The sequence below is a fragment of the Rhipicephalus microplus genome, unplaced genomic scaffold, assembly GCF_043290135.1.
Source record: "Rhipicephalus microplus isolate Deutch F79 unplaced genomic scaffold, USDA_Rmic scaffold_13, whole genome shotgun sequence".
In the NCBI taxonomy this organism is placed as follows: domain Eukaryota; kingdom Metazoa; phylum Arthropoda; class Arachnida; order Ixodida; family Ixodidae; genus Rhipicephalus; species Rhipicephalus microplus.
In genome coordinates this window covers 35,220,590-35,292,678 of record NW_027464586.1, presented here as the reverse complement: position 1 = coordinate 35,292,678, position 72,089 = coordinate 35,220,590, and the positions used below count along the sequence as shown (strand labels likewise).

At 45.6% G+C, this 72,089-nt stretch overlaps 1 protein-coding gene across 2 annotated transcripts; it reads left to right on the top strand.

The window, feature by feature from the left end:
- The first annotated feature begins 13,372 nt into the window (after nt 1–13,372).
- Nucleotides 13,373–65,522, top strand: LOC119164614 (putative transcription factor Ken). 2 transcript variants are annotated; one of them, XR_012888591.1, is made up of 2 exons: nt 13,373–15,476; nt 63,848–65,522. XR_012888591.1 is itself a non-coding variant. In XM_075882741.1 (2 exons), the coding sequence occupies exon 2, from the start codon at nt 63,817–63,819 to the stop codon at nt 64,159–64,161; it is 345 nt and encodes a 114-aa protein (XP_075738856.1). In that variant the 5' UTR covers nt 13,394–15,476; nt 56,000–63,816; the 3' UTR covers nt 64,162–65,522. The 2 variants fall into 2 exon arrangements, 1 of the variants encoding a protein (XP_075738856.1); XM_075882741.1 differs by having other exon boundaries at nt 13,394–15,476; nt 56,000–65,522.
- Nucleotides 65,523–72,089: the final 6,567 nt, after the last annotated feature.

Below are 72,089 nucleotides of genomic sequence, written 5' to 3'. Positions count from 1 at the left end.
GTAGTGGACCTGGGAGTCGTCCAGTTTGTTGACACCGTGGAAGATGCGGAAGCTCCGAATAGGCCCCCAACATCAGACAAGGCCGCAGCTTCGCTGTTCTCAGACCTTTGCGAGATGCCTGAAAGATACCACATTCGTATCAAGCCGGGAGCGATTCCATTTTCTCTCAGCGTTCCTAGGCGCATCCCTATTCCCCTCGAAGGCGTAGTCAAGAAGGACTTAGATGCCATGGAATGGGACGGGGTCATCCGACGAGTCACAGTGCCAACCCCGTGGTTTGCTGGTATTGTGCTGGTACCCAAAGCCGATGGCGAATACAGAATTTGTGTTGACCTCACGAAGTTGAACCAAGTAGTTCTTCGGGAGAGACACCTTATGCCCACAGTGGACCAGGTACTTGGCCGTCTTGGCAATGCCGCGGTCTTCTCGAAACTTGATGCGAAATCAGGGTTTCATCAAGTAAGGCTATCGGAAAGCTGTCAGGAGCTGACTACCTTCATAACACCGTTTGGACGCTACTGCTACCACCGCCTGCCCTTCGGCATCACGTCCGCTTCCGAAGTATTTCAGCGCCAAATGTCTCGGATTCTAGAGGGCCTGGAAGGGTGCGTGAACATGGTAGATGACATTCTAGTATTCGGCAGGAGTCGTTCCGAGCACAACAGCAGACTCCAATCAGTCCTTCGCAAGTTAGAACAAGCGGGCATTACGTTGAATGCCTCGAAATGCTCCTTCGGGGTATCTTCCGTCAAGTTCCTTGGTGTAGTGGTGAGCGCCAGTGGCATCTCGGCTGACCCTGACAAGGTATCTGCTATTGTGAACATGAAGCCGCCGACAGATACGCATGGCGTGCGTTGTTTCTTGGGCATGCTGAACCACATTGCAAGATTTTTACCGAACCTGCCTGCCGTCACTGCACCGATACGGCTCCTGTTGAACAAGAACGCGGTCTGGACCTGGGACCATGCGCAAGCAACCTCTTTCGAGACATTGAAGGGAATGGTGGCATCTAATGCTTGTATGGCCAGCTACAATCGAGAGCTACCCACCCTTGTGTCGGCAGATGCCAGTTCGTTCGGGCTAGGCGCGGTTCTCTTGCAAGAGCAACAGACGGGAGAGCGACGGGCTGTCGCGTTCGCGTCAAGAGCACTGCCTACCGCTGAGCAGCGGTACAGTCAAATTGAGAAAGAAGCGCTTGGTGTCTCTTGGGCTATTGAGAGGTTTGAGGAATTCCTGCGTGGACTCAGCTTTGTCGTTGAAACCGACCATCAGCCACTCGTCCGGTTGCTTGGTTCCGTCGATCTGGACCTCATGCCCCCTCGCATCCAAAGATTTCGCATAAGGCTCATGCAATATCAGTTCACAGTCAAGTATGTTCCATGAAAGTAGCTGGCCACGGCAGACACCCTCTCTTGGGATCCCGAAGGCTCTTCCACGTCCGAAGAGGACAGCACAGAAATTTTTGTGTCTCTGGTCGTGGCAGCTCTTCCTTCAACCCTGGCCGTACGTCTTGAAGACTTCAGGTCTCACCAAACTTCAGACGGCGAGTGCTCAGTGCTGAAAGCATACTGCATGAAAGGGTGGCCTCGACGAGACCGTCTGCCGCTCAACATGACGCGTTACTGGGACCACCGGGGAGACTTCACTGTATGCGAGAACATGCTGTTCATGGACGGACGCCTAGTTGTGCCCGCAGCACTACGCAGAGACATCGTGAACCTGCTGCACGATGGTCACCAAGGCGTCAATCGGTGCTTGGCGGTGGCCCGAGGCTCTGTGGGGTGGCCCGGTCTCAACAGCCAGGTTAAATCAGCCGTAGAGAACTGCCCAGCGTGTCCTTCCATACGCATTCAACGCTGTGAGCCCATGATTGCGACCGAGACACCATCAGCTTCGTGGGAAAGGGTGGCCGTTGACTTGTTTCATTTTGCTAATCAAGAGTTCCTGGTGGTTGTCGATTACCGTTCTCGGTACCCTGAGGTCCTCACACTCCGGTCCACTTCTGCGGGAGCCATTATTTCTGCGATCAAGAGCACATTTGTCCGACACGGCATCCCGGTGACTGTTGTCAGCGACAATGGGCCACAGTTTTCCTGCAAAGCTTTTGAGGACTTTGGGAAGACATACGGTTTCACGCATGTCACGAGCAGTCCACGCTACCCGCAGTCGAACGGCGAAGCAGAGCGCATGGTTCGCACGATCAAGGAGTTGCTTCTGAAGGCTACAGACCCGTTTCTGGCTCTGCTAGCATACCGTAACACTCCCGGTGTGTCTGGCTACAGCCCGGCCCAACTGCTCATGGGACGCTCTCTGCGAAATCGTGTGCCAGCCACGACTCAAAGCCTTGTTCCAGATTGGCCCCAGGTGAAAGAATTCAATGACAGAGATGCCGCCCAGAGACGAAGACAACAGAGAGACTACAATAACCGACACGCAGCGCATGACCTTCGTGCTCTCGACGATGGGGAGGATGTCTGGGTGCGTGACACGCGGGCAAGGGCGATGGTCCTAAGCCCGGCTCAGAGACCCCGCTCCTACATCGTCCAGACGCCCAGTGGCATACTAGCGAGAAACTGCAGACACCTTGTCCCCTGCAGCAATCCTCAGTCGGCCCCCTCAGATGAGACGGGAATCCCCAACCCTGCGGCCCCGACAACGGCGCCGTCTCCCGGACCACAGGGGGCAGCAACCGGTAACGCATCGAACACTCCAGCTCCTGCACCTGCTGCAGGATCGCCAGGTTACCGTTACACACGATACGACCGGCGCGTGGTGCCACCTCTGAGACTGAATTTGTGAGACTGCTGCAAGGACTGTTTCTTGGTGGTGCTCTTTTGGAACACTTGTGTTTGAGAGCTCCGGAAGGAGGGATGTAGAGGACGCCACCTGTCGCTTCTAGTAACTGGGAGGTGGCGCCCCCACTCTTTATAAAAGGCATCGGTGGGCATTAAACGGGGCTTTTTGCTGTTTGTGAACTACGCGTTCTCGGGTCATTCTTCGCGGGCTTCACGCCCACTTTTGGCTCGGCTAGCGGCGTCCGCGCTACCCGGGCACGCCACTACAAAAGTATTCAGATACGTAGATGATTTCTTGGTTCTTTTAAATTGTAATTCTTCTATGTTCCACTCGATTGCGACTCAAACGATAGGTGTGTTCGAAGATTGTTTGAGGCCTCTTGTGTGTACGCATGAAATGCCCGAGAATGACAAATTACGATTTTGGGATTTTATACTGTCTTTTAGCTGCACAGCACATCTGTTGGTGTTATGAACCACGTGCGCAGAAACCTCTACTTCCTTTTTTTCCGCTCACAGCAAGTTGGTTGGGCGAGGCATAGTACGAACCTGTCTTGATAATGCCCTAAGTAGGTCGTGCGCCCACAATATCTCTGTGAGCTTCAAAGCTCAAGTTTCCCGGCTTAAGGCTTCGGGTTTCCCCGAGGCGTTTATCGCTTCCGTTGCTGAGACTATCCTGTGGACTAATAAGACAAAGCAGAGGCAGCGACAGAATCCGAGCAACACAGATACAGAGCGTTAAAGGATAGCTGTGATTCCATACAAACAGGCTAAAAAAAAATCGGAAAACTAGTTGGAGTTCGTGTTCTGTTCTCGGCACATTTCAAATTACTCAGCCTCACCAAATCTACAAACCCCCTGAAAACGCAGTCATCAACGGAATGCAGAGTTCAACATATAAACAGGTATGCGGCATGCTCCCGGGAAGTTGTCTATAGGATTCCCCTTTCATGCGGTGCTTGTTATGTCCGAACGACCGGAAGGTGTCTGAACGATCGGCTGAGAGAACACGCTAACAATGCTAGAAACGGGAATGAGGGTTTTCTTGCTCAGCACGGCACTGAGTGCAATTGTGTGCCCATTTTCAAGGACACAGCGACGCTGTACAAGCACAAAGATGAGGGCACCCGAGTCATTGTCGAGGCCGCGCAGATATACGCCCAGATTTGATGGAGCAATGACAGCGCCACGCTGTTGTCGTTTTGGCCACGAGCGCGTTGGAGAGAGTGACATCATAGAAGCCGGCTGATACGACGGGACGTGCTTGCGCACCGTAGCAGGTGTCTCGTCGCTAGGTGGCGCGTATATGCCGTTGGACTTGTGGCTGGCAGAAGTACATAAAAAAGATAGAAAGGCAGCTGTGAAATTTTGGAACCATCTAAACTCCATAAGAAATGAGACGAGCCTAGAGCAGAGGTTTATAACTACTGCTCAAGGTGCTAGGCAAGAAGGGGACGAATTCGGTAGTGAATATATAAGAACAAGGGTGACAGAAAAATTTTAACAAAGAAGTGCTTTATGCACCACAATAGACAATGATGAATCAAGTGGCGCAATGGCTCCATTTTAACGAGAGTGGGAAAAGGCTGAGAAAAGGGTTCATAGTAGTACATCAACAGGCCCCGATGGCATCCCAATTATGCTGATAAAGGAATTGGGTCTCAAGTTTAAGCAAACTTTGAGAGAGGCAGTGAGCAAAACAATTATCTATGGTGAAGTCCTTGATGGATGGAAACTTAGCAGGATGAGCATGATCTATAAAGGAAGGGGCACAAAGCTGCGTAAACAACTACAGTCCTGTAACAGTGACATCAATGGTCTACAGGCTGGCGATGCAGATTATAAAGGAAAGACTGCAGGAATCGATAGAGCATGAGGGGGTGCTGGGGGAACTGTAGAATGGGTTTCGGAAACACAGGAGGTTGGAAGACAATCTGTTCTCACTGACGCCTTGCATCGAAATAGCAGAAAAGGAACACAGGCCCCTGTGTCTAGCATTTTTGGATATCAAGGGAACGTACGATAGCGTTGTTCAAGAGAAATCATTGGGAATTATGGACACACTAGGTGTGCAAGATGTAGTCACTAATCTTTTGAAGGATATCTATAAAGGTAACAATTAAGGTGGTTATAAAGTGGGAAAAGCAGGTATCCAAGGCTCCAGAGGTAAAACGTGGGCTTAGGCAGAGGTGTCCCCTGTCACCCTTATTATTCATGATGTATCTACAAGAATTAGAGGCCAAATTAGAGCGAAGTAGACCAGGCTTTAACCTCTCTTTCGTCAAACAAGGAAAACTCATTAAACCGGCGCTACCAGCATTGATGTACGCAGATGATATAGTGCTAATGGCCGACAACAAGGAAGATTTGCATAAATTGGTGGACATCTGCGGTAATGAGGGAGATAAGTAAGATTTCAGATTCAGTAAGCAAAAATCAGCAGTCATGATTTTCAATGACAATGAAGATAGTTAGCTTAGAATACAGGAGGTCACGCTAGAGATAACAGATAAATTAAAATATCTGGGCGTATGGATAAGAATTGGGACCGGGTATCTAAAGGAACACGAAATATATGAAACGACTAAAGGTAAAAGGAATGCAGCAGTGATTAAAAATAGGGCACTCTGGAAGTACAATAGGTATGATGTGAGAGGAATATGGAAAAGCGTCATGTTTCCTGGTCTGACGTTCGGCAATGTGGTCTTGTGCCCGAGATCAGAAGTGCAAGCAAGATTAGTACTTAAGCAACATGGAATAGGTAGGCTTGCTTTAGGAGCACACCGGAATACACCGAATCAGGGAGTACAAGGTGATATGGGATGGACATCATTTGAGGGCAGGGAAGCTAGCAGCAAGATAAAATTTGAGAAGCGATTGAGAGAAATGGGGGAGGTGCATTGGGCTAGGAAGGTATTCAGCTACTTGAACATGAAGAATGCCGATACAAGATGGAGGAAGCGAACCAGAAAATTGACTGGTAAATACTTAGAAAACAGCCGGGGGCCGAACCAAAAAGACTTATAGGTTAAGAAAAAGGTGAAGGAAGCTGAAACCGATATGTGGAGAATTGGCATAATTAAGAAGTCCGCACTAGAGATCTATTGAACTTTTAAGCAGGAAATTGCCAAGGAAAGGCTCTAGATAATACTCGGGGTAGTTCTCTACTGTTTGAGGCCAAGACGGGAGTATTGCGAACCAAGACATATCGGGCCAAATGCGATGGGGTAGACACGGTATGCAGTGCGTGTGGAGAGGACGAAAAAACTGCCGAACACTTGATAATGTTCTGTAAAGGAATTCACCCTATAGTTCAGGATGATGGCGCAGAGTTTCTGAAAGCACTGGGGTTTAGGGACAGGGAGGGCAAAATAGACTTTAAGCGGGTAGAAATAACTTGAAGGAGGTTATCTCATTGGTGGCTTAACTGAAGGCACGAGTGAAAAATAAACGCTTCACTGAAAAGTACGAATGCTCCACCTCACTAATTAAAGAAAAAAAACTAAATCTAGTTTTTTGGTTCAGTGGGTATTATGGCTTAGCGGCGCTAGCCACTGCGCGATCTAAAGGGTACTTCATATCCTTCCATCCATCCATTAATCCATGCAGCGGCTTCATGTTAATGAGGTCATGGCCAGTCATGGCCTCTCCTTAGTTTTTTCCACGGTGTAATTTTTCCTTCCTCCACCATGAAGGAAGGAAAAAAAGCATGTTCTTAACCTTCTTTTTAACCAAACTGGATGAATTGAAAAAGGGTTTATTGGCGACTGTGGCGACGGTGGTCCTACGATGAAACATGATCGGGCAAGAGCAACGGTCAAGCAGATGCCGGCGAAGATCAGCACGAGCCGAACGAGAGAAGCCTAGCACCCAGTACAAGCGGTGGCGATGTTGCTTGACAACGATGCGTTTTCTTCTTCACAATTTGCCCTCGCCGAAAAAGGCGCATCCTGGCGACCTAAGAGTATGGAGGCAGAGGGCTATGATATGGCTTAAGGCGGGCGACGTGGACGATGTCACGTCCACGCCGGTGCATGTCGTCAGATGGGGAAAGTGGCTCATTGAGAAAATTCACCGGCGAGGTTCGCTCCGAAACGCGGTATGGGCCCTCGTACTTTGGAACGAGTTTTGAGGAAATGCCGGGGGTTTGGTAAGGAACAGCCAGCCATACAAGTGATCCCGGGGAATAGCTGGGGCTTTGTGAAGAGTCGGCGTTGTTTTCTTTCTGACGCTGTTGTTCTTGTGACGTAAAGGTGCGTGCGAGTTCACGGCACTCTTCCGCATTTCGGGCAGCTTCGGACACAGCTAGATGGGCATTCGGATGCGTCAGGACGGTATGGAAAAAGAGTGTCGATGGTGTGGGATGGTTCGCGTCCATAAAGAAGAAACAAAGGTGAAAATCCAGTGGTAGACTGTGCCGCGGTGTTATATGCGAACGTGATGAATGGAAGAATGCGATCCCAGTTAGTATGATCGGATGTCACATACATGACGAGCATATCGCCAAGGGTGCGGTTAAATCTTTCCGTGAGCCCGTTAGTCTGCGGATGGTATGCCGTGGTCTTGCGATGAACAACATGGCATTCAGAAAGCAGAGACGTGACGACTTTTGATAAGAAGGCTCGACCTCGGTCGCTTAGTAGTTCTCGAGGTGCACCATGTCGTAGTATGAAGCGATGAAGGATGAAGGATGCTACGTCCCGCGCAGTGGCACTTGGAAGGGCGGTGATCTCAGCGTAGCGTGTTAAATGGTCCACAGCGACTATGATCCACCGATTTTCATCTGATGTTGTCGGTAGAGGGCCATAGAGATCAATTCCGATCCGATCGAAAGGTTTGGCAGGGCACGGAAGCGGTTGAAGCACACCGGACGAGTGGAAAAGCGGTGATTTGCGGCGTTGACAGTCAGGGCAGCCCACAACGAATTTTCGAACGAAATTATACATTCCGTGCCAGTAGAAGCGATGGCGAATGCGTTCGTAAGTTTCGAAAACTCCTACATGACCACATTGGGGATCGTCGTGAAAGGAGGCGCAGATTTGTGATCGCAAGCTGCGTGGGACAACCAAGAGCCATTTACGACCTTCGGGGGCGTAGTTGCGTCGGTGTAGCAGCCGATCCCGAATGGCGAAATGAGCAGCTTGACGTCGGAGAGATCGTGGTACCGCAGTGGTTGTGATCCAGAGAGACAGTGAAAAAGGGAAGCGACCCACGGGTCCTTGTGTTGTTCACTGGTAAAGGAGTCGAGGTCGAGAGATGCGACGGTGTCGGTACCAGTGGTTCTGCAGGCCGAGTCGGGAGGTAAAGGCGAACGCGACAGGGCGTCGGCGTCAGAATGCTTGCGTCCGCTGCGATAGATGACACGAATGTCGTACTCCTCGATTTGCAGTGCCCACCGAGCTAGGCGGCCAGAAGGATCTTTCAATGTGGCGAGCCAACAAAGTGCATGGTGGTCCGTTACCAGGTCGAATGGGCGACCGTACAAATAAGGGCGGAACCTGCGAAGCGCCCACACTAGCGCCAAGCACTCTTTTTCAGTGACGCTGTAATTGGCCTCAGCTTTAGTAAGTGTGCGACTCGCATAAGCGACGACGTATTCGGAGTAGCCCGGCTTGCGTTGGGCGAGGACGGCGCCTAGACCAACCTCATTAGCGTCTGTGTGAACTTCCGTTGCAGCTGTTGGGTCGAAATGCCGAATAATTGGAGGAGATGTTAGCAGACTACAAAGCGTGGCAAACGCGACGTCGCAGTCAGAAGACCAGGATGAAAGGTCTGCATCACCGCGTAGAAGGTTGGTCAGTGGTGACATGATCGATGCAAAATTTCGCACGAAGCGCCGAAAGTACGAGCATAGTCCGACAAAACTGCGTAATTCTTTCAGTGTAGTAGGTTTCAGGAACTCAGTGACTGCTCGCAGTTTTGCAGGGCCGGGTCGAACACCATGCTTGGACACGATGTGCCCTAAGATGGCCAGCTCTCGCACGGCGAAGCGTCACTTTTTAAGGTTCAATTGGAGCCTAGCGTTGGTTAAACACGTAAGAACCAGTTGGAGCCAAAGCAGATGTGTAGGAAAATCGGGAGAAAAAAACGACAATGTCGTCGAGGTATCATAGACACACAGACCACTTCAGTCCACGCAGTGTGTTGTCCATGAGTCATTCAAACGTGGCAGGAGCATTACAAAGCCCAAATGGCATTACGTTAAATTCGTACAGGCCATCTGGTGTAATGAACGCAGTTTTCTGGCGATCAGCTTCTGCCATAGGAACCTGCCAGTATCCAGATCGTAAGTCTAAGGAGGAGAAGAATTCGACTCCTTGGAGGCTGTCAAGGGCGTCGTCGATGCGCGGTAATGGATAGACGTCTTTCCGCGTCACCTTGTTTATTCGCTGGTAGTCGATGCAAAATCAAATTGATCCATCCTTCTTTCGAACTAGAACGACAGGAGATGCCCAAGGACTGTGCGATGGTTGAATAACGCGACGGCGTAGCATCTCTTCGACCTGGTCGTTGATGACGTGACGTTCTGCAGCAGAGACACAGTACGGTCTTTGACGCAATGGCTGGTGTGAACCGGTGTCAATGTAGTGGTGCACTGCAGAAGTCCGACCCAATTGCGGCTGAGAAACGTCGAATGAATTCGCGAAGTGCTGGAGGAGATTAAGAAGCTCGGCGCGTTCATGGGCACTTAAGGTGTCGGCGATGAAACTCGGAAAGGTGTCACTCGATGAGCATTCCAGTGGGGAAAGGGCATGAAGTTCGGTCGAGGCGCTAGTGCACGATTCGTCTGGCATGTTAAGAAATAAAGAGAAATCGAGGTGCTCCACTCGAACGAGACATTCGCTGGCAAGTAGCGTAAGCGGTGCAGAAAGGCGGTTGTGGACGAAAATATTGCTTCGGCCCGCAGTGACGTCGAGTGTAGCGAAAGGCAAGGAAACGGCTCTGCGGCTCATGAAAATGTCGGAAGGTGTAAACATTACTGTGGCGTCGTTATGGTCATTGCAGCAAACAGGGACAACGGCAAGAAAGGCTGGTGGAATTTCAGTGTCTTCACGTACGACGACTTTTGGGGACCGCTCAAGAGTTTCGGGCAAAGGTTCGTCAGACAGGTGCGAAAATTGAACTTCAGCGCGTGCGCAGTCGATGACGGCATGATGATGTGACAGGAAGTCCCACCCGAGGATAACGTCATGCGCGCACACCGAAAGGGTGATGAACTCGACAACGTACATAGAGCCTTGGATGAAAATGCGGGCTGTACAGGTGCCGAGAGGTCGAACTGGTTGTGCGCTAGCCGTACGAAGCGATAGTCCAGAGAACGGCGTGGTCACTTTGCGTAGGGAGCGGCAGAGCTGGGCGGCTATAACAGAAACGGCAGCACCTGTGTCGATGAGGGCAAAGGTAGAAACACCATCGACAGATATGGCGACGACGTTAGCAGGTGAAGTGCGAGGACTTGGGCATTTCGATGACTGCGCAGTTCTTGCCTCTGGAACTGCGGCGTTCAGTTTTCCCGGTTGGAGGAAGCGGGTCGGGGACGCAATGGGGACAGAGATCGCCTGCGAGGAGACGGCGAGCGGGGAGAGTGAGTCGGAGCTGGGGGCTCGGGTGACTTAGACTCGGGAAGATTAGTGTAGCCATACTGCGGTGAAAAACTAGCCACCCTGTTTACGAGGTGTCTCCTGACGGGAAGGGTACCAGAGTCTTGGAAGAACGCTAACATCACCTTAATAAATAAGAAAGGAGATGACAAGGACTTGAAGAATTACAGGCCGATCAGCTTGCTCTCTGTAGTATAGAAGTTATTTACAAAGGTAATTGCTAACAGAGTAAAGAAAACATTAGAATTCAATCAACCAAAGGAACAAGCAGGATTTCGAACAGGCTACTCAACAATTGACCACATTCATACTATCCATCAGGTAATAGAGAAATGCTCAGAGTATAACCAATCACTATACATAGTCTTCATAGATTACGAGAAGGCGTTTGATTCAGTAGAAATATCAGCCGTCATGCAGACACTGCGGAATCAGGGCGTAGATGAAGTATATATAAACATTCTGGAAGAAATCTACAGGGGATCAACTGCTACCACAGTGCTTCATAAAGAAAGCAACAGAATACCAATCAAGAAGGGTGTAAGGCAGGGGGACACAATCTCCCCAATGCTATTTACCGCGTGCTTACAGGAAGTTTTCAGAAGCCTAGAATGGGAACAGTTAGGGATAAGAGTTAATGGAGAATACCTTAGTAACTTGCGCTTCGCCGATGACATTGCATTGCTGAGTAACTCAGGGGACGAATTGCAACTCATGATTACGGAGTTAGACAAGGAGAGCAGAAAGGTGGGCCCTAAAATTAATCTGCAGAAAACGAAAGTAATGTACAACAACCTCGGAAAGGAGCAGCGCTTCGAGATAGGTAATAGTGCACTTGAAGTTGTAAAAGACTATGTCTACTTAGGGCAGGTAATAACCGCAGAGCCTAACCACGAGATTGAAGTAACTAGAAGAATAAGAATGGGGTGGAGCACATTCGGCAAGCACTCTCAAATTATGACAGGTAGATTGCCACTATCCCTCAAGAGGAAGGTATATAACAGCTGTATCGTGCCGGTACTTAGCTACGAAGCAGAAACCTGGAGACTTACAAAGAGGGTTCAGCTTAAATTGAGGACGACGCAGCGAGCAACGGATAGAAAAATGGTAGGTGTAACCTTAAGAGACAAGAAGAGAGCAGAGTGGATTAGGGGACAAACGGTGGTTAAGAATATCATAGTTGAAATAAAGAAGAGGAAATGGACATGGGCCGGGCATGTAGCGCATAGATAGCTGGATAACCGCTGGTCATTAAGGGTAACTAACTGCATTCCCAGAGAAGGGCAGCGGGTTAGGGGGAGACAGAAGGTTAGGTGGGCAGATGAGATTAAGAAGTTTGTGGGTATAAATTGGCAGCAGCAAGCACAGGACCGGGTTAACTGGCGGAACATGGGAGAGGCCTTTGTCCTGCAGTGGACGTAGTCAGGCTGATGATGATGATGATGATGATGACTGCGGTGAAGGATAGGGAGCAGGTAGGTGCGTGGGCTGCGGGTCATACGGTAACGGCCAAGTAGCGTTGTGTTGCGATTGGAAGCGACGACGACAATATCGTGCGACGTGTCCTGGAGTACCACAGGCGTAGCAGATCGGTCGATTGTCAGCAGTGCGCCAGGAATTGCTGACTCGCGGTGCGGCCCAAGGTGTCGAAAGAGGGGTAGAGTGGGGAGCAACTGCAGGCATGAGTGGCAAAAGCTGCTGGCGGGGTCTGCTGCGTACCACCTGGGCATGTGCGTATTAAAACACCTTTTCTGTTCCACTTGGTACACTCTCCACCAGCATTGCATGTAATCTCAACGTAACAGCAACCGCGTTCAACTGTCACTAGCACCGTGCTGAAAGTCGCCACGATCGCAGAATGCTGACGCCGGTGAGTTTCACGCGGAACACGGACACAGTGGCAGGACGCTGCGTCGGCCGCGTGGCGGAATGCAACCGTAGAAGGCGCACGACCGATCGTTTTGTCTGTACAGTTGCTGAATTAATGACGTGACAGCACTCGCCGTTGTCAGTGCATCTAGCGCGCGTTCTCTCGTAGTTGCTTCGTTGTCGGCGACCTGTTACTCCCTGTTATTACTCGGACGAAGCGATTTCGCTGAAGGTGTCCCGCAGGCTCCGAGTGATGAGCCCCATTCAATTAGTTTCGGATCGTCACGACACACGCGCTGCGCAGCCCACGTGCTTTCCGAGCCGGAGAGAGAGTCGTGCCTTCTGCTCCGCATTCATATGTAAACAAGAAAGGAGAATTAGCCTAGTCAATAGGGCCGACTTCCGGCTTCATCGCGGCTTCTCAACGAGTGACGTCAGGGCCTCTCCTCACCTTTCCTTCCTCCGTGATTCTACCCACCTAAAGTGAACTGGATGGATGGACTATTATGGCTTTACACTTTATATCGGGCGGTGGCCATCGCCATCTAGCCGCCATAGTCAGTCAACTAACAACGTGATTTATCTCCTTTTTTTCTTTATATTGTGAAGTTGAGGACTGGTACTTTGCACTGAATTATTTAATTTTCACTTGTGCCTTGATTTTAGCCACCAATCAGATAACTTCCTTCTAGTTAATTCTACCCGCTTAAAGTCTATTTTGACCTCCCTGTCCCTCAACCCCAGTGCTTTGAAAAGGTCTGCGCCATCATCCTGAACTATAGGGGGAAGCCCTTTACAGAACATTATCAAGTTTTGCGCAGTTTCCTCCTCCTCTCCCCACGCACTGCATACCGTGTCTACCCCTTCGTATTTGGCCCAATGAGTCTTGGTTCGCAACACTTTCGTCCTGGCCTCAAACAGTAGAGAACTACCCCGAGTATATTATCATAGATCCTTTCCTTGGCGATTTCCTGCTTAAAAGTTCGATAGATCTCTAGATCGAACTTCTCAATCATGCCAATTCTCCACATATCGGTCTCCGTTTCCTTCACCTTCTTTTTAACTGATAGTTTCTTTTTTTGGTTTGGCTTCCTGCTGTTTTCTAAGTATTTACCCGTCAAATTTCTGGTTCGCTTCCGTCATTTCGTATCGACATTCTTCATGTACAAGCGGCTGAAAACCTTCCCAGCCCAACACTCCTCCCCCATTTCTTTCAATCGCTTGTCAAATTTTGTCTTGCTGCTAGCTTCCCCGCCTTCAAATGATGTCCATTCCATATCACTTTGTAATCCTTGATTTGGTGTATTCCCGTGAGCTCCTAAGGCAAGCCTACCTATTCCATGTTGCTTAAGTACTAATCTTGCTTGCACTTATGATCTCGGGGACAAGACCGCATTGCCGAACGTCAGACCAGGAAACATGACGCCCTTCCATATTCCTCTCACAACATCATACCTATTGTACTTCCAGAGTGCCCTATTTTTAATCACTGCTGCATTCCTTTTACCTTTAGTCGTTGCATATATTTCGTGTTCATTTAGATACTCGGTCCCAATTGCTTATCCATACGCCCAGATATTTGTATTTATCTGTTATCTCTAGCGTGACCTCCTGTATACTAAGCTCACTATCTTTAGTATCTTTAAAAATCATGACTGCCGATTTTTTCTTATTGAATCTAACCTATCTCCCTCATTACCGCAGATCGATGTCCATCAATCTCTGCAAATCTTCCTTGTTGTCAGCCATTAGCACTATATCATCCGCGTACATCAATGCTGGTAGTGCCTGTTCAATGAGTTTTCCTTGTTTGACGAAAGAGAGGTTGAAGCCAAGTCCACTTCCCTCTAATTTAGCCTCTAATCCTTCTAGGTACATCATGAATAACAAGGGTGACAGAGGACAACCCCGCCTAAGCCCGCGTTTTGCCTCTGTAGGCTTAGATACCGGTTTTTCCCTCTTTATATCTTCCTTGTTACTTTTATGGATATCCTTTAAAAGATTAGTGACCCCATCGCCCACACCTATGTGTCCAGTATTCCCCACAAATCCTCTTGAACTACGCTATTGTATGCTCCCTTGATATCCAAAAATGCAAGCCACAGGGGCATGTGTTCTTTTTCTGCTATTTCGATGCACTGCGTCAGTGAGAACAGATTGTCTTTCAACCTCGAGTGCGTTTCCGAAATTCATTCTGCAGTTCACCCAGCACCCCCTCGTCCTCTATCCATGCATGCAGTCTTTCCTTTGTAATCTGCATCGTCAGCCAATAGACCAATGATTTCACTGTTATAGGACAGCAGTTGTTTATGTCAGCGTTCTCCCCCTTTTCTTTATAAATCATGCTCATCCTGCTAAGTTTTCATCCATTGGGGACTTCACCATCGATTATTGTTTTGCTCACTGCCTCTCTCAAAGTCTGCTTAGACTTCGGACCCAATGTCTTTATCAGCATATTTGGAATGCCATCTGACCCTTTTGATGTACTACTAGGAACCCTCTTGTCAGCACTTTCCCACTCTCGTTGCGAAAATGGAGCCATTGCGCCACTTGATCCATCCTTGTCTATTGCGGTGCATGTCGGTCTCCGTACATGTCGGTCTCCATTTCCTTCACCTTCTCCTTAACCAATAGTTCTTTTTAGTTTGGCCCTCTGCTCATTTCTAAGTATTTAGCTGTGAATTTTCTGTTCGCTTCCTCCATTTTGCCCTCACTGTCCCTAAACCCCATTGCTTTGAAACTCCCGCGCCATGGCAGCGCCGCGGCGCGAGAGTTCACTTCGAAAGGCCCTCACTTCTTTCATGTATTCGCGTGACGTTATAGTTAATATACGTTAGAGTTAATATACTGACGTTAGAGTGCGTTAGAGTTAATAGGGGTAATATACTGACACCCCCCTCCTATTCTAGGTCACTCTAATCGCAATCGCCGTGCAGTGGTTGTTTTCATAGTTTTTGTTTGTGCTTTTCTAGGTGCGATGACTGTTCAAGGACCGACGTTTTGTCCGAAGAGTTGCCGCTGTTTGAGATTATTAAAGGCTGTGGGAACACCCTCCTCTGTGCTCGAGGTGATCAAGTTCATCCTTGTGCCTTTTCTAGGGTGCGCTCCGCTACCAGAACGCCTTCGGACAGTGCCTCCGCTTCACCGGAATGACATCTGACAGTTCAACGTCAACGGAAAGGTAAACGCACTCCAGCAAGGCCGTTCCGAGGTAAGTGGCAGCGACGGTGTCGTCTCTTGATCGGCGAGTTCCTCCTCGCGTCGATTCCCAGCGATCTCCGCAAGATGGGGGAAATGTGCAATCCGTCGAGTTCATTCGGCGTTGTTGGCTTCTTGACGCAGCAGTCCAATGGCAACTTTCTTAGTCTCAGTGTGTGCGGTGCTCGATGTTTCGGAAATTGCCGTAATAAAGAAGAGAACAGTAACGAAGTTGGCGAATCTCGGAGTGCGAACCAATGCGCCCCCCCCCCCCCCCCCTGTTTTTGTGCGCTAAAGACACCTGAAAACCTACACCTTTAAAACTTCCCGTTTGAGGCTCAATACAGTTTGGTGGGTGCGTAGGACGCAAAAGAAAAAAAAAAGATTGTACAGCGGCCTTGCTTCATTTATACGTTGCTGGTGTTCATTCTATACTCTGTCGACAAGTTCCGTAATGGTTGTAATCAGTAAAATAGAAAACGATTGTTTTAAATGGTTAATCGCTGCCACGTGCGATTACCCAGCCTCGTTCTGAAAGAAGTTTGCCAACATGTGAGTCACGGCCGGCCGCGATCATCAGTTGGCTCCAAGAATGTTACCGGGGTGTTGATAGCGTGGGTTGTGCGGAGGAAAGCGACTCAAATCGTGGGACATGCTATCGAATTGGGATGAAAACCATGTTTTCCGGGCGTGGTAGGCAACGGGCGTACGTTTCCAGAACGCATCCGAGCCCCGAAGGAAACAAAAAAAAAACCATTGAAACGTGCCTGTTTACACTTTGCGTGATTCAGCATATATCAAAAATTGTTTTCTGCTGGCGATCACTACAATGGTAAAATGTGCTTTTCATGTAGCAACGTGGCTGTAGCATCGCTGTAGCTGCATACCTATCTATTTAATATATTTTTTTCTTTCTCACAGTAGCAGCAATAATGTTGGAACACTAATTAAAATAAACCTGAACTGTGTAATACCGGACAACCCGTTTTCCAAAAAAAAAAAAAAAATCTGCCTATTATTGTCAGAGCTGCCAGTTTTCGAAAGTAGAATTAATACATGCTTTTTTTTAATTCCTCTAACTCAGTAATTTCTGCTGAATTGTGATGTCAAGTGTACTATTTGTTCAGCGAAATGGGATCGTGTGAACACACACAAGAAAAGAGAAGGGCCTCACTTTTGTGTTCTCCCAGTTTGCTAAACGAATATAAACTAGCCTACCTTTCTATCCTGTCAAGTATACAATTTACGTTACCTGCTTTTTATTGTTACTGTTATTGTTTTAAAAAATGTCCATTGAGGAATAGTTGTGTGTTTTTTTATAGTTGCTTAGAATATACATGCTGTTGTTCACACTTTGATACATGAATAGTTATTAGTAGAGGCTGGATTTATAGCACTCTTAAAAAATTGAGTATTTAGGAAGTTTTTCTGCCTCACAACGATAATCGCCATCTACTTCGAGTACTTTCCTCCTGTTATCACCACGGTTCAGGTAGTTTGCAGTCACGGATGGCGCATGTTATCAGTGTGACATAGCATTCTTGACAAGAAATTGGCCAGCGCCGGTTTTTCAAGACAGGAAACTCTAGCAAGTCAGATGATGATTATTTATGTATAGTTGAAACACTCCCCAAATAGTCAATTTTTTGTAGAGTGAGGCATTAGAAAAGTGTGTTTAGGTACAAAAAATAGGCAAGTAAAACAAATAGTAGGCTTCTAACGTGGTAAATGTAGGCACAATAAATTTTTATATAATACAAGAAATTTAAAAACAAAGATGTGCACGATCTATATCTTCAACAGCAAAGCTAAAAATATTTATGGTGGCACAAAGGCACCAGCGGCTGAACATAGCCATGATATTACCCTCACAGAAAATGGTCTCTCCTCTAGCACAGTGGGTCAGGTGTCCATTGTTGAATCAGAACACTCGTAGGTTGGAATGGCTAAGAAGGCGTAGATAGCCAGAGTACTAAAGGCTCGTGTTGGCTGGGATCTTATCACGAAGGGTCAATTTCTCCCCTATTTGTGAACACCATAAGTTACGAAGAAAACAAAAGCTGTGTGCTCATCAACAGCGTGCCCTGTGTCGTAGATAGAAACTTATCATCATCATGAGCAAGCATGCACTCTCTTCATCTCCTTCTTCGTCCTCATCTTCTGTTTTGCTCCCAGAAGATGTGTCCAATTTGTTCGGATGCCATGACAAGAGATAAGAGGATGAAAGAATAGGTGACAAACAAATTTTCTTGTGGAGTGATGTTCGACTTGGATCCAAAGGTGAGCGTCCTGACCACTCCAGGCACGCTGACCAAGCTTAGCATAGCCTTGTAGCCAGGTGCAGTATGGTTCAGCTAGGGGATGGGAAAGAGGAGTTGGGAAGACGTGAGATTTCAGAGAAATAAAGGAAGGAACAGAAACTGAAGGACTTCAGGCGTTTCTCCTTTTCCGTGGCTTCGTCTTCTAGCTGCAGCAAAAGCCGTTGCCAACTGCAAGCGCTGCAGACACGTGTGGATATGTTGTCTTGCCAGCCCTCGTGTAGTGCTTCCATGCGCAAGTTCCCTAATGTCCAGTCGCTAATTAAGGCTGTTTATTCAAGTGCTATGCCCTTGCCTTTGTCCCAGCCTAGCCCTCACATTTGACGCAGTGGATTTTGAATGTCGCCTCACCGTTTGACCACGCTACGCTCCTGCCATGCCAGCCTAACACTAACTGCCTTTGTGTATCTTCCTGCCATCGCCAAGTCAGCAGGCATTGAATTGGCATATGGCCGGTGCTGCTACCATCGCCTGCCTCAGTAGTACCGAGTTTATCCAGGCTGAGCTCGGTCACTGGGGGAATGTGTTCAACTGGGTCTCGAGATTCCCTCACTCAATACTAAGCAGAGTTGCTTGAAGGAGCCTGTGCAGCCAGGTTCAGCGAAGCCACCAGACCTGCTTTGGCGTCTGTATCCTTTGGCAGGCGTACAGTTTCATGTTGTGCCAGCTACAACTCCAATCCAGCAAGCAGCTGTTCACGCCTGCCTCGCCCGCCTCACAGCCGCTGTTCACGTACACCTCGCAGCCACCTGTCTGTATTGCCGCACCTCAAGGATCTTTCTCTCCGCCAAGGATAACCCTGCCGTTCGTGACAACCCCTGGTTTTCCAAAGGACCCCTTAGTACACTCGGCCCCAACATGGGGTGTCTTTTTCTCCATCGTCGCCCCCACCTTATCCACTCACTGGCACTCCTCAGATACATCTGACAACCATGCCTGACATGTCGGGTAGCCTGTCATTGTTCGAAAATAGTCATAGACAGAGTGTCCTCTTGTGGATTAAGGAGATGAAGCGCACACAACAGTTTGCTTCATGGTCGCCAAACACGACTTGTCTCATCGCCGCAAGTAAATTTAGAGGAACTGTGAAAAACTGGCCCCTCACTTTCGGCACGGAGTTCCCTACATGAGATATGTGGCTCAAAGCTTTTCTCAATGCATTCACAGGTGAACTGACATTGTTTCAATGGCAGCAACAAGTCACCTCCAAAGTACAGTCGAGCTGCTAGTCACTGTGTCACCTTTATGCAAAGCTTCATATCATTGGCAAATGTCCAGCGCCACTGACGTAACTCCAAAAAGTGGAATACCTCTTGTACGGAATTTCGTGCACGAGCACCGCGACAAGCACAGCGGCGCAACGTCCATCGTCACTGTCCAGCTTCATCAAAATTTGTACTCAGCTTGACGGGGCGATGCAGCACGGATAAGCGGCAAATAAGCTGCACTATTGTCTCGAGCACACTCTTCGTAGTCAGAGTAACGAAAGCACATATGCCATATGCCAGGCTAGTCCCTCCAGCACTATATAGTTCGAGACCCAGCCATGAGCCTCAGCCTCAACACGCAAGTCCTCCACATAGCCATCGCATAGCGAATCTACCGCCTGCAAAATGGAAGCTCTGTGTTTAGCTTTGCCCGAGTGTTATGGTGTCCCTGCCTTCCGTCCTGGACAGTCGTTGAGTGAATCTGCTTGCTTCAACTTCCGTGAAAAGGGTCATCTATCATCGAAGTGCCCAGTAAACCGAAAGGTTGTTATACAGCAGCCAGTCACGGCTTTTACATCACACCGTGTAGTAACCCCTGCATTGCATGTCAGCTCCTCAGAAGCCATCCAAGACTCCCAGCTTGATTGTTCATTCTTCACAGCTAACATTTCACCCTTAGGCTCCTGTGACGCATTCCCAAACACAGAATCCAAGATGACCTTAGTGTCCAAGTCTACAATCAAGAATCTTCCACTCATGTTCTAGACACAGGAGCCCTTAACAGTTGTTGGTCTCTAAATTGGTCTCTAAATGACCTTTAGGACTTGGTCCACCACCCTAATGTACTTGTACAAAATCAGCAAAACCTTTTCAGGATTCTTTTAATGTCTCATACTCGTGATGGCCGGTCGCCTGGCACGGTGCCGGCTGTGCCTCTTCACGCGGGAGGATCAGTGAGCCTTGTAAGTTCTCGGAGAGGTCTGCACGATGTGCAAAGTGCGAAAATGCTATGATACGAAGGCAGATTGGTCTCACTACAATTACGTAAAGGAAAGTATGCGCATGGCGCAGCGCAGCCCTTTCGGTGTGTTTGCGTTACAAAATAAACTGTGGCAAAACTAAGGTCAGAAAGTTGGGCTGCTAATTCATGTCCCGTTTTAATATATAGGAGGAAAGATTTAGTTTAGGTAGACAAGACATTGCGCCAATTTCAAAAATACTACAGTACTCTCCTTTTAAGACGATTTCGAAGGGACTGCGGTCATTTGTTCTTCTTATCTGAAGTGCCCCCTGAAAAAACAAGTTAACAAACCAAGATGCAGTCATTTGTCTTACTCTAAAATACTGAATGGAGCAGACTTAAAGTAGAGTGAAAATGGCAAGAAAGAGCATTTCCATAAATCTGATGAGCACATAGTTTTGTGGGTTTCTAACAATAAAAATGAAGCCTGCCTCTATGTTGATAATTAGAAAAAAATGGCACAGACAAGCACATCATTCCTTGAAAAAGTTGAAAATTTCTTCACTTGGCAGTTCAATTCCTTTGTTTTGCTGGATCTAATATCTCTGCTAGATATGCCTCGATTGAATCCTATTAAATGAAAAGCCATTATAACCTGAGTTGCTTGCTGTTTTTCTCTTCGTGGTGCGGATATTTTGCCATGTTCGGCTTGTAATAACATTTCCTGATCAACACGCAGCTGGAGATTTCCCTTTGTCACAAGCCTGAGACACATGAAAAAAAGAGCGCAGCTTCACCTTAGTAGTACGAAACCTGAAGGAAGTGTGGCAGCTTTCGTTTCTCTCTCCTTCTTTCTTGTTCTTTTCCAGTTGTTAGGGCACTAAGCTCCTCAAAGTAGAGGCTTGTTTATTGGCGCCGTAGCCGCCGCTAGTGACAATGAAAAGTGTGTTCCAAACCACACATTCGTTTTCTGGCACAGAACATACAAGTACCCACTATACGTCTTGATGACGACGATGATGATCACGGACAGTGACTGTCTTGTGCTGTTTATGACATCGAGGCAAGCAGATAGGCGGGAGGTGTACCAAATAAAGAAAAAAGGAACCAACTGTTTTAGTGGGATGTCTATCTGCTTATTTAAAAATTAAATTAGGTTTTTTGATATCACACGCCCGTGGACTGTAAGTAATGTAGCCTTGATATGTGCTCACTGGCTCTGCGTGCCATCGTGCCTATATTTTTTTTACTGCCATTGCAATAAATCAGTTGTTACTAGCACATGTCTGTCTTTTGTCTCTCACTCGTGTCCGTCTTTAACAACACTAAATTCACCATGTTACACATTAGCAATGTGCATGATATTTTGTGTGTATGGTCGCCTCCAATACGTGGTAGAATGAAATCCGGGCCCTACCACTGAGGCATTGCTAAAAAAAAAACTGTTGTCTTGGTAAAAGTTAGCCTATGACAATGCGGTTCAATTACAGCGAAACGATAGGTAAAAGCTGATGGCCAATTGGGTTGGTCGATTTTCTAAATTTGAAAAACAAATTGCTCATAGTATTTACATTCTGGAATGTACAGCTAAACTCTTGGAAAGAAAGTGGACGGATTTGGCAGACAAAAGCAAGTGTTGAAACCTGATTGTTTCAGGTATTCCGGAGGAAACAAATGAATCAAACTCTGAGCTAAGATGTAAAGTTAAACGTGATGTGTTCTTGAGGAAGCTCTATGTTGCATGCAAATCAATAGACAGCATTCACCGTCTTTGTAGACGAGATAAAAATGGCTAGAAATTCTTTTCAGGACTTCAATAAAAAACAGCAAGTCTGAACAATGCTTATATATTTGAGGGTATGGGGAATATCTTCAGAAAACAGATACTGTAGCACCACTTTAGGAAAGCGCAAGCTTCTATGGGACAATGTGAAATCATAAAAATGGCCAGGAAGGAAAGTCACTGTGAAAGATAAACTTTGTGTAGATGATAGACTTTTTCTGGGATGACATCCAGGGCAGGCGTAAGAATAAACATTCGGAACTGCCAAGGTGCTTCTAAAAGCATCTGACTTAGCCCAGGAAGTTGTATAAAACTAGTGCTGGGCCGTATTAAAGACACATGTATCTTAGATACTATCTCAGATACTGTTTAGGCATGTATATGTATCACGATATGTCTTACAAGACTTGTATAACTGATACATTGAAGAATTTTCGATACACTGAAGTACCTAGATACACCATCGTGTATCTTGATGAAAGATACTGTGATCACAATGTTACTGTGCAAAACAATAAAAGTTGGTGCAACTGCACTTCCCAAGGTGCTACTGCTGCCATTGAGCCTCTAGAATAAAACTAAAGACATTGGCATTAAAATCCGTCAGAGTTTTGCACCTATGGCTGGTGATGAGCTCTTAGCATTGATTGAACAGTCACTTGGTAGAACTCGTGTTGTCTCTACAGACAAGCAGGTGAATATTATGCCCAGCCGAGCCTTTATATTCTCTGTTTTTTTTCTTCTTCTTTTGAGTTATGTCAATGCTATAACACTTCGCTATTAGGTACCGTCCCATGCGACATACTCGAGTGCATGCAGATATCGCACAGATTCTAATACTGCTGTAGTATCATTACCAAATTGCCCTTGCATTGTGCTTCGTTATGAGGTCTAGAGAATGCAATAAAAGATGCTGCATTTCTTCTCATGCCTTTTACATATTAGCAGTCTGAAGAGCTTCTTTGATGCCTGTTATGCCCCTGACACACGGGTACCCAGAAGTCCTTTAGACAAGGGGACATCTTTCAGAAAGGCGTTCGGGCGCAGTGACACACGACAAAGGAGTAACTCCTTTCCGGCAAAGATCCTTTTCACAAAAGCAGATCCCGCATCTACTTTTCTGGCAGGAAGGGAGTACTCTCGCATACAGTGTGCATAATTTATCAATAGAAGAAAACGCGTCACAACACTGCAGTGCCCTGCCAGTATTTTTTTTTTTTTTTTGCGCTGAGAAAATGTTTTCATTTTTAGCAGCAGTGCGATTTGTTGAAAAGTGAAGGCCTATAGTCTGTCCATACTCTCAAACGCCTGCATTACGTCACTAGCGCGATCATGTTAGGGTTGGCAGCGGCAGTTGCTGTGTCGGGCTCACTCGAAAACACTGCTTAAAGTGGCCGTCGCCTAATAACGGCAATGTGTCTTCGAACCAGCATTCGTTGCGCACATAGGTCCATCTTTCGCGGTTGATGGCTCGGGGGGACAGTGCGGAAGCAGTCAAAATGAAGCTGTTCTTGACGAGTCTTTGTTTGAGGCTCATCACTCTTGCCTTCGCAGTGTTTAGCTCATCTTCGATGGAGCCGAGGGCGACAAGAGTCAGGCCCACCTCAACTGTTGCTTTATCTCTGTCTCTGCGCTGAGCCATCGCAGGACCACGATGAAACGCGGCACGCCGTCACTGACCCAGCTGGATGGAGCCATGTAAAAAGCACGATGAAAAACAAAAACAGCAAAACACCGACTGTTCATAGTTGCCAGACGAACTTAAGTTGCTGCTAAAAACGCAAAAAAGCGAAAGAAAATCACAGGTATGCGCATTACAAGCCACCAGACAATAAAAAAAAAACGGTTTTATGCTCCGGCGTCGCTGAATGTGATGTTCATGTGCAGATTCTTTTTAATATTTCCGATCTTGCTGCTTCCACAAACTGCGCCATTTTTTCTGTAGCGTTCTTCTGAGGCACCGCCTAAAGCAGTAGTGCGGTGCCGTGTGTCATCAGCGCCACTCCTTTCTGCAAATGGTCCCCTTAGGCGACAAAAGGGGTTTACTTCAAAGTACTTTACTTTTGCCCGTGTGTCACGGGTATTACACTGACATGCAATGAGGTTGACTTATCTTCAAATTAGATTAGAACAGCAACAGCACCATAGGTACCGAGCAATCAGCTAAGAGATGCTAGGTTAGTGTATGCATCGTTTTCTCTCATTAAATATATATATTTATTTTTTTGAAATCACAACTGTTCTGCTACCGCAACTTCTGTATTAGCTGTCCTTCTCTTCCATCCCATATGTTATCTTTGTGTGGGTCTTGTTTTTTTTTTTTTTTGTCTGCTTACTTCATTATGTTGTTGACATGCTGCCTAAATAAGCTCTCTGTTTTATTCTTAGGCTTATCTCTCTGCATTATTTCTGCTAGTGGTTGTCCGCCCCGGCAGAACGCCATCGTTAGGGTTGCTCGGCCGTGGATTTGATCACAATCACAGCAGTCGCACTTTGATAGAGATTAAATGGTACAGGCCTATATACTTCACAGTGTAAGTGTACATTAAAGAACACCACGTGGTCAAAATATTCGGAGCGCCCCCCCCCCCCCCTCCTGCTGTCTGTCATAATCATATGACTGGCTTTGTGGCATAAAACCCCAGACATTATTAGCTGCTGCTGTTTATAGACATATATTCTACTTATGTTATATTTTATAGGTGGGTACATTGTGCACAAATGTATAATATACATGTGCCTGGAGTATACAGTAACAAAACAGTGCTTACGGTTTATCAAAATAGGGAAATGGAGTTTCCATTATAATGTAAATCTTTATGACCTATCCTTATGCAAAGGCACTGTATAAGCATGGTCTACAAAGTGGTCTGTTTTTCTGATGAGCAAGCCATTTTAGTCTATTTTGTATTGACACTGAACTGCGGTGGTTGAGTAGTTATAGTAGCTGATTCGTAGATTGAGGCGGCCATATTTCGAGCGAGGCCAAACGCTAAAGGCCTGTGTTTTTATGTTTGAGGGGCACTCCATTGTGCTAAGGCTGTGTGCTAAGGCTAAAATGATGACAGCATATATTTACGCTGACAAAAGTAACGTTCAAGAACACTAAGCTGTTTTGTAACGCGTATGGAGTGGTCGTGAATATGAAGAAAATTATTATTTATTGAAATTGCGTTAGTGGGGCACGACACCCTCTAGATCTGCTGGTATTAGTACTAACAGTGCACCACCGTTCAAGCACCTTCTGCCTTTGCATCGAATACAAAACAATGAACCGCTCTGCTCGTCAGCAGTCGCACTTGTCAAGAGGGCGCCTCGCAACCATGGGTGGGGGGAGGAGAACTTTTTGTGTTTATCTGTGCACAGCTATGCAGTCTTATTTGTCCTATACAAAATTTGCGTGTTCCAGATACTAAACTTCTTGTGAGATTGAGATCAGGCAGTGCATATAGTATTTGCCACTTCGTGTGGGGTGTCAATGTGAACCAACCTGCAGGATAATTCGTTTCTTCCTTGAGTATGTGTTGGGGTAATGCAGTTCTTTGTACGCTATGTTATGCCTCAGTTTCTCTTTTACAAATTAGCAGATTGTTCTCACTTTAACACCATGCCAACCTTAGGCTGTGGGTAACTAAAGGTGAACCTAGAGAACGCGTTGTGGCCTTCGACTTCTATAGATTATGTACTAAGGCAAAAATGGCTGACTGGTCTTGTTGGGTTAACATACTTGAAGTTCAAGACGCAAATACGGCACGGACGAAGTGTGAAGGTGTATTGTCTCTCTTCGTCTGTGTCGTATTCGTGCCTTAAGCTTAAGCTCATGCCCACATGACTAATTTGAGTGTGATATTACAGTAGTAGTTATTGAGGGCGTAGCAAAACATGTTCCTTCTCAATGTCTTCTTTGTTTGGCGATGTGAACATGAATATATGCTGTGTCGTAAGAAACCGAGCAAAATTGCAAAAAATAATAATTAGGTAATGATTATAATGAAATGATCCCACCTGAAGCAGTGGTAGTGCAGGATGATCAGCTCGAGATTCAGGAACGCCTGATCTTCTGGGCTTGATCTCCCAAGTGCCTGATCTTCCGATCGACAATACATTGTAAAAAGTGCTTAAGCATCTTCGGGATTGTTAAAGGGACACTAAAGGCAACTGTTAAGTCGACCTTGATTGTTGAAATAGCGGTTCAAAAAACCTCGTAGTGTTACTTTTGTGCCAAGGAAGGGCTTGTTTCACAATAAAATCACGTTTTAGTGATCCGTATCGAGTTAGCGAACTTCACCCTTTTCAAAAAGCAGACCGTCTCATGTCTCTGTTGCCGTGCACAATGTTACCGAGCTTTACTATCCAGCCGCCGACACACTAGTAGCAGCAGAACGCAAGCAGTAGAAGCCACAGCAGCAATAACGGTTATTGATCAATTTTCTGTCATTGGCTACGAGATGGCAGACATGTTTTTGGTTCAACTGACGAGGGAGTATGAAGTAAGAGGGTGCGCAAGCTGGTATACAGTGGCTTGCAGTCAATGAAAGCATTGCCCCAGCGGTAATACGCCTCACAACATAGAAAAGCGTTGTTTCAAATGTGTCTCTGAGTCACCGACGGCTCTTAGCAGTGAATATGATACCAACAAATTGTTTTGTTCAACCAAATGATAAGCCTTGACATCATCTGCGAGGAGTGTTAGCAGCGGGGTTGCCATTGCGAAGGTCCGCACACTCGCAAAAACTTGCTGCACGTGTGGTGTTGGATATTCGTACAGCGACCTAGATGGCTAGAGAACCCAGGAACACCTCTTGCACACCTATGCACATAAAGGTAGAGTCAGACTTGTCTAGAGCGCCCAGCTGCTAGAGCGCCCAGCTGGCCGCTCTAGCTGCCGTTTTCTGCAGAAATATGTTAAGAGAGACGCCTTCAGAAATATGTTAAGAGAGACGCCCTAATAATACTGAACATGGCCATACTGCGTGTTAGCCCTTGGTAAGCATCAACGGAAGCTGGTAGTTAGCTAATGCGAGATAGAAGGTGCAGTGAACAGCGTCGACAGGCACCCGCTCCGCTGTATGTTTTAGATAAGTGTAATTCTATACGCACGCGCTCTGCTGCATGCTTCGAATAAATATCATTATATTTGTACAGCACGAATGGCGTGTATGATTGGGCTTCCAAAATGGTGCAACGGCGGTGTGGCCGCCTTGCGATCAAGGCTCAGTGCATACCCTTAAATGGCCTCTCTAGAAAGCGAAGCACTTTTTGCACTGTCTGTTCGCGTTGAGAGTACAAGGTAGAAGGGTATACCAGCCCTCTTCAATGCCCGCCAATATAGCGCGCGCACCAGCGATCACACTCCAAAAGCCAAAGCTCATAACAATGCCCCCCCCCCCCCCTTTCCGTTTCTTGTTCCTTCCTGCTAATCAAAGTGGCTGATTGGGCCAGTTGGTGATACATCATCAAAGTATACTACACGGTAGAAAAAAGGACAAGTACGAGCGCAGGCTATCAACTGAAGGTTTATTTCTCCCACACTGTACTTATATATGACAACCAGTAAAAAAAAAAAAGAAAAAAGGCAGAAAAGTTTGCATTTGAACAAGCGACAAACTTCATACACCCGAAGCATGAGGCAGAATACCGGAATCATTACGCACATGCAGCGTTTGCCAGATAATGAAGCTTTTTATCTAGGAGGGCAATCGATGGTTTGCTCACGCAGTTGTCAGATTCCCGAGCCATTCTTTCTGCTTCGATAATCGTGCGGGTGTGATCATCTTTGTGCCTATGCAATACAACTGTATTTCCAAACAGTGCATGACAACCACACCTTCTAACATGCTGAGCCAAGCATGTCATTGTGTACATGACCAAGCATGCCATTGTGTACGTTACGTGCATGTTCACGCAGGCACTCATTGAGGCACCACTCAGCCAGCATAACTGAAATTTCATCAAGTGTAATCTCCACTTTTCGTGAGTGCTTGAGTCCACTCGTCCTGACACACGAACTGCCAGCAAACAGTTCTATTCGCTTCTTAGACATGAAACTCGTGTTCAGCACAAACCATGCATGCTGGATGTATGAGCCTTGGGCTAAGAAACCGCTTTTGCCTTTTAAATTGGCACACCGTAAGCTGGTTGAGAGAGGCAACTCTTGCTTCACTAATGCCCTAGACAGATTCTGCTTTCATATGATGAACACAAGCTTCCAGAATCATGTGGATCATCTTAAAGCTGGCTATCCGGATTTGCTTCTCGTTTCTGTGGCAGAGAATACTAAAAAAAAAAGAAAAAAATCCCAGAAGCGGAGAGAGTGCTGATCGCAGGGACAAAAGCAAATGCGACAAAATTGTCGTGATCTCTTACATGCACCAGCTATCACACCAGATGAAAAAGGTCAGCCAATGCATATATGTGTAGGTTGTTTTTTCTGCACCTTACAAGCTTTCCCAGCTTGCCAAACTGACAAGTGCAAACACTAAACCTAAATGCTCGTGCAAACGCTAAGCCTAACTGCTTCTGCAATGTCGGGCACAAATCCCAGTTTCTCCGATGTGTCACGGATATAGTATACAGGATTCCGCCGTCATGGGGTGCATGCTACATCGAGCAGACCAGGAGGTGCCTCAATGAGGGCCTGGGTGAACACACACGTAATGTACACAACGGCAATGAAGGCTTCTTGGCTCAGCATATCAGCAGGTGTGGTTGTCATTGTCATCCGCTGTTTGAAAATACACTTGTATTGCATAGGCACAAAGGTGATCACACACTCATAATATTTGAAGAAAAGAGAATGGCTCGGGAACCTGACAACTGCGTGAGCAAACCATCGGTTGCCTTCCTAGATCAATAGGTTCGTTATCTGGCAAATGGTGCATGTGTGTAATGAATCTGATATTCTGCCTCGTGCTTCGGGTGTATGAAGTTTGTCGCTTGTTCAAATGATAACTTTCCTTTCTTTCTTCTTTTTTTTTTCTGGTTGTCATATATAAGTACAGTGCGGGATAAATAAAACTTCAGGTGATAGTCTGCACTTGTACTTGTCCTTTTCCCGTCTGTGTTTTCAACCACGTAGTATACTTAGATCCTTCCTGCTCCTTGAAGATAGACGGAGTGATCCTCTCTGTTGAGTAACAATGGATGGCAGGCCTGGCACGTAGGGTGATGTTATTGCATCCGCCCTTCATGCAAAGGCGCTTCTAAATGCAAAGCATTTTATAGTCGCACCTACTTGCAAATCCGGCCTCGGCGGCGGCAACCCCGCTGCGCATGCTCGCACATTTTGCCGCATGCTTGTGTCTTGTGCCAACTGTCCCTCCCCATCCTCTGTCGCCTTGCAAGGCCGACACAGGCAGCATCTGCTAGTAAAAAAAGACTGCTCACGCTGCACAACCGTTTACTGGCCAACCTGTATATGTAGGCGCTGGATTGCACATCAGCATCCCACCACACATTGAAGGCAACGCTTCTTCATTGCAAAAATAAGCATAATAAAGATGAAATATCAAATAAGCATACCCAAACTATACACAATTACGCAATATTCAGGCGATACTCCCACCACCCTGCAATGCATTTACTTGAGTCCTCCCCTTGGGAAGATGCGGGCGGCTTTTCTTATTCACATCAAAGGCAGCACGGATAAGTGGGCAAGCGAGCTTTTCGAAGCGGCGAGGCGGTCAGTAGACGCACCTGTTCAGCCCGCCCACATCCTATGGATCGCTGCGCAGCAGAGCAGCCGATCAGAGCAGTTGAAAGCGCGATCGCTGGTCTTTCTTCCGCTTTCCCAACATGAGAGGAGGTTCTTTCCGCTTGCGTTTCCGCCTCGCTACTTTGGCTGCATTTCCACTTTAGCCAGCCCTGCCTTTGGTGTGAACAAGCCTTTAAGCCGCATTCGTCGCTATTGTTCGCACGCTTTTACAGCCGTGTAAAACACACCTTGCGCAGGGGGATGTTATCGATCGGGACATTGGGACAAACGTTAATGAAGGTGTAAACATTGAATCTGTTGCTACAGAAATTCTAACCACTTTTGCTGCGTGTTCTCAAGACTTAAAGGGTGTGGGATCTCGTAATGTGACATGCTCTCAGAGCGCACGAAGACAGGCACGATCGGACTCAAACCAAACACATTTATTCAATTACCTCTACAATGACGATATCGTCAGCCAAATCTAAATACATTATTTGGGATCAACACGCTCAACCTTACACAATATTTCAGAACACTCAATAACATAACAAACACAAACAAGGTAGCTCGAAAGCAGCGTCGTCAATGCTCGACTCACCATGAGAATTCACGGCATATGACCCATACTGCCGTCCACCCCAAGAGAGAACCGCCAGTCTGTTGTTTCCACCCACCTAACCTCGCAGTCAGGCATCACTGCTGGTGCTACTGCGCAAACCATAGTGATGATGATGGTGGTAGTAAAACTCAACCTTCTACCCACTCCCTCTGTTCCCTTGAGCAGAGCTCTCCCAGCTGCGTAGCGGCTGTTGCTACAGAAGGGAGTGGAAGGTTGGTTGCTTCTCGGTGTCCGTCCTGTTTTGTCGTGGCTGCTGCTGCTTGTTCGGGGATGGAGGCCAGCACATTTCAAACGTTACAACAACTCGACTTTATATACAGAAACTTATGTACATATTTACAAGACTTGACCGTCGGAACCGTCGCATGTTGCCTCGGCAGAGCCGATAGTGCAGAGCACTCTTTGCTGCGACCAGAACCGCCGCGAGGACTCGGAAGCCAGGTTTTAATACCTCAGTTGCCCCTCCCGATTCTCCTCACGGCCAACCAAAGCAATTTAGTTCGTTTATTGGACAGACAACACACTTGTTGCCGTCCCCTCCTCTCGCTCTCTTCTTCCCGCACTCGACTGCTCGGTCGGAAAGAGAGAGACGAACGGACCGGCCTGCACACAACGTTCCGCGAACTGTGCGAACGCACACAATGGTGGCGCCGTTTGGCTGCGGGCCTCCTGCATTACCGCGAGATGACTATGCTGTCCAGCATGACAGCCGTCCCGCGGACTCTACTCCTGACGGATGGGTGACTATGCACTGTCCACCCGTCACCCGCCGGCAATCCGCATTCCGGGGACCATTTAGCTGGTTGCTAGAAGCGGTGATTGACCGCGGTATTCTTGCCAGAAGGGGCCGCTTACGCCGAGATTATCGTCTCCCGAGAATAGGCTTTTTGGGAAGCGCGCCCTTTTGAGACCGAGAAGACTCGTTCCCATGGCCTGCGACGCCAGACCTTACACGCCTTTTCCAAGATTCGCGCAAGCGCTCAAATGCAGCTGCACGAATAACAACATAAAGGTATGGCACCGCACGTCCCCAACCCTGTGGCCATACTTCGCCGTTCCTTGAACGTCAGAGGCATTTCTGCAACGCGTGCAATATTTTCTCTGCTTAACCCTTGGGGCCCCACCTAACGGACGCCACCACATAGCAAAAAAAAAAAAAAGAAAAAAAAAACCGACACGAGGTCACTGTGCACACAAGTACAATCTATAAAGCAGGCAAGTAAAACAACAACAAACTTCTACATGCTTACAGTCGTACATATACACACAAAAAAAATACTTCACTGAAACACACACACACCCTTCGGCACATGGTGCCATTCAAATTCAACCAAAATACCAATAACTCCTGCATGCTACACACACGCACAAGAGAAACAATACATTTCACTGAGGCACATAGACCTTTCAACGCGTGGTGCTGTTCAATTGTCCACAGGTTCGCGCACGTCACTCTTGAGTGTCCAGCACTTGCCTAGTCCTCTAGTGTCTCGACCCCCAGAGCACCGCTGCCGATTCCCCAGCACTCATTAGGCACCCTCGAAAGCACATCTGCGTTGCCATGCTCGACGCCTTTCCTGTGCTGCACCACTACATGATACCGCTGAAGCGCCAAGGCCCAACGTGTAAGCTTAGCCCCAGGAAGAGTGTCCTGGGTGAGAAAAGCTAGTGGGTTGTGGTCTGACACCATGGTAACCTGTGCGCCGAAGAGCCAGAAATCAAACCTTTTCAGACCCCAGATGACTGCAAAGGCCTCTCGCTCAATAGTCGACCAGCGCGTTTGAGTTGGAGAGAACTTGTGGCTCGCAAATGCGATCGGCATCTCGGTACCATCGTCCGCACGTTGCAACAGACAGACTCCAGCCGCGACCGCGGACGCGTCTGTAAACAGCCAATACGGCCTCTCGGGATCTGGGGTCGATATTGCTGCTGCCTCACACAGTGCGATCTTAAGCCGCTAAAACGCCCTTTCAGCTTCCGCGGACCACGGAATTTGGTTCGGGATTCGCTTCCCCGTTAGCTCTGTCAGGGGCCTCGCTACCTCTGCGTAATCTTTGACATAGCTTCGGTAGTAGCCACACAGGCCCAGTACGCTGCGTAGTTATCTTTTAGTCTCCGGCGCCTTTAAACCTTTGATCGCTGCAAGCTTCTCAAGGTCAGGTGCATGCCGTCCCGAGCCTACCACATGTCCCAAATACCGGATCGATGGACGAGCTATCTGGCACTTATCCCTCTTGACCTTCAGGTTAACCCGCTTTAGGGTCTCAAACACCTGCCCCAGGTGTTCCGCGTGCTCTTCGAGCGTTTCGCTAAAAACGGCTATATCATCCAGGTACGCACAGCAGTATCCGCTGTGTGGCCTTAGCAGTTCGTTCATTGCCCTCTGGAATGTCTGAGCAGCGTTTTTAAGCCCGAAGGGCATTACCGTCCAGGCAAACTGTCCGGGATGACACGCAAACGCTGTCAGCAGGCGCGAAGAAGACTTGAGTGGTACCTGCCAATAACCTCTTCGCAGGTCGAGCAGCGTTATGTACTTTGCTTTTTCTACGCTCATTATGAGTTCTTGCTGAAGGGCCATTGGGTATGCGTCCGCCACCATCCCCACGTTTAATGCCCGAAAATCGACACACAGTCGCATGCTGCCGTCTTTCTTCGGAACGCATACCAGCGGATGGGCATACGGGCTCTCGCACAGAAAGATCAACCCCAATTCGAGCAGCTCGTCTACCTGCCTCCCCATCTCGGCCTGTAAGCTTTTGGGTACCCTGTACGGATGCGGGCTTCTGCGGACAAACCCGTCTTGCAACCTTATCTCGTGTGGCCTTACTGCCGCTACCGTCGGCCCCCGGCCAAACTGCTCCACATGCCTCTTGAACACTTCGCAGATCACCCCGCGTTCCCGTTCTACTAAATGGGCTACCATATCGCGCGGCGGAAAAACTTCTTCACTACGCATTGCCCCTGGCTGTGGGGCGCACTCTACTTCACCGAAATCACCATCCTCCTCGAACATTACTCCTACCGACATAACCCTGGACTGATCTGGGCGCAGCTTATTCGCGTGCACCAGTTTCCGGTTACCTGCTGGCATCTGCACGAAGTATGAATGCTCGTGGTATCTCTCGGTGACACTGCCTGGTTCTTCCCATTTTGGAAACATTTTTCCTGGTCGTTGATCATCAAACACCAGTATCAAATCACCGACGTTAAACTCTTTTGCCTTCGCCCTTTTGTTGAATTCCGCAGCGTAAGTGTTTTGCGATTTCGAGCTGACTATTTCCGCAACCTGCGTCGCGCGCCTGAGCCGCCCTCGTAATTCTTCCATGTACGTCGCTGGCGACACCCCCAACTCTCCCGGAACTGCAGTTTCCCCCGTCCAAGCCCCCTTGAGTATACTCAACGGACCCGTTGGTTGCCTCCCATACAGCATCTCAAAAGGCACTACTCCGGTCGTATCGTGTGGGACTTCTCTGTACCCCCACAGCAAGAAAGGCACAAATTGATCCCAATTCCTTCCCTCCTTCTCTATTATGTGGTATAGCATGTTCTTAAAGGTCCTGTTCCATCGCTCGACCGCCCCATTGCTCTCAGGGTGCCCCACCGTGGAAAATCGAGTGGAGCAACCAAGTTTCGACAAAAACTCTCTTGTCAGTGCCGCTGTAAAGTTAGTGCCGCAATCGGACGCTATAACCTCGGGTATGCCTGTTCTGCTAAATACTGCCAGTAGTGCATCACAGGTTGCCCTAGCGCTTAATGAGCGCAAACACACCACCTCGGGCCAGCGCGTGCATAAGTCGATGACGCATAAACAGTACTTATGGCCCCAGCCTGATACTGGCTCCAGCGGCCCAATAACGTCCACGTTAACCTGCTGAAACGGATATCTTGGTCTCGTAAGGGGTTCGATCGGGACGCTGCCCCGCGACGCCAGTCTGCCCTCGCCTGGCAACCATGACAACTGTTGCAGTGCCGTCGTACATCGTCTCCTACGCCTGGCCAATAAAGACTGTATTTGATCCTAGAGCATGTTTTACGGCAACCAAAATGCCCGGCCCAGCTTGACTCGTGCGCCAGTCGCAAAAATTCCCCTCTGCGGCATTCCGGCAGTACCAGCTGCGTTACCGATTGCCCCAACACCTTATCCTTATGATAAAATAACCCGTCGATTACTAGCATACCGCCTTTTCCTGTCGCCGCTCCTCTCCACGCTTCCTGTAAAGTCAGGTCTCCCCGTTGTTTCTCGCGAAATTCGTCTGACGCGGACCTCTCCTTCATGCTGACGCTCGGGGCTTCGTTATGCAACACGCTGTCATCCCGCTGATCCCCTTCATCGCGGCTTGCTACAGCTACCTCGCTGATCAACACCTCCTCGGTCGCGTGTCGCTCTACGCATTTTACACGAGTGTCCACTTCATCTTGACGCCATACGGCTTCGGCGTGCTGAGGCTCGCTTTCGAACTCTGGCCGAGCGCCGCCCACTTCTGATGTACCTTCCACTACCCCTTCGAGGGTGCTCTCCTCGTGTAGTAGTTTCCATGCTTCTTCGGAAAGTAGGCAATCGGTTCGTGCCGTTAGACGGTCCGTTAACGCGCACAACACTGGGACTGGTTCCCTAACGTCGGAAAAAACTCCACGCTCACGCGACATAGTGGAATAACTGCAAGCTTGGCCTGTACTTTCTCCCCGAACGCCGAAGTCAGGTTGACCATTCCATGCGGTTGCACCAACTCTGGCGGGACCACGCTCTCACGGACTACTGTAATTTCCGCACCTGTGTCCAACACTGCTCCTATATGTTTGCCTTTGCAGTCGAGCAATACTGGGATTAAATCACTGTGTGCGGCTGGGGGACCTTCAATCGAAACACGCGCCGCTAAGCTGTCTTCTTTACTGTTTGGAAGCACCTCCGTCGGCTGTTTCTGACGCTGCGGGCAATTCTATTTCTGGTGCCCTGTACTGCCGCAACTGTAGCAGGCCCTGGGTTTTGGTTTCCCCTCCACGATACGGCTTTTCCCAGCCTCGCGGCCCTTCATTGTCTCTTCGTCGGATGTAGCCCTGCTCGCGCTTTTCGACTCCGCCACGCTTTGCTTCGCCTGTCTCGCGGCGCTGTTCGTCCCCTGTGCTTCTTCAAACGTTCGCAGCAATGCGGATATCTCTGGGGGGCTCATCCACGTTCTACCTTCTTGGAGTGTCACATATCGCAAGGCCTCCTCCGACAAATTTTTCTTTAATTGGTCGGCCACCAAAAGCTTGACCAGGCCCTCGAATGTCGACACCCCTCTTGCATCAAGGTAAAAGTGGAGGTAGCTCTCTAAACGTGTCGAAAAAGCTCTCCACCCCTCGTTCGCACGCTTTACTGACCCTAAAAATCTTTTTAGATATTCCCCGGCTGAAAGTCTGAGCTTGTCCAGCACCGTTTGCTTGATTACCTGGTAATCTTTGTGCTCTGTTGGGCTTAGCCGTGTGGACAAAAACGGGACTCTCTCCGCTACCAACGGGAAAACTAACCGTCCCCAAAACTCCCCCAGTACCTCGTATGCTTCTAGGGCACTTTCCACAGACTCAAACCACACCGGTGCTTCAGCCTCGGCTGGAAATTTGGGTAACACCCCTGTGAGGACTTTTGAGTAGCGTCTCAGTTCGCTACACGGATCCCGCCTGCCGAACTCGGGTCCACTCCACCGAGAGCTTCCACCCATCATCTGCGACAGCCTCTCCATCTCCAACCGCAATTCCTGCAGTCTACGCTCCGGCGTGAGATTTCCGAAACGCTCATCTTTCTGGCCCTCCCGCGCACTACCCTCTCCCGGGTTTCCCACGTCGCTCTTGTCCCCCGACTCACGACTCATGGCCTGCGCTCGCCTGTCCAGGTTTAAGTGGGCAAACCTCGTGTCCATAGGACGCCTTAAAACTCAAAAAAAAAAAAAACAGCGGCACCCCTGAGATGTAAGAACACCAGAGGACTCACCACTTTTGAAGTTTCTGCTCGCTGGTTGCTCGATGTCGCCGGGGTTGTCGCCGGACTGATGAATCGGGATGACCGTAGCTGGACCCCTGGCTTCCTCGGGTCGATGGCTGCCACACTGCCGCCTCCTCAGCTCGGTCGCTTGGCTCTTCGTTGGAACAGCCAATGTTTTGGCTTTCGGTCTTGCGTGTTCTCCGCAACACGACGATCTTCTTGTTGCGCCGAGCGCTCCTTGTCGTCGTCGTCTCGATCCTGTCGACTGCGCCAGTAAAACTCAACTTTCTACCCACTTCCTCTGTTCCCTTGAGCAGAGCTCTCCGAGCTGCGTAGCGGCTGTTGCTACAGAAGGGAGTGGAAGGTTGGTTGCTTCTCGGTGTCCGTCCTGTTTTGTCGTGGCTGCTGCTGCTTGTTCGGGGATGGAGGCCAGCACATTTCAAACGTTACAACAACTCGACTTTATATACAGAAACTTATGTACATATTTACAAGACTTGACCGTCGGAACCGTCGCATGTTGCCTCGGCAGAGCCGATAGTGCAGAGCACTCTTTGCTGCGACCAGAACCGCCGCGAGGACTCGGAAGCCAGGTTTTAATACCTCGGTTGCCCCTCCCGATTCTCCTCACGGCCAACCAAAGCAATTTAGTCCGTTTATTGGACAGACAACACACTTGTTGCCGTCCCCTCCTTTCGCTCTCTTCTTCCCGCACTCGACTGCTCGGTCGGAAAGAGAGAGACGAACGGACCGGCCTGCACACAACGTTCCGCGAACTGTGCGAACGCACACAATGGTGGCGCCGTTCGGCTGCGGGCCTCCTGCATTATCGCGAGATAACTACGCTGTCCAGCATGACAGCCGTCCCGCGGACTCTACTCTTGACGGATGGGTGGCTATGCACTGTCCACCCGTCACCCGCCGGCAATCCGCATTCTGGGCACCATTTAGCTGGTTGCTAGAAGCGGTGATTGACCGCGGTATTCTTGGCAGAAGGGGCGCGCTTACGCCGAGATTATCGTCTCGCGAGAATAGGCTTTTTGGGAAGCGCGCCCTTTTGAGACCGAGAAGACTCGCTCCCATGGCGTGCAACGCCAGACCTTACAGTGGTGAATATCAAGTGTGAGCGCTGCGCCACCTACTGCTCAGTGGCTGTCATCTTTAGACACGGCTTATCTGTGGAATACGTGTGTGCCACGAGGTGAAAAGGACTCTACAGGGGGTAATAGCACCGCCACTAGGGGTACTGGCACAAAAACTTTGGCTTCCCGTTTTTCCGCGGCATTGTGGTGCTGGGGGCCAGTCAGTCATTACTCGACACATCGTTTGCTGCAGCATGTGACAGATAATTGATTACAGGCTCCTCATTATTGACTAGTTTCAGTTTCCATTTGAGAGAGCTCCAAGAACGAGTAGCTGCCGGGTGTAACTATCGCCACCTAGTCTGTGCAGCTCTCGACCATGTCATAACACAGAACTTTGACACACTTCCACATTGTTCGCATCAAAAATCACTTTCGAATAGGAAACCAGACTGTGGTATCCCCAAACACAAAAGTTTCAAAGCGTGCACCTCGGCCATGCACTTGCGACCAGTTATAGAGTTAATATACAGACTGTAGAGAAAAAGCTGCCCATAGGGCCCATGCATTAAAACCTATAACCACTTGTGTGCCACCATGATGGAACAATACTCAGCTTTCAGGTGATGTACGCTCACACTCGCTACTAAATGCTGCAATAACTCCTGGCATTTTTTTCCGTTTCGAGGACCTTTGTTGTGCCACAGTTAGAGGCTTTCACATAAAGTCGTTGTTGGCTTATGGCAACAAAATACATGGACAAGGCACAAGCAAGCCGGCAGAATTGGCCGCACACCTATGGACCCGCTCCCAAGTGTTGATACAATAGTGATACAATAGCATAGTGGCGCCAACTAGTAAATAAAACTGAAAATGCTTTTTTCTGCAATCAGTAAGTTACATAAATGACCATTGTACCTTTTTTAAAAGTAGTTGATGTAAACATAAACTTTTTTGATTTGTTTATAATACAGGAACACACTTGTTTATGATATATACTGCTAGAATTTGAGCGTTTTAGATTATACATTTAACGCTTCTTTCAAGTATTTTATAGCAACAATGACAACGTTTCAAGATGTGAGCACTTTGGTGGTTATGACTTTTCCGGCCCAGCTTTTTTTCTAGAGTCTGTAAAATAAGTCTTTGCGACCAGCCGCCGAGAAGTATAGACTGTGGGAACAAACGCGCCGAAAGAAATATGGTAGCTGTGACGTTATCATAACTTGTTTTAGTGACAGCAGCGTGGTGACGCTAGGAAGTAGGGAGTGCCCAAAGGGTCTTCTTCGAGGGTGTCGATGGCACGATTCTCACACAAATTTTGAGATTATCTTGAAATACTTTCCAAGCTATATTCGCTGTTGATATTTCGCAGATGATATACTAATGTTCAGAAGAATTGATCCTGCAAGATATCTCGGCTGCAAATTTTTTGTCAGTACTCTTTAAGGTTCACTAACGAACTTGGCAAAATAACTCATTTCGCTTTCTTGACCTAGTGATAGATTTTGAAGCGGATGGTCATGCCTGTTAGTAGTCCTCACAAGGACAAAAAAAACATTACTCCCATTCAAATCACGCCACTTGAAGCTGGTCAAAAGAGGTATTGTTTCTTTGAGTCTTGTGAATTCTTTAAAAAAGCGTAGTGTGCATTCAATCCACTTTAGTCTCCAGGAGCAAGTAGCCAGGCTACAGTCTGCAGGCTACCCAGAATTCGTGCTGCTTTCTGTGGCAGAATCATCTTTTAAGAAGCTGTAAGGAAGAAAAGTTAGAATATAGACGACCCGACAGGCGGTGTGCCAAAAACATGTAACACAGAGGTGATGTCATAATTGCTTGGAATATCACACAGCCCCAAGAGGGTGGCCACAAAGACTGGCATCAGGCTCGTGATGTCTACATCGTGCAAGCTCTCCAGGCTCTGCAAGCGCATAGCTATGCAAAAGAAAAAAAAATGATTTGAGAAACATTTGTGGAAAGAAGTACACTAATATCTTCAGGAAATGTGCTGTTTGGGTAGTATACCGAATTCCTTTGTCATTTGGCTGTGTCTATATCGACTAGCCGCGCTGGTGCCTGAATGACAAGCTGCATGAACACCGCTATATTCTCCCCACAGGCAGAGGTGGAAACTCGCCTCTGCATTGCAAAAGCTGCAGCTGCACCCTAGATTTCAAATCAGTGATACCGTCAAAGGTCCTCGCACGTGACAACCACAAATGAGCTGAAAAGACGAAGCCCAAGCTCACTTGCGGCACCTCTCTGTAAGGAAAAAGGAGTGGGTCAAGATATCTGTTCCAGAATTGGGTTTTTCCTGGCACATCCTCTTCAACATTGTTTTGCGTGTTTCATTACACTTTTCTACGAGCCCATTATCCATGGCATGGTAGGGGGTCATTCGAAGAAACTTGATGGCTAGAAGACGGCCCACTTCTCCCATGAGTTCCGCTGTAAAACTTGTCCCTTGGTCGCTTACGATTTTCTTCGGTAACTTAACTCGAGAGAAAATCTGAATTAGTTCTTCTGCGACATGCACAGCGTCAATTGCGGGAAGTGCAATGACATCCGCATATCGGGTGGCAAAGTCAATGAGCGTTAGAATGTAGCGTTTGCCACGATCCGACTTCCGTGAGAACGAGCCGATTAAATCGACCGCAACACATAACAGGTATGCTGCCCAGGGGCGGGACACTAATTCGGCCTTTTAATGTCGTTTGTTGACATTTGTCGCATGACTTGAAGAATCTTTTCACATCGCCATACAGATCTGTCCAGTAAAAGTAAGCTACAATTCAATCTGTTGTGCGCCGAATGCCTTGGGGCCCTGCCATAAGGCTCTCTGGCCGACATCCAGGATATGCCCTTTAAAATTCTTTGGTATGACGAGTTGGTTTAAGGCTCTGCCAGTCGCAAGACAGTATTATCGGTAAAACAGTCCACCTCTCCCTAGAAACCTATAACTGTGGCCTTTTGGTGACTTGGAAGTCTTTACCAACTTTAGCGAACACAGCCTTCAATGTTTTGCCCGTCTGCTGTTCTTTGAAGAACTGGTCTTTTGTTACGTCACACCATTTGGTCTTCGAAACAGCCAATGAATTCATTTTGTCTTTGCGTGGTTTTAACGTATTGGGGATGCTCAATAACTCCCACAGGGCAATATTGCATCGCCTTAGGTCTCTGGTCAGCTGCAACTGGCTTCCACTGATGATCCGGATTGTGAGGGTCTCTGACACCTGGCAGGTTATCAAGCACCAAATCATATAGATGCTTGATCACACAAGGTGCTATTATCTCTCCTATGAAGTATGGAGTGCTCACAGGAACTTTGGCCTCTGGTACTTTGATAGCAGAACCATAAATGAGCAAAACTTTGCTACTCTTTCCGGTCAAATGTTCATTCCACATCAGATCTCTCCTTATAATTGCAGTGTTACTGCCTGTATCTCGAAGCACTTTGACTAGCTTGCCCAAAACTTCATCTTCATCTACTGGCATTCCCTGCACAAAAAATAGGAATTTCATTTCCTCCGAACTTTCATTATGATGATTCCGTTTCTTTCCTTTTTTCCCCCTCCAGTATGTCCACTTGAAAGAAAACTGGGACGGTTTTGGTTCAGTACACACACAGAGCTTTTTTTCTTTTTGTGCTTTCGTGCTCTAACACTCGTCGCTTTTGTGGCCTATTTTCCCACAAACCTTACATTTCATCGCCTGTTTAGCTAAAGTGTGCCACTCATGTGCTTGATGTCCCAGAGGCTTGCAATGGAATACACTTTGGCAGTGGTTTCTTTGGAACATTGTCAAGACCCTTGAAATCTCTTCAGTCATCGCGACCTTTTCCGAGGTTTGATATGTTTTGTGCTTCCATGAAGCGATCAGTAGCGTCGACTAGCTGTTGGAGTGACTTGCACTCGCGTTCTTTCAAATAATATCAAGAGCTTTAGATGACAACAATGGAGAAACTGTTCAGCGAGCATGTGGTCTTGAAGGCCATCGAACGTCCTAGGCACATCGGCCATGTCAATTCAATGGTCAAAGTACCCCGAGAGTCTCGCAGCTAACTGTATGCTGGTTTCCCCATCTTCCGCTCGTGCCTTGCGAAATTTCTCTTGGTGTCCTTGTGCAGTGAATTGAAACCGCTGCAACAAGGCTCTCTTCACTTTGTCATAGTCTAGACAATCTGTGGCAGTATTCAGCCAATCACTGTCAACGATTTGCCACTCAAACGCATGCTCACCGCTAATGCCCATTTCTCTTGTAACCAGCTTTTTCCTGTTGCTACGCGTTCACATCTTTGCAAGTAGGCATGCAAATCATTCTGTCGCTCATCAAACTATGGAAGCAATTTTCGTGGATTCAGCACTGAAGAGGAGCGATCTGGCGGAGCCACAGAATTAGAGTTCACTGTTGCGTCTACTTTCAGAGTTTCTTCTTGAAGCTTTAGCTTCAGCTTGAGGATTTACATCGCTCTCTCATCTGCTTCCTTGCTCGCCTGTGGCTCATCAAAGCGTTCATCCCTGTGCCTCGTCTGTTCGGCTTCAACCCATTTACACCGTTCTACACGTGACAACCCTAGTTGTAATCTAACAGCGGTTATCTTATCAGTTTTTATGATCGGACCAACTGTTGTGAGGGCGCACTCGAGAAACGATAATTTTGTTTGATGTCTTCACGGGTGGAATCCTGGCAGGCTCGCCAGATTGTGATGTAACATCAAGGTTTGGGCCCAGGACCACGCACTAAGGAACTGAGTCGAGCCACGAGTGCACACACACACACACAGACATATATTACATAAAAAGATGATCTAATAGTGAATAATGTGGGAGGTGCTCTGGTATATGCAGTCCTAACTGCGCTAATTTGTATTTTGAATTCAGAAGGGTTTCGCCGTGTTTGACGCCGTTGAAGGACGTCGATGCTTGCCGCTCAAAGACGATCTCCTGTGTGGCTTGTTGACGTCGCTAAAGCGTGCCAGCCCTCGCCAAGGCACAGATCTCTGCTGCAGCAGCTCGGTAGCTCGGCCTCCACGTTCGTTTCGGTCACACCTGGGTCATCTCAGCGACTCTGAACAACCTCAGCAGCACCACCCACGTTATACGATCAATCACCGTGCACGACAGCGAAAACGAGGGCAGCTCGCAAGATGCCTGGGCCAGCTGCCCAGCCGGAAGGCAGGCCTTACTTGTCGTGGTTGCCCTGCAGCAGTCAGGAACGCCAGGCGGAAACCCTGCGCCTCGCCTGGTTCCTGGGCAAGTCTCTAGCCGGAGTACAGGAACGTTAGCACCTGGATGGCGTCGCTTGGTTCACCGGACCGGATGTCCAGCCGAGAACCGTCTGTCATTGACTGCTGTACTATCTGCACGCGCACTGTGGCACAGTGCGCGCACAAACTTCAGTTTCCTCCTCATTGCCCCTGCACGGTGACCACTTATTTGTTTTTTATAGACGATGGTCTTTCTTGGGGACCTTTGACGGAAAAATTTTGGTCTGTCTGTCTCTACATTTGTCTGTTTGTCCGCTCTAAGGATACCTCAAACGGCACCAAACGGCCAACCCCATCCGCAGCGCCCACCAATATTGCTCAAGGTTTAGCGTTCATAGTTGTGCGATTATTAATTGAAAAGCAATTATTGCCCATATCTGAGGCACCACAACAACGCTTCGATGTTTTCTATGTCTGCCTTTATACTAGAAGAGGCACACACAAGTTTTACTTACATCAGAAGCATTATCAACAAACGACCTTTATTGGATTCGGCCATTGATACATGCGAACCGGATATAATCGCATTGACAGAAACGTGGCTTCAACCAGCAATCGGAGACCATGAATTATTTGCCAACTCGCGCGATTTCCTTATTTATCGCTGTGACTGCAATAATCGTTCTGGTGGTGGCATGCTTTTGGCGATAAATAAAAGGTTGCCTTCAGACTACATTCAAACTGCTTCAAATTTGGAGATTGTATGGGCAGTCGTAACACTAGTCCACCAAAAAATAATTTTGGGTGTTTGTTATTGCCCCCCAAGTTTCACTACAGCGTTTGTGTGTGATTTACATGATGCAATTAATAGTGTTTTTTTCTACTACACCACACGGCCAATTTTCCTACTTGGTGATTTCAATATGCCTAATATCTTATGGAAAAATGAACCCGTCACAGTGTACCCAAACTCATCTATGGCGCAAGACTTCTTAGAGCTGTGCAGTACATTTTCTCTAGCACAGTTGATTAAACAACCAACAAGGATAACACCATTCGTTTCAAGTACACTCGATCTTGTATTGACCACGCAACCCGATCTTGTTTCTGATGTAACTTACCTGCCTGGAATAAGTGATCATAGCCTTCTCTCGTTTAACATTTGCTTTGTGCAATCTAAAGCCGTTAAAACAAATAAGACACTACGAGATTACAACAAGGCCGCCTTTCTTACCATCAACAATTAACTTGCTGTATTTCTTGATGATTTCTTGAATGATTTCGACTATCGCGACGTTCAGTCAAACTGGAGTATCTTTCTTGCTAAGGTTGTGGAACTAACAAATAAGTATATCCCTGCTTACGCTATCTCCTCCAACCTAAAAAAACCATGGTATAATCACCAGCTTAAACGCTTGTCTAATAAAAAGAAGTGTCTCTTCGAATCGGCTAAAGTTATCAATAGTAGGGCTTGTTGGTCAGATTACGAAAAGTGCGCTGATGAATTCGCGCAGGCCTTAAAAGTTGTCACAAAGATTGTTTTCTAAGCAACACCTTACCTACGATGTTGAAGACTAACCCTGAAAAATTTTGGCGGGTGATCAATGCTCAAGAAAGTGATCTTATAGTACTTAATGATCTTAGCGGTAACGCTATACCGACCGACCAATGCTCGAACATGCTTGATGATGTTTCAAAAAATTTTTCTTTACCCACCACCACCAACGCTCCAACCATATCAGCACGGTCATATGTTTCCTGTCATTCTCAGCTACGATGGTGTCGCAAGCATTATTAAGTCACTGAAACCATCCTCAACACCGGGTAGCGATCAAATAAACGTCAAATTCCTCCAAAATACTGTCTGTTATTCATCCATAATACTAACCAAAATTTTTCATCAGTCGCTCAACGACAATGTTCTCCCATCTGAGTGGTAAGTCGGGAAGGTAGTTCCGATCCACAAATCGGGTAACAAGCGTTCTCCCTTAAACTACAGACTCATTTCTCTCACTAGTATGCCATGTAAAATATTAGAACACATTTTGGCTTCTCACCTAGCAAATTTTTTACAGTCACACTCATTTTTCACTCAATTGCAACATGGATTTTGCAAATCATACTTTTGCGAAGCTCAATTAACACTTTTCGTGCATAAACTAAACACCATTCTTGACAAGAGCTTGCTCGCCGACTGCATTTTTCTCGATTTTTCCAAAGCTTTCGACAAGGTGTGCCACAAACTGCTCATTTTTAAATTACGACTACTTAACCTTGACCCATGCCTTGTAACTTGGATTGAAAGTTTTCTTACTAACCGCTGACAATTCGTTTCGGCTAATGGAAATAATTCTGCGGAATGTGCGATACATTCTGGCATATCACAGGGCTCCGTTCTTGGTCCGCTTCTTTTTCTAATCTATATTAACGATCTACCATCTTGCGTCACCTCATCTGTTCATCTTTTTGCCGATGATTACGTAATTTTTCATGAAATAACTGGGCATAACGATGTCGCCCTTCTTCAATCTGACCTCACTGCTGTCCTTAACTGGTGTAACACATGGCTCATGGAATTAAACAGTAAAAAATGTCAATTCATGCGTGTGTCAAGAAAGATCACCACTTTACCTACTTATAACTTACATAACACACAATTAGACAGTGTCATCTTATACAAGTACCTCGGACTTCATATCAGTAACAATGTAACATGGAATACTCATATTAACTATGTTGTTTGTAATGCTAATCGCATGCTCGGATATCTTCACCGTAACTTCATCAAATCACCTTCTTCTGTCAAGCTGATGTTGTATAAAACACTAGTTCGTACTAAACTTGAATATGGCGCATCTGTTTGGGATTCATACCATCATAATTTGGCGCATTCATTAGAAATGGTATAAAATAACTCCGTTCGCTTTATAACAGCTAATTACGATCGAAACACGAGCATCACACTAATGAAATCTACCCTTAAATTACCTTCACTTGCTTTTTGTCATACTACGATCTGCTTAACCCTTTTCCATAAAATATATCACCACTCATACTTCCGTGATTCACTAATCCTTCCACCGCATTACGTTTCTCGTCGTTTAGATCACGATCATAAAGTTGGCATCCCATCGTCTCAAACAGAGTCATTTCGACAATCATATGTACCACGCACTTCACGCAATTGGAATTGCCTTCCCGAATCGTTTGTAACAATTTCAGATCGTGACGCATTTGTGACTGTATTAACCAATTCTTTGAATACCTGGTCATAGTATTTCACCTTATACATTTCTAAAGATAAGATTTCACTGTTACCTGTTGTATTTGTTGTACCTGTTGCACTGAAGTGTAACAATGCTCATTGTATACTTAGAAACATTATTTTTATCTTTTTTTATAAGAATGTATCTTTTTACTTTCTTATATGCCATTTTGATATTTCTCCTTTCTTTCTTTTGTTTTGTTTCAATCAGCTGCTGTATAACCAAAAACATTGCATTGCCTCTTGTACTTACAAACTTGTTTTGTTGTTTTTACCACTCCCCTCTGTAATGTCTGTTGACCCTGAGGGTAAATAAATAAATAAATAAATAAAGTAACTCTAAGGACTGTAGCGTTTAACGCGCTGCGCTGACAGTGCAACGCGATGCTCAAGAAGGTGTTTCCAACGCATTGCTACGACGCCAGGGTGGCGGCACCTGCCCGTCGCTTTCCTTTCTACACCTTATCACCTCCATGACAGGCACGCACCTTTCTCCGCGGTCGCACACGCCTTCGTTTTCGAAGATAACTGCCAGATGGCGCTCGTGTCTAACGTGCCTAGATGCGCTTGTTCACCTCTGTTACACGTTCGATGCACTCTAACGCAGCGCCTTCAGAATACCATTCACCTATTTTCTTGCGCAGAACATCCAATAAACATTTTGTTCACTCTCTCCAGATGCGACTATCGTCTTTCAACGACATTTACTGTGTAACATGTAGATTGGGGCGAATTTTTTTTTTTTTTACGCCTCTATCATGACAGGTGGGGCCATCTGGAGGTGCAACGAAGAACCTGGCAGCAGGAAACCTATTCTATATTTGTGCTGGTGTGCTTCCCTTATACCGTTATTCCATTGACCCCTTTGCATATACGTAAATGCTGTGCACACCACACACACCAATATGCTAATTTAGATGCATGAGCGAGCGTCGGCGAAGCATGCATTCTTGGTTATCTTCTCATTGTTGCTTGGAACCACATTTGTTGTGACTTCCTTTATTCATCCCTCGCAGCAGAACAGCAGTCATCATCATCATTGAGCCTCCTCACGAGCTGACGCTTGGCCTCATGGGCAGCGTCGGCTCATCCTTGTCCTTTTCTTTCTTCTTTAGTTCCATTAAAGCTTTTCATCTGGCAAGACGTGTTCTTTGCTCGATATGAGCTGCGCCACAGCAGTAAGACTCAGAGGTCCAACACATAGTGCGAATAACCAGGGACCTTTGACGGTGCCAACATCATCGTTAGGAGCCAGAACACCTCGGTAGACTGCGCCTGCGATCTTGGCGAGATACATCGACTGCGGACAACAGAATGGAACGATATATGAGAGGACGCCACAGCCTGCGGTCCCAACTGGATGCTCTGTTGTCTGAGGTAGAAAACCACTTGTGAGGAAATCAAGCCGTCACCGCAGCAGCAGTAAGTGTATTCCTCGACCGAATAAGCTCATTTTATGGTCAGATAGAGAAAGTGGATGGGGCAATTTTTGAAGAGACGCCAGACGACCTGTTGGACAGCGAGACGTTAGACGTTGGAGAACACCGCGACAAGGTGTTTACTCTCACAGCGAATCTACGAGTCAAGCTGAATGAATGTCTGGCTCCTCCAGCCCCACTCCTTACGAACGTTCACCCGTTATCATCTGGCAAGAGCAAGCTTCCCCAACTAGAACTCGTAAAATTTGATGGTAACCGCAGACTATATTCGAGATTTTGGACCCAGTTTACATCAGCAGTCCACAACAACAGCGAGTAAAGCACAGCTGATAAGTTAAACTACTTGAACAGTTTGGTTACCGGAGCGGCCGCGTCGGCCATATCGGGATTACAAGCTACCGAAGAGTGCTATAAAGACGCTATTGAAATTTTAAAGAAGCGTTTCAGAGATGAACAGATGATTGTGCACGACCATTTGCAAGGTTTGCTGGATCTAAAGTCGGTGTCGTCGTCAGCAGACGTTCGTAAGCTGAGGCAACTTTACGACAAGGCACAGGATTCATATTCGAAGCCTCAAGGCGCTTGGAACAAGCTCGACAACTTATTTCTTCATGCTTCGGGAAATCCTGCTAAGAGTTCTACCGACAGACATGGTGCTGCATTTCCACGAGATGCCTTGTGCATCTCGTGGTCATCGGCTGCATCCTTTTCGAATACTCAATGCAATTCAAACCGTGTAACGGTTCCAGAAGATAACGATCTTCGAACGCTTCTAGAATTCTTCGAACTTCAACTCACTTGTCGGGAAGCTGTTACTGAACAAGACGTAACGGAAACTCGTCGAGCCCCAGATAAGGGAGGACTAAAACAGAGTCATCCATGTGACGTTTCCACGACAGCTGCTCTACAAAGCTCAACAAAAAGTCCACAATGCCTTTTCCGCTGGCAGAACAATGCCTGTTCTGCCAGTCTGAAAAGCTTTCTGCCAAAGACTGTGATACGAAGGATGTTGACTTCTCAAACAAAAGGGAGATGCTCATCAAAGCGGGACGATGCTTTTGTTGCCGCAGCGCACCAGCGGTTCCCGAAGTAGCATGCGTCTTGTCAGCTTCCCGACAGGTGCTGATGTCCTTTTGAGCAACCGGGGGCGTGTTTTCTTGTCTGATGCCATTCAAGCCTTGCTCGCTCAGTGCAACATGGCTCATCGCATGACGACAGCATATCACCCGCAGACGAATATCGCACTCTCAGTGATATGTTGACGATGTGCACAGCTTCAGACCAGACCAATTGGTACACCGTCCTTCCATTCGTCACGTATGCGTATAACACCGCTACGCACGCGACAACAGGGTTTTCCCCTTTCTTTCTGTTGTACAGACACAAACCATCGTGCACGCTGGACACTATTCTCCCATACACGGCCGACTCCTCTGAGTACACTGCAATTTCTGATGTTGCCAGGTACGCCGAAGATTGCAGACGATTGGCTCGTTCACTGACAACCAAGGACCAAGGCCACCAGAAGCTACGGCATGGCACCGACCGACATCTCTCTCTGCTTTCACGACTGGTGCTCTCGTTTGGCTCTAGATTCCACCGAGCACTCCTGGCCTTTCGTCGAAATTACTGACACGATACCACGGGCCCTACCGCATTCTCATCCGTATGTCATTAGTCAAATATGATATTGAGCCTTTGACACAGTCTCATGACTTACGCTGTCGTGGCCGAGAAATTGTGCATGTGAGTCGCCTGAAGCCGTATTACGACCCCGCTATAGTGACAACGCCTTCAGTTGCCAGGTTGGCTCCGCTATTCGCCGGGGGCCAATGTAGGGAACTATGCAAACGACGACGAAGAAGCAAGAAACGGCAAGCCACAGCATTGGTGCACACGCGCGACCCGAGCTTGCGCTTGTTTTGTATTTTCGGCCTTTTAACGTTCCTCGCTCTTCTGGCGTTCCTTGGCCTTCCAGTAGGTCTGTACGTAAATAAACTACGTGACACTATAGTAGAACTTTTAAATCAGGCAAAGTAAAGTTAATCAATTGCATGCCATCATTTAGTCTTGATTGGGATATAAACAAATTAATGTTGACCATGACAGACCCCCGAAGAAATCCGGCGCAATTCACAAGGTAGTACCAAGCTTTGTGTTGCAAAGATAGAAAGCTCACTGCTAAACGCAAAGTCTCTGACGTTTAGTGTGAGAATGACGGCATTGTAATGCCCTATCGTGATGTTTTGCTGGACAAGAAGTCTTGGATCTCACGTGAAAAGTGGGAGCTCACGCCCGGTACTCATGCACGCTTGTTTCCAGCAATTCCACCCCATATATATTGAAGCCGAAATGTTCATAACTAAGGTGCCAATCCCCCTTCCCCCCTCCTAAACACATGGCTCTCCTCGAATGCTCAATGCCCAGTTTGGAGGAGCCGCCAAAAGTAGAACAGCAAGACGAAAGGCATGCGACGAGCAGCCCTATCAATACTTACATTCGATCGATTGCCAACTATCTCGTTGCCTTGAAAGCAGCGGATATTTGTGCTTTAATATATATTTTCCTTATTAACCAACACAAATGTATGTAAGTGGTGGTGTTTTGCCAGTGACTAGGTTTTGTTAAATTTTCTTCATATTACAGTAATAATTTTCTCAATCGCAGTGTTCTCATTTCTGAACCTTAGAGCAGGTAACAGTGGCACTGGTAAGTGTCACTTCTCAATGCAGGGAAGTGCACCAGGAAGTAGTCTACCATGAGTGTACTGCATCTGTGGGTACCTTCACAAAAAAAAAAAATGAATATTGCAGCTCAAACCAGCTGAATTTCGGCATGCTTCTAACTGGAAGTTAGTTCCTTCACAGCTGAACAATCGCCACATTCCATTTTCGTAATACTTTGACTGAGAGTCGTACCAATGTGCAGGTTAAGTTTGTTCCCCTCAAAAACAGGTTCTAAAGGTGTTCCTTTTTCAAAAGTCTGTTATGTACACATATAACACAGAAATGTTGATCCGTAGTAATAACAATTGTATTTTATTAAAAATCTGTTATACACTTGAAATATTTTATCTTTCAGCTTCGGGTTGTGGCCGACGTATTGAATCATTCTGGACGGAATTCCACAGGGGACATTGATTCACATCACAGGTGTCTGTACTGTAGAAGGTAGCCCAGCAATGCAGCCAATGTATAACAAAATAAAAGATTTCATTGTCCATGCAGATTGCAACTGCAGATATCAATTTAAAAAAAGTGCTACTTGCTGCCCATTCGCGGGAAGCAGTGCGCGTGGGGATATACTTATCAAGTTAATTAACTTTTGCATCTCTACAGTGTCGTTAGTTCACTCAGCAAACTAGAACTAGGCAGTGTCTTTATACATTTCATAGAGGCTATAGGAACATGGCTTACACCAACTGGCATACATATGTGCACTCATTAACATCGCTTACACCAACGTACAATGACAGTGAGCTTTATAAAGCACACAAACGTTCGGGATATGCACGATTTACTTATATTTGAAATAAAGAATGCCACTTACCAGCATGGAAGATTGAAGTTCGAGAAAAGTGGTAGGCCTCGATGTGCACTCACAAAATGGAAGACACCTCATACAGCACCAAGAACAGCTCATATAGGCTGATATTCACTTGCTGCACTTTTCACTAAAGATGAAACTGACCCAAAAATCAAAATGTCGTGCAAATTCTAGGGGAAGCTTGCTACTAACGCTCTGAACACACAAATGCAAAAAAAAGACAAGTTACGACAGTCACGACAAGGGCACGACATGTGTAGTATTAAACTATGGTGCTAAGGCGTCATGATAATTTATACGTTTTATCGGATCACTATTTCTGATGATTTTACCTGTAAATAAGTGGTACAACTTTTTATTCAGCAGTACTTGCATTGTTAATAAGTAACTATTCAGAATTTGTTTGAAAAAAACATCAAGTAAAGATATAAGACTAATGCTACTGAGGAGTGAAGGAGAATAGCGGCAAATTCAATTTTTGGAAAGGCTAGCAATGCTGGGCGCCATTCGAGAAGTAGCAATGCATCGTTCGTTATGGCAGCATTAGCCTCTCTAGCAGCGTCATAGCAGGCGAGAGCGAGCTAGCAAAGTTTACTTCGGTCTGATCGTGCCAGAGATTGGTGAATGTTCAAAACAAAAATGCTCTTTTCTGCGGGGAATCAACTGTAGTTGCCTTTAGCTACTTGTTTGCTCAGTATGACTAAACCTAAGTTGGACATTTAAATTAGCAAGATTTATGTGCCAATAGGGTAGTGGATCCAGTAGCCTGCTTATTCGAGCTTTCTAAAGCCTAAATGAAAGTGCACAACAGAGATTAGACCACCTACAGCACTAGCGCTCTTCTTGATCTGTTGTGGTAATATGCACTGTTGTAGACTGCTATAATTGTGGCGACAGCTGCGGAAAAAAGAAGCAGCCCACCAGTAGAAGTTTTCGTATACCAAAATCTCTCGAAGGCCAGTGCGAGCACACGAAAATGCTCAGCGCCAACCATTAAAGAGCCTGCCTTGTGCACACAATCTGCGCCAATTTCGACGAAGAAAACCCCAGTGTTTGTGTGTGTGGAGCGTATTTAGTTGTAGACAAGTGGAAAAGAGCGCAGATATGTATACACTAATTAACGCTGACGCTCTTGTTTTCATAGGAAAGCCGTCTGAATTGTTCGAAGCATAACTACCACTTTGCTAGCCTGCCACTGGAAAGACCGAAGGCAGAGTTCTACAGAGTGGCGGCGGCTAACCAGCATTCTATCTTCTGGAGATTCTCACCCGCAACCATACCGCTTTGCCCGGAGTGGTGCCTGCAAAGACCACCTGTACACCTTGGAAGTCCCGGGGATAATCAAAAAGGCTAGCCTGTCATCTGCAGCCCTCAAGCAGATATTATTGGACCTTTTGCATATATCACATGAAAACTGAAATATTTATACGGACAGTTGAGTCTCTGGAAGTTCGACGGGCACTTTTGTGATACAATTTTAGTCATTCACCGTCAAGTTTAACACTTCACACATCACAACATCTACGGGCTCCGAGCTCGCCGTCCTTCTAGCTGCAATTAGATTTGTTATGCGTGAATCCCCTGCTTAGTGGGCCATCTTCTGCGACTCCAAGGTGGCTCTTCAATGTATGCGAAGTCTACGACGCAGGAACTTCCATCATGTTGTAACTCAAATGAATGAAATCTCTCATCGGGCCACTAACAAAGGACATGACATAATTTCTCGATGACTGCCTGGTCACTTTGGATTGGTGGTAACCACCTCTCCGACAAGGCTGCCCGTTTTGCCCACGACGGAGCACCCACACTGCTCATACCCCTGTCAAGGGTTGATGCGGCAAAAGAACTTCGCCGCATCACGCATAATACCACACTTGTGCATTGGAATCATCCACTAAACTCCGCTCGGCGCCCACAAAACCTCGCTTCATTACTCAAATTACAGCTGCCATCAAAGACTTCGCGACGGGACGTTACAATGCTGTGTCTGTTGTGGGTCGGCGTTTCCTTTACCAATTCATTCAGTTATCGCATCGGTATGGCTTACTCTCCCAACTGTGATAACTGCCATTGTCTAGAAACTCTCGACCATGTCCAGAACTTGAAGCAGATCGCCGGACTCTCCAGTGTGCCTTAAGGAGGCTTTTTTTGTACCACTTTTGTGCCTTAAGGAGGCTTCTTTTGTATTACTTCTTTTGTACCACGAATAACTAAAAAGAAGAAACATAAAAGTCCCTGGATTTCTCGTAAAACACTTCAATTGAAAAGACGGCTAAACGTTTAAAGAAAAAAAAAATAATTTATCTCCCGATCACGGCCAGGTCCGTGAACTAACCTTAAAACTTAAAAACCAAGTCAGTAGTGATAGGCAGTGCTAATATAGTGACTTATTGCCTCGTTACATAACATAAGCCCGAGAGAAATTTTGGAGAAGTATTAGCCCCAAGTCTGAGGAGTGCAATGTGTTTGACGTAAATGGTGCATTAATTCATGAAACCAAAGAAATTTCAAACCTATTCAATGAACATTTCAAATCTGTTTTCATTCGAGATGATGGCATTTTACCATTTTACGATGTCGTCCTGCCTCCTATACCTGACGTTCAGATCACTGAGGAGGGCATTTTTAATATATTACTAAATCTAGATATCAGAAAATCCTCTGGCCCAGATGACATCCCGAATTGTTTTCTTAAATGCTATGCAGAATGGGTATCCAAATATTTAAAGGTCTTTTTGTGAAATCCTTGCAATTTGGCCACGTGCCGAACGACTGGAAGATCGCCAGAGTTAAGCCACTCCACAAAACTGGAAATAAGCAGCACATAAAAAATTACCGCCCTATTTCATTAACTTCAATTGCATGCAGAATCTTAGAACACACCATTCACTAACACATTTTGGAATTCCTTGAAAAACATAAATTTCTAACAATCAATCAGCATGGATTCCGTAAAGGCTATTCAACAATAACCCAATTGATACAAACAGTACATGACTTTGCAAGTACTATAAACAATGGAAAACAAACAGACGCTATATTCATGGACTTTTTGAAAGCTTTTGATAAAGTCTCTCATCAGAAATTACTGCATAAATTAGACATAAATCTTGAAATTCCTAGACTAATTAATTGGATTTCAGGTTACCTTATTGGGCATAAGCAATTTGTTACCTTTCGGAATCGCAACATTGAAATACTTTCCATTGACTCTGGCGTTTCCCAAGATTCGGTTCTTGGGCCTCTCTTCTTTTTGCTCTATATAAATGACCTTGCAAAAGATCTACCTGTTAAGATTAAACTTTATGCCGACGACTGTGTTTTATACTCCGAAATAGATAGTCCTAGTGATCAAATCTTACTAAATGATGCATTTAAGAAGGTTGTTGCCTGGTGCGAAGATTGGCAGATGTCGGTCAATTTTGAGAAAACTGTTTTCATGTGCATTACTCACAAAAAGAATAAGCAAAGTTTCAATTACACAGCTAACAATGTTTCTCTACCTGAGGTTACAGAATTGAAGTACCTGGGCCTGTGGATAACTAACAACCTAAAATGGAATCTACACATTGATAAAGTAACCGCCAATGCCTACCGTAAATTGTGTTTTCTTAGGAGGGCGTTAAAACTGTCTACATGTTCCGTACGCTTATTAGCATATAAAGTAATTATAGTTCCAGTCCTTGACTTTTGGGATACCCTATATGCAAACTAACATTAAACTCGAGCGGGTGCAGCGCAAGGCAGTTCGCTTCATTTCTAATAACTTCATCTGTACCTCTGACACTGAACTTCTAAAACAAGCCGACTTGCCTGCACTTACGGATCGCAATCGTGCTTCCCGACTAAAATTTTTATTTCAACTTATTAATATACAGTACAATGTAAACATATCTTATATAATGACTTTTTCTTCTGGTTATGTCACAAGGCAGAGGCTTTGCCTAACAAGTACTCCATTCAGCGTAAAAAACAATTGTTGCAAATATTCTTTTTTTCCACGAACGGTGACTGAATGGAATAACCTGACTAATACCCAAGTTGCACAACCTTCACTGTCTTCCTTTGCTGCAAACATCTGTTAATCATTTTCCAATATAACCTCCTTCATAATATATATTTCTTTTTGGAGAGTTTTTTTAATTATTTAGTTGATGTTTTGTATAGGGCCTGTCTTTGTATGTGCAATAGCCTAAAACAATGTATTCATTCACGTAACATGTATTTGTTCTACCCTGTTTTGTTTTGTTGCCTGCATTTTTTCGATAATATGCTGTATTTCCACCCTGCTAAAATCCCCTAGGGGGATTGCAGTATCTGTAAATAAATAAATATATAAATAAATATTAATCAATCATTATGAACCAGCGCAAGTAAACCTCTACTCTTCTACCACTCTGTGCATTCAAAACTAGTGAAAAGAGGGATTGTCAAGCTTTGCTTTAAGAGTGACCTAAAGAAGTCGTGTCACCGTATGGCCCAATTCAGTTTCAACCAGCACTGAAAGAGGCTGCTGGATGCAGGGTTTCCTCAGCCTTTGCTAGTTTCGGTCTCTGAATGTATCTTGAAGAACTGCAGAAATGAAGCCTGTCCCGTTGCGAGAACAATTGAACAAGGAAATCGCCCTAGGTAATATCTTATGTACACGCAGTTTCCCATAATCTGAAAAAAATTGTGCAGTGGGCAAAAGTGCCTGTCCTCTTTTCAGTGCCAAATAAGTTGGAACAACTGTGCAAGATCACGAGAAATGCAAACGAAAGGATGGGGTGCCAAACAAAGTACAAAAAAAAGTTTGTTGATTGTGATCTGTATGTAGTGTATTGCCTGCTGCTATCTTGCGGTTGCTACTACGTTGGTCAAACCGGTCGTTGCCTAAACGAACGGCTGCGTGAACACCATTGCAATGTTAGAAACGTGGCAGGCGGTTTTTTAGCAGTGCCCTGTTAGAAGTGTGATTGTTTTTCTCTATTTGACTAATGAAGAATTTTGGCACGAAACGGAAATCAGCTTAACGTGAAATCATAGAAGCTGGGGAAATAGAAAATATGGATTACAAGTGTATTAGCATGCCCTCTATCGTGCTGCCAAGAAAAGAATTTGATTTTCTTTGTGTGCGCCTTCATGCCTGGTCATAATCCTATTCTATTGTGCAACAAATGTGCACATATTTATTTTTTTTGGCCCAATAAGTAGCCTTGGTATCACAAAACAAAACTGTTGGAAGTTGCGCTATGTGTGTGTGTGTCTTCCTTGTGTCCTCGTTTTTAGTGTGCTATTACCACTCTTAACCAGTCTTTTATGTAATTGATTTTTTTATTATTCTTACGTAGGAGTAGTACTATATTAAAATGAGATCACTTGCCTTCAATTATTGCATTAGTTAAGCAGATGAAGAAAAGCAACTACTGGGACAGTGTATTTGATCCTACATTGTTTTCATCTTTTTTTTTTCAGGAAGCACGTTTATGCACTGCAAAAACAGCCATTGCTTTTGTGAACTTGGTCAAGAAATCACCATATGATTGGACAGTCCATTAAGGTGGTGAAAACAACGAAAATATCCCCCATTGAAAGGGATGGGGGATGATTTTACATCCCTGATCAGGACTGATACGTCCTGATCAGGGATGTAAAAGGGAAAGGGCACACGCACTTCATAACCTTGAGCATGAAACACAGATCGCCTGCTTCGGCTGAGATTCTGGTGCATATAAATGATAAAAATGTATAATTTTAGCAGACCATAGAGCACGGCACAATGCGTAACAGCCACCCATGGCATCATGGGCATCTAATCCAAATGTCATTCTTGATTAATGCCAACTACCTGGCAGTAACAGCAATCTATTGTGTGATAAGGTGTGGCGACACTCTGAAGGGAGCCTGTGCATGAAGAGAAGGTATTTTACAGAATGGCAACTTCACCCACCACTTGTGAACTTTCCTGTCTCTGCGAAATTCGGCTGAGCATTTCACAGCAGAATCAGCTTCCCACTGTATGTAACTTAAAAGAGTGGTGGTGTAGGCCATTTGGTGATTCATGATTGGGAAGGGTTGCGACTAAACTACATGGAACGCATATATAGAGGACTTTCCTTAATGAGACAACAACGCTGAGCTTATATAGGTGCACCGAAAAGCTACAAAATAAGGTAGTAAAAGACACACAGCAATCTTTATCAAGTGTGCGCAACAGATACCTGAGGAGAGCAGAACGAACGGGTAATTAAGCATCACCTGGACAGCAACAGAAGTTCATTCAGGGTAACCAAAGAAAGGAAGGAAGTTATTAGGCAAATGAGCTTGAGTCCTTCGCGGACTCTGGGCTGCCGCACGGCCATCACATTGCCGAGGTGCGTTTGCCATCTTTGAAGAATTAGGTAGCCTCTACAAACTTTCTTTCCACCTGATAATCTCGGTCTAAGACAGCCTAGGAGAGCAGACCTCACAGCTATAGCTGTGAGCTGCCAAGTTAGACCCTTCAGTATTCTCACACAAACAAATGTTTATGTACCTCCCATTGTGTCCATTGTGAAATTTGCCGTTTTTGAAGGGGCCCTGAAATACTTTTTGAGCATGGTCAGAAAACACTGTCGATCGATAGTCGAGGCTCCCGAAAACATGTGAGCCAAATATTATAGCGGAGCACGCCGTGTGTAACTCACAATAAATCTCAACAGATAAAAATAGCTTTCTCTTCTCTGACAAGTGACAGAAGAAGTTTAAAAATCACTCGTCACAGCCGTTATGTCAGCCATTCGCTGATTCGAGTGTGGTGCACTCGTTCGTTACAGATATCGCTGTGGGAGGCCGTGACTTGTCCATGCGTGTGTGTGTGTTCGCACTGAAAAGCCACATATTCGAAGAAAGAAAAAAAAAAAAGTCCCCAAGGTTTTCTCGCGCCATCTCTCTCTGCCTAGCTTCCAGTGCTTTTGTCGAGAAAAGAGAGTGCAATTGCAGCATGTGACAAATCTTTGTAACTCAGCTCATACCGGATGAATTCTAAAACGTTTTGTGGCGAGGAATTCGCGAGGCAATAAGCTTCTTCAGTGCCTCCATTTCATGGTTACTTGAAAAAGTTTTGCATGGCCCCTTTAAGCGGAATCTTGTATGTGAAATGTCTTGTTCTTGGCACATCCTAAATTGGTGAGTGTGTTAGTGTACCGTCAGTCTCGTTTACCTGGAATGAACTTTTATTCTTTTCAGTATGATGCTTATGGGCGCAGCTGCTTAAACAGTTCAGCCACATTCCTTTCTTTTTCACCGTTCCCTGTGTTCGTTCAGTTTTAAATGGACATAGTGTCTGCTATGATTGAGTTAAACTGAGTAGCTGTGCAGTTGAGGCATGGAGACATTAGTGTCAGGTATTCATCCACTGTAGGCCATTTCAGGGGACTTCAAGTGTCCTGCAGGTCTATGAGCAATGGACTTTCCCGGAACTAGAGAAGCAGCCAATTATGGTGTGACTTCCTCTCGACAGCAGGAGAGTTCACCACTTTGTGATCGCTACGCAGATGTTCACCATCAAGTGCACCATCTCTTACAGTTGTGCCGTAGAAATGCAGCCCTGCTAGTGTACAGCATACATTTTCATGCAGTAGGGCAGTGCTGCAGTAGACTGATTAAACAGAACCTGAAGGGAAACTATGTTTTGTTTACTGAGAGATGAACAAAGGGGCAGAATACAAGCACGAAACCAATCTCGCCAGAAGCACTTGTTTAAGCAACAGTTCCGTTTAACAGATTTCTGTTTACTGAAAGTCAATTGTACACGTAGTACATTTTCACGCCAAAAGAGATCACAACACCATACTATGGACATTTTAAATTTATTGAAGCATTATATTTCACGTGCATATTACCCAATAGCCCAAAAGTGAATTTTCCTCTTTCATTTACCGGGTTTGGGAGGAAAAATTATCTGCCAGCTTATGGGGGCATCATTTTTTCACGTGTCATTCTCCCAAATACTAGACTATATCAAATTTCAAATGTCACTGCTAAAAAGAAAACACTTTGGTGTTGAATGTATACATAGCGAAGAGTAAATAGCAATATTTGAAGCTAGTAGACAGAAGTAAACTGTTTCAACACAAAAGTATTTTATACCGGGGTCCACCGAGACCTCAGTGCCATATTTCCATCACGAATATGACGTAAGATTAACGCTACCAAATGAGAAACATTCATGAAAATGTCCCCTCCCCCCCGTCGTATTTGGTACATGACGAAGAGGGCCCGGTGCTTTTCCAACTGATGCACCTTACATTCTTTCTTGCTCCATGCTCTTCATTGGCGAAGCAGGGTGGTGCTACCATCTGTGAGTGCTCAAGAGAAGTAATATGGCATGACGCAATTGTAGCATGGTGTCCGAGATTGCGCAGTCTTGGAGGCCATGGTTAAAGCTTCTCGATAGCTGTGAATAACCCCGATTGAGTGAGCATCGGAGAGTCGCTGACGTAGTCATGTTTGCTTTTCGCTTCGTGTTAGCACGTGGCAGCTTGTTGAAGTTGTGCACCGTCCACGTGTACTAACGGTGTCGACAGGCGAATGTTGTGTATTGGTGGAATGACACTGAGGCTAGCAGGACACGGAACGCTGGTGCACGTTTGTGGCTCATTTTACGAACCTCGCGGCTCGCGTTGCTGAAGTGCAGTATGTGTGAACGTTGGCGCACACCGTGCTGTTTCTCTTTGACCAACGAGAATTCGAAGATGCGCATACCGAGTAGCAGTGTTTAGCGTGTGCTTGTTGATGACATCTTTGCGTGGACTAATGGTACACTGTGTTTAGTTATATGTTGAAAAGTTCAGAATTGCAACCGTTAAATGATAATCATGGGCGTTAGTTGTCAAGATGGAGACGTGCGACTCGGTGTTAACATAGCTCTGTCCTGGTCAAAGTGTGCTATAGCTGCTAAAGTCTAAAAGAAAGTGTACAAGCTCTCTTATATTGCTAAACAATAAGCACTATTTCTATGGAGGCACCTTCTCTTTCATGTTCGTTTTATACCGATATTTATGATAGAGGGATCGGCCATGCTTTTTCAAAATAAGTTTGTATTAAGGGCACTTTTTAATAACATTGCTATAATTGAAAGGTTTTTATCTCCTTAGGGAAGAAGTTTCTTTTTAAATTATGCTTATATTTGAAAAGTGCAATTCATTTTATGGCAGCCGAGCTATGTACCTGTAAACTATCAAATAGTAGCGATATCATAGATATCACTTTTTAAACATGTGTTGATCTCTTATAGAATTGCCCCACATGCTTGTAGGCACACCAGTGTGCTTCTGTCGATTCCTATAAAGCCACAGTGACCATTGATGCAGTTATGTCATTCTTGTGCACTCTCGCTGCCACCCTGCTAAGCTAGTCCGAAGGAAAACAGACTAGTTTATTTGTTACGTTCCGAAAGGTAGGGACTGAGGAAGAGTGCGCATATTGTTCTCTTCCATGGCCTGAACATCAGATGCCATCATGGGATATAATCCAAGAATATTAAAAAAAGGGTAGTCAATGATCGACATCAGTTTGTTGCCACAAATTCTCTGGTACAGGGATTTGTCACAAGTGTTTTCTTCCTTCTTGTGTCCGAATGAGTGCGCTGGACCCTTAGACTAAAGTAAGGCCTCTTCACTCCTCGGCGATGTAATCACACTACAACCGGCATGGGGGAAGCGTTCTCAGAAATGTGCATTGTTGTGCTCCGGTTTGTGTGCATTGCGAATCCATAGATTCATGCTATTTCACGTTCCCAGAAAGTGTCAACAAAGCAACTCTGTTATAGTGTTGGCACTAGGAGAGAAAGATAATGACAAGGCTTTAGCTAGTCTAGAGTGTGATGGCTGGACATGGTGCTAGATTAGCGTGCACCTCTCTCCCGTTGTGTGTGGCTGTCATGTTAGGAGTGTGGTTTCGTAGCGAGAAGCACATCCCACCCAATAGCCGCGTTTGATTCATGTTGGCATGCTATCTGCCGTCACAACAGGTATCTCTGAAGAGAGTGAACAGAGGCCTCTGTGTAGAAAAAGAGTGCCCGAAAAAATGACTACTTTGCACTCTGCTTGTAAACTGTCCTTGCTGCGCACAACAGCAAACTTTGGCTGAGCTGTTCGTAGCAGTGTTTGCTTTTCGCAGGGTGTGTTCGTTCATCAAGCCCTAGACAGCTTCCTGTAGTCTGTTTCAAGCATTAGGGGCAAGGCTGTGAAAGCTAGCAAGACTTTTTGCGGCAGTTGTGTTCACAGCAATAGTTGAAGTTGAATAGCTTTACTGTCTATTGAATAACTTTTTCAATTTTTATGCTAAGTAATTTATGCTCGCATGCCTGGAGTTTATCCTGGAGTTTAAACCATCTCTGGCAGTTGGCAGAGTGAGATACGATTGTTGAGTTACTGCGATGAAAGCTATTCTTCTCCGTGATTTTTTTGTTTGTTTGCCCATGACTGTCTATTGCATATTGATGTAAAGGTTTTGCATACAAGTGTACTTTTTGTGAAGGATATCGATTCGAGATATCGATATCGAGAGTGTCTTTTGTATTGTATCATTACCGTAATAAAGGTAATGCTGTCTCTGATTAAAGTGTTCTTAAGTATGAGCACGAGGCTGTTTTGCCAACCATTTTTACTGCCTGTGGAGTGTACTTTGCACATTTTAATTTTGCCTTGTATTTTTATTATTGTTGATATTTGTTGTCAAAATATAGGAAGTTACCCTTTCAAATGCTGATATCTGTTTCTTTTTTTCACAGTTATCAATTTGACAATGTGATGCCAATTTTCATGTGTGTTACTCATCGCCAGTAAAGTCTGGTTGCTTTGCTAACGGTGGTTGTACTGCAGGTGCCTGCCTCGTTCCTATTGGTTCTGGTCACTTGTATCGCAGTTTATGTTTTAATACTTCTTCCCATTCTGTGCTTGGTTTTCAGCGCAAGTTTAATGTCTGCTCCGCAATTTCACAATGCTATCGAGGTGCATCCAATGCTGTATGCTTTTTATACTAGACACTGAATGAACAGTATATAAGCATCAGCTGCCTAAATCTGACTGGTTGAATGCTATTTTAATCTTTCATTATACTGTACTAAATTTATTATACTGTCTGGTATTTCGTGTGTCCTATGGCAGTGAACAAGGTAGCAGGTTTTGATGAGGATTGTGATGTAGAGGAAACTTTTTATAAGTTTTATTTTTTTAATGTATTTCAATGTAATCATTTTAGCAATTCTTGCATGTTACCTAGAATTCTAGATATTAGTGTGTTCACCCTTGTCTATCCTTTATTGTTGTTTTCTGCAAAAACAGAATTGCCAGTATTAGCATATCAAGTTTTTGAGGAAGACTTGATAAAGAAAAAATGGACTTTTCTAGTTGATACGCATGGAGAGACTTAACTCTTTCATTATGACAACTATTCAAATCGATCACCGGTGATGGACCCATTAAATCGTCGATGTTAAAATTGTTTCTCATGCACCCAGCACTTTCTAGTAGTCAATCCAGCTACTGAACTTTCAAAATCAATTTGAATTTGCCCGTTTGGGCAATATGATGATTTTCGACAAATCTTTGCGCGAACCAATGTGTGCATATAGTTGGAAAAGTGTGCAAGGCTGGCAAACTTGACAAAAGTGCGTGCCCCTCGTGATTATATTGTAGTAACATTGAAATTTTGTAATGAAAGGAATCTTTGCAAGCCAAATATCATATTACAGTGTCAGCTTCACAATTTGCTTATGCTTAGCAGTAATAAGTGCCAGAAATTTATGCCAGCTATTTTATATACAGCTGTTGGTAAAAATCAAGAAAATTTATTCTACAGAAAATATTTCTGATGGTTTGCCGCATGTTTAAAGTGTCGAGATGGCCGTTTCAGCCTGTTCCAGCAGATTTAGTTTTCCTTGTTACATCAGACACAGCGTTGCATATAGCGTCACTAGTAGCTCATGTGGCGTAGCTGTCACGCACGCATGGGGGTGCGCACAAGCGCTGCAGAACACATTTACGGCTTGAAACTGTCTTGCAACCCCACCTGAATTGAGTGAGGACGAGCTTAGATTTCGAGGAAGACGGCAACACAGCTTCAAGTTTTATGGAGACATTGTTTTGTGTCAGTCTGAGACATCCACAGCCGTTCATGGGTTTGCTTTGTTTATGGCCTCAAATTGTCTCCTCCGCTGCAAGTGCGTAGCTGCTGATTTTTGTGGACAATCTTATAGCTACTCTGGTTACGTGCGAGGTCCACACTTTGCTGGGGTGCAGTTGGTTGTCACCAGCTGCAGAGCTTCTCCTAACGACAAGAAAGGTCCCAAAGGCCATTTTGGCCCTGACTGCAGAGGAGCTCGAAATGTATTAAAACTGCGTAGGATATTGTTCTTTTTGTAATATGATGTGAAAATTGCTAAGAAATATGCTTGGATGCATAAACTATAGGCATGCTGTCACACTGAGCAGAGTGAAGTGGCTCATGGAAAGAGGTGACGCTGTACGAAATAGCGAAGTGCATTACACATCTGATTTATAGAGCAATCATTCACATCAGGGGCATTCATCTATATTAGAACACCTGGTGGCTCTTATCCCAAGAAAACAAAAATTAACGGAGAAATGTGTACGAGTTCACTTGTATCTGACAAAAAAAAATCAGGCAGCGCCTTACCTCATGGCTCACCTCAGTTCTGATTTTGTTTGTCTATGTAAATAGAAACCTTTTGTACAACATTTATTATATTTTATACTCTTCCTGGGTCATTTTTCTTCAGAATGTATATTCTGAATTTTCTTTGCTATGAATATTTTTGTACATATAGTGTTTTTATTGCATTGTTTCCCAGTTGGGAACCAAAAATTACACAATTTTCACATTTTTATTCATTTCAAAGCATTTTTGTTACATTACAACATATATTTCTTGGAAAGAGCATTTCATTGTGCAAAATTTGATATGCTGCAATGCATCCTGGAGTACTTTTCGAACTGGCAAAAATGATCTTCCATATACATATGAAAAATAATTATTTTCGTGCGGTAACAAAATAGTTAAGGTAAAGCTAAAAGAGTGCAGGCCAGTTGAGATGTCTAGCGGATAATGTGCATATCAGTGAAGTAAGCAAACCTTAGTGGTATAGGGCTCGCTGGTGAGGTGTAGAAAGTTAATGATATGGGACGTAGTCAGGTGTCATAGCTGCCTGGGGATCCGTGCAAGAGGCCTTGCGCATTTAGCAATTATGAAAATAGGCAGTCTATTATGATTGGCCTTGTGATGGCACTATGTCAATGGACGTACCTTTCTTTCTTACAGGTGTTGTTCAGGGTGGTAGCCAATCCTCGAGCCAGAAATTCTTGACAGCAAACGTGCGCCACTATCAGTGCCATCTGTGCAGCTATTCGAGCATTTACAAGCAAGCTCTGAACCGTCATTACCGCATTCACACCGGCGAGCGGCCCTACAAGTGCGAGCTGTGCCCCCAGACGTTTGCGCAGAAGTGCAACATGAAGCTGCATCTACAACGGCACGGTGCTTGTCCCTACAAGTGCCGCTTCTGCAACCGCATCTTCAGGCACGGCGAGCTGCTGCACGAGCACGTGCGACAGGAACATGCGGAGAGCGCTTAAAGGAGTACTGACTCAAGTTTTCAGTATTTTCAGCCTCGCTCTAAATGAGAATCCTAAAAACGAGAGAATTGTAATGTCTGGGAATGCATCAATTACATTTTTATACTGCTTCCTTTAACATTTTTCATGTTTGTGATTGAAGGGGTGTAGTGATGTGTCATCACAGTGTAACGTCACAGGAAGACAGCAAGTCGTGACGTACTAGAGCCAAATTCATGTGGTGCACATGAACGACAATCAGCTAATCATGGTCCAATGATCCCAGTAGTCATTTCTGTGATTTAGGTACATGCAGGAAACAGAGTTCACAAACTCAGTGCAACTCTGTTGACTCAATGGGATAATGTCTATTGTGGTGGCACTGGCTTGCTGATGCTTAGCGACCAAAATGTTAGAATCAAAGTAGAATGCTTTTGTATGTGCTGTCTCTCTCTGGTTCATGTAAAGTGTCAGCATCATTCACCAAGGCAACAAAAACATCCCTCTTGCAATGTTTCAAAATCATGTCAGTACTCCTCCAAGTGCTTCATGCCTGCTGCATCGGGTGGATGCATCTGTTCCATTTATCTTTATGAAGTTCCTATTTCTTACCTTGCACTCTCCGTCTACTTTTTATTGGTGCCCTTAGCATTGATTGGTGTTTCTACACATCTGCATGAAAGCGTGAGTGAAAGATTGCATGGCGGAAGACTGCCTCGCCATAGGTTTAAACTTCGGGAGGGTTTGGCCCACATGTGTTTTTCTGTTTTCCTACAGACATTCGAACACGTGTGTTGAACTGTATCCAAGGAATAATTCTTCATTGAAGAAGCACTGACACAAAGATTTTGCACCCTGTTTCTTCATTTTTTTTTTTTAGAATTGCAGTTTATCACGACTAGAAACCTTGTTTGTGTGAATGTGTGATGGTTATTTATTCAGAAAATTTTTTTAGAGTGCCCTGTTGCAGTTTGTTTCAAAGAGCACCAATCTAGGTAGGAGCAGTTTGGTGGCTAGATAAACACAACTGGCAATGAAAAGTGACAAGCAGCACATTGTCCACCCAACTCGGGATGTAGGTTTGTTTACACTGATATTGCATTGATTTGAGTGTATGTGGCGAAATGCTGTGCATCTCAATCAGTTGCATAGTAGGCATATTAGAATTGATTTTAATTATGTTTTAGGCTATATTGCCCTTCATACTTTATAGGAGATATTGTGTATGTTTCCACATAAATCTATACCACTCATTATCTTGCCTTCGAAATGTTGTGTCAGTGCTCCTTTAAGTAGGAAGCAGAACAAATTGCTTGTATTATTTTAGATCAGAACAACTTCTTTAATTCAATTGAATAAACTTTTTGCAGCAGGAGGCGAAATACGGAAGCAGGAAACAATAGACGGAGAGGACAGAGCACTCCTAGCAACAGGTTCATTTTCGAACTTGGACCGCTTTTAAGCCATAATCGTCTGGCAGACAAATCAGCACGTGGGATCACTCCGATTATGTGTTACAATGTCATCTACCTCAAAGAAACATTACAGATAAACGACGTATGACCGTGTACGCCAAAAACCAAGCTCCTTGGGTGACAATGCGATCGAAGGCTTGCTGATACAAACATCGCCAGGAGCATCAATAAGTTCGGCTTCGACGATCAAACGAGTCAATTCAGCTTTATGCCGACCAACAATGATTGTATTCTGAAACAAAGGCCGGCAACCACATGCACGAACGCAAAGAGCGAGAAAACTTTCCGGCAGCACTCAATTCGATTTGTAACTGAGCTCTCTCAGTCGCACATTCACATGCCTACTGGTCTGCCTGACATAATTTTTCCCACTAGAAAACAGAATAAGATAAATAACAAACGATATGCAATCCACAAATTTGTGCGTATGCCTTTTTGTGCACACCACCCTTTTCCCTCGAGACGGATTTGTCATCACACGCAATTTCCCAAGTTTATCTGGCACTGAAAATATTACCCTAATATTGTTCCCAAAACACCACCTTCTATTGGTTATGTGGCAGCTTGTGGTCGTATGGAATTATGATCGTGTGTCTCAATTTTGCGAATATATTGTCCTGAACGATAGGTTGGCTTGAACTTACCCGAATTCTTTTCAACTCTTTTTCTCGAAGTGACAGTGGAACGGCCTAGTGACAGATGAATTACCTTCTTAGATTTAATTCTTCATTGTTCTGACAACCAGTTCTGCTGGTGCTATGATCCACGTGCTTAGAAAGCTTTACTCCCACTTCATTCGGGTCATTTCAAACTAACCAAGAGAGGAATCGCGATAACATGCCTCAAGAATGCATTGAGCAAGTCATTTGTGCAGGTAATAAAGCAGGGCTTCCATAATCAGATCTCACGTTTGTAAGAATCTGGCTACCTAGACAATGTTTTAGTTTTGGTTGCAAAAAAAAAAAAGAGATGAAAAAATTTGGGGAAGTTCATGCCAATCTATCGTTTATGACAATATATCCATAGACACGAGACGCACGGCCATAATTTCGTATGTTCACCAGCTGTCACATAACCTAAAGAAGGTGGTGTTTCGGGAACAATATTAAGGTAATATTTTCAGTGTAGGATAAACTTAAGAAATTGTGCGTGATGACAAATTCGTCTCGAGAGGAAAAGATGGTGTGCACAAAAAGGCATACGCAAAAATTTGTGCATTGCATATCGTTTGTTATTTACCTTATTGTGTTCTCCTGTGGGAAAATGTCAGTCAAACGAGTAGGTGTGTGAATGAGCGACTGAGAGAGCACAGTTACAAATCGAATTGAGTGCTGCCGGAAAGTTTTCTCGCTCTTTGCGTTCGTGCAGGTGGTTGCCGGCCTTTGTTCCAGAATACAATCATTGTTGATCGGCATAAAGCTGAGTTGACTCGTTTGATCGTAAAAGTAGAAGCTGAACTTATTGATGCTCTTGGCGATGTTTGTATCAGTGAGCCTTCGATCGCATTGTAACCCAAGGAGATTGGTTTCTTGCATACATGGTGATATGCGGTTTATTGGTTATCTCTTTGAGGTAGATGACAGTATATTATATTATCGGAGTGATCCCTCGTGCTGATCTGTCTGCCGAACTATTATGGCTTAAAAGTCGTCTGAGTTCGAGAATAAACGTGTTCTTGCTTGTTGCACTCTATCCTCTCTGTCTATTCCTTCCTGTTTCCATATTTCGCCTCATGCTACAAAACATTCTTTCAAATGCATCATCAACAAGCCCACATTGCAACTCTTGTCCTTAGTTCACACGAACCTTGTGCTGAACCGTTTTTGTGCAACACTCTACAGCGATTTCCTTGTCTCTCAGGGGTGCAACAGGTGCACTAATTTGATTCAGTTCTTTAATTTTCATTCAAGCTGAGTGAAAACTGTGAAATTGTGCCACACTGCTCCGAAATGTCTTACCAACTTCAAAATTTTCTCATTCGCACAAATTTTGGTCAGAAACAGATCTAGCTAGCTAGCTCCATTGGCCGTTGGCAATTTGGGCGTCATCATCTATTCCTATTCATGTATGAGAAAAGGCATAAGTGAGTTTATTACAGTTGTGTGAAACTATGTGTACAGGTGTGCTTTCTGTTAGGCACATAAAAACATTGTTTTTCAGTGTCTGGTCGCTTTGCGTACTTAAAGATCAGAAATTCTCCATGAAAAATGATAACAATCGATGGAAAGTTTAGCTTGCCTGCTAACTCTTGTGATTCATCAAGGAACGTGCAGATTGGGAGGATAGAGCCATAAATCTCCCGATGAACCACGCTTATTTTACCACGAAAGAACAAAGATATATATATATCCTATGATCTCGAATTTCTCTGCCTTTTTTGTCGTATGCAGCACGCCTTCAAGCCACTTTTGCCACAGCCTTCTCGAAAAGCTGAATATTGAAAGGGCTATTAGTACTTACTGTCACTGGGCACAGCACATTTTGTTCCATGCATACTCGTATGTGCATACGCCGTATATTTATAGAAGGACTGCTGATCCTAGAATATTACTGTCAATTATTCAGAGTTGTGTATGAGGGTCCTGCAACCTTCTAAAAAAAACAAAAATGTACATCCTTTTTTTCTTGTCATCATTACGAAGCGCCTAAACCTCGAGGTTGCTGGTTCGCAGTATTTGTGGCTTCTGTTAAGTGATTAAATAGGCACTGCAAATGCTCATGTGAACTTTGCCATTGTTTGCTCCATGGATCGGTTGAATACACTGCTTTTATTAAAATAGTCGAGAGTTGGACAGGATGTCGTCTGTTCAGATAAAAAACAGCTCACTGACCAGTGTAAACACAAAACCAGTTGACATTTCCGGATTAAAATGGATACCATGTTCACATTGAAATGACGGCTAAGGAGCAGGTTCTCGAGTCGCACTGAGCGCATGACCAAAAGTTTGGGAGTTGACGCTGTTTAGCGTGCCATGTGATCTATTGATTGTGTTACTTGTCTGAATTATTAGTGTAGATTGAATCTCATCGTCAATAGTGAGGCTCGAATTCTAATCACTAATAATTCAGACAACAGCAAGGCTCAGTCTCAATGATGGAAACGCCAATCCCGAAATGTCAATATGTTTTTTTTTTTTTGACATTGGCCAGCCTTTTACCAACGCTTTTACATTCAAATAGTGGGGCTCTCGTGCATCATGCATGAGTTAGCTTATACTGAATGATTTTTTTTTTTTTTTTTTGCTAATGGTTAACCTTCTCTGTTTTACTGCTCTAATCTTTAGACTTTACATGAAAAATCAAAGCCTTTTTTTACCATAGGCTGTTCTTAGTTTGGATTTTCAGGGTCCAGAAAAGTGTTCCAAAAAATCTTCCAAGTACTATTTTGTCCAGGGTGTCTACCTACCGGGAAAATAGGGAAATGTCAGGGATTTTGATCTGTCTGCAAAATCTCAGGGAAAACAGAGGGAATTTCGGCTTTTCTCAGGGAAAATCAGCTGAAACTTCATTGAGGGAACGAAAGTCGCTGTAATGCTGGCTCTAACTATGCACTTTGCGAATGAAGGCCGTCGGAGCGTTGCTAAAATTCGCTTTGGGCTGTTATCGTACGTCACAAATTGAGCACTCCATAAGGCGCATGCGCCGCCTTCGAATGACGGAAGGCTGTCGCGCTGCCAGCGGGTTCCCCTTCAAAGCACAAGCAACGAAAAAACAATTATTAAAGACAACGCGTCAGGAACCAAGTGGCGGTGCATCAACCTCCTTCCTACGTGGAAACAGCCACCGGCATTGCCTAGAATGACGGAAAAGGATCGAGAAAAAAGGAATGATGCCACGGCTTGCTGCGCCACCGTCGGCGTAAAGTACTGCTAAAAACTGGAGGCGTCCGTAGCCTTCGCTGTGCTGCTTGCAAGCGAAGGCCCCAGAATCATCTGGAATCTGGGCGCGAGGCTATAAAAGCCTGCAGCGGTGGAGAACATTCAGTCTCAGGGGGATGCTTTGCTTGCGTGCAGCGAAAGCTACGAATGCTTCCCATCTTCCCTGGAACATCTCGTCGACAGTGTTGTCGCAAGCCGCGGCGTCATTCCTTTTCTTTCAATCCTTCTCCGTCTTTCTATGCGATGCTGGCGGCTGTTGCCAGATGGTAAGGAGGCTGACATGTCACCGCTCGGTGTCTGACCCGTTGTCGTGCCGTTTCTAATGGTTGTTTTTTCGTTTCGTGCGCTTTGAAGGGGAACCAGCCGGCAGCATGACTGCTTTCTGCCATTCGAAGACCGCACTCGCATCTAATAGAGTGCTCGTTTTGTGACAATGACAGAGCTGCAAAGTGATGAACTGTCTCTTGTTTTTGCGTCTTCAATCTAAACTGACTGTTTTTTAAATACGGCAGTGATATCGCAGGCAACTTTTGTTTGAAAAAGTATGACGGTATTCAAGTATACTTTCATCCAGGACTGGATGAATTCCGAACATTTCAAGTGTCCAGCTTGGACAAGGCCCATTGAGAAGAACGCGATTATGGCGTACTGTGTGCTGTGCAGAATGGGCGTACTGTGTGCTGTGCAGAAAACAGTTTCCACTTAGTAAAATGAGAGGTGTACTGTGTGCTGTACAGAAAACAGTTTTCACTTCGTAAAATAAGAGAGCCGTGACAAGCTACGCTGATAGTAAAAAGCATTGGCTTGTAAGTAGAGCCGGGACACGTTTCGTAGCATCATTTCTGGCGCCACCAGCAAGTGGAGGGTCGGTCGCCGGTGTAATGAAGACGGGATGTCAGGACCTGCGCAGCCTTCAGCTGCGACAACTACACCTACAGACTTCCAGCTCCAGATTTCCAGCTCCCAAGTACAGCAAAAGATTTGTTTCAGCGTGACAAAGAGGTCATTAATGCGGAAATAATTTGGTGCCTCAATGCTGTCATGATGCACTCATAATTACTTGCTCCTGCGGCATCAGCTTCTCTGTTTCTGCTGATGTTTTCGTCAGCTACAGCTCACAAAATGCTACTTGGCAAAGACAAAATAGGGTATAGCATTGTCCATGGTCTCGCACCTTTTTTAATGTGAGCCTTGTGTTAGAAGTGAGGAGAGCGTGCTACTTCGTCATAGCATTTGATGAATCGCTGAAGAAGGTTGTACAGAAGGAGCATATGGACGTGTTAGTTCGCTTCTGGTCAGATGCAGAGGAATGTGTGAAAACTAGCTACCTGACAACATGCTTTCTCCGGCGTGCTAGAGCTGAAGAATTGGTGTCCGCATTTTAAAGTGCCACAGAAGAGCTTTCACGATCGAAAATCTTACAGATATCAGTGGACGGGCTATATGTCAGCATGAAGTTTCTATGCGAGATCAAGCAAGAGCAAGCAAGAGCTTTGTGAAGCGAATGACAGCCACCGAATCCTCGGCATTGGTAGCTGTGGCCTTCATGTTGTAAACGGCACATTCAAAACGGGACATGCCACAATAGGGTGGCAAAGTGTGGAATATCTGCGGGTTATGTAAAATTCGTTCAAATGTGTACCTTCTCGACTCGCTGAATATGCACGCATCACTGGGAGCGACATTTACCCGCTGAAGTTTTGCGCCGTCCGGTGGATTGAAAATGTTCATGTGCTTTCAAGGGCCCTTGAGAGCCATTAAAACATGAAGGTACTCATCGAGTCATGTCAAAATGAGAACAAGCGGCTGACCAGCGCCAATTACACAGTGGTCAAGAAAGCCATACGCGACCCTCTTCTGTGCACAAAGTTAACCTTCATGCTTAGTGTCGCGGAAGAACTGGAGCCGTTCCTGGTCCAGTTCCAGAGTGATACACCGATGCTTCCATTTCTCGGAATATCGCCGGAAACTCTTCTACGATTCCTAATGAGCAGAATTATAAAGAAAGAGATGAGGACAGGAAACAGTCCATTGAAGTCAATGAGGATAGATATGGACCAGCCTGTTAGCATTTTTTCGGCGCCCAAGATAGACCTAGGCTTCGCTACAACAGGGTTTGTAGTGGTCCTCGAAACCCTTAAAAACCCTTGAATTTTGAAATGGCATTTTCAAAACCTTGAAAACCTTAAATTTGTTTGAGGTCCTTAAAAATTCTTGAATTTCGTCAGTTGAAGTCATAATTTAGTGGATCTTTTTTTGCTTGCCTGGCAACTATGTGCTCTCAAGCCAACAAATCATCTAATCTAATCGGTTTCTCTAGCCATAGTGCAGTGTTCTAGTACAGTGTACTCTCCTAGTAGTACACTAGTTATGTTAGCACTTGCGTGGTTACAGTAGCAACGCAGCTAAGCCTGGCTTTTTGTGGAGATTGGAAGTGTGCACGAACATCCGCTGTCACGTGGCCTATAGTGGAACTATGCCGGGCAGCACAAATTTTAGCTGTCTTGGCCATGCATTTCTGTTTATAGGGAGTGGATTGCACTGGGTACGTTAAACCGTCATTAGGCAAGTCTTAACATGTAGGAAGAGCTTCGAT

Bases quoted from the DNA above. Each gene is read 5' to 3' on its own strand.
- LOC119164614 (XM_075882741.1), top strand. From the start codon at position 63,817: ATGTCAATGGACGTACCTTTCTTTCTTACAGGTGTTGTTCAGGGTGGT.